This window comes from Chenopodium quinoa, unplaced genomic scaffold (assembly GCF_001683475.1).
Source record: "Chenopodium quinoa cultivar QQ74 unplaced genomic scaffold, ASM168347v1, whole genome shotgun sequence".
NCBI classification, from domain to species: domain Eukaryota; kingdom Viridiplantae; phylum Streptophyta; class Magnoliopsida; order Caryophyllales; family Amaranthaceae; genus Chenopodium; species Chenopodium quinoa.
The window spans coordinates 570,511-626,083 of NW_018742810.1; the positions used below are offsets into that span (position 1 = coordinate 570,511).

General features: G+C 34.9%; 3 protein-coding genes across 3 annotated transcripts; all 3 read right to left on the reverse strand.

Annotated features, from left to right (window-relative positions):
• Nucleotides 1–2,462: 2,462 nt before the first annotated feature.
• LOC110725039 (jasmonic acid-amido synthetase JAR1-like) lies at nucleotides 2,463–12,724 on the reverse strand (the record flags this gene model as incomplete). The annotated part of the gene is made up of 5 exons (XM_021904516.1): nucleotides 2,463–3,122; nucleotides 3,213–4,003; nucleotides 4,815–4,916; nucleotides 5,083–5,372; nucleotides 12,716–12,724. Coding segments are annotated over 5 exons (1,731 nt in total), but the record flags the coding sequence as incomplete, so codon positions are not given.
• Nucleotides 12,725–25,367: 12,643 nt separating this feature from the next.
• LOC110725063 (jasmonic acid-amido synthetase JAR1-like) lies at nucleotides 25,368–28,529 on the reverse strand. Its single transcript, XM_021904535.1, has 5 exons — nucleotides 28,485–28,529; nucleotides 27,646–28,016; nucleotides 27,416–27,517; nucleotides 26,338–27,113; nucleotides 25,368–26,014 (listed from the first exon to the last, which is right to left on the reverse strand). The coding sequence occupies exons 1-5, from the start codon at nucleotides 28,527–28,529 to the stop codon at nucleotides 25,470–25,472; spliced, it is 1,839 nt and encodes a 612-aa protein (XP_021760227.1). The 3' UTR covers nucleotides 25,368–25,469.
• Nucleotides 28,530–30,726: 2,197 nt separating this feature from the next.
• On the reverse strand, nucleotides 30,727–35,351 carry LOC110725177 (jasmonic acid-amido synthetase JAR1-like). The gene is made up of 5 exons (XM_021904655.1): nucleotides 35,102–35,351; nucleotides 34,206–34,522; nucleotides 33,877–33,978; nucleotides 32,800–33,590; nucleotides 30,727–31,422 (listed from the first exon to the last, which is right to left on the reverse strand). Exons 2-5 carry the CDS (start codon nucleotides 34,496–34,498, stop codon nucleotides 30,884–30,886), a joined length of 1,725 nt encoding a protein of 574 aa, XP_021760347.1. The 5' UTR covers nucleotides 34,499–34,522; nucleotides 35,102–35,351; the 3' UTR covers nucleotides 30,727–30,883.
• Between the last annotated feature and the right edge of the window lie 20,222 nt (nucleotides 35,352–55,573).

Here is a 55,573-nt window from a genome sequence, read left to right on the forward strand (position 1 = left end):
CATTATACCCTATCCGATTATCTGAATTGACACCTCTAGTCGCAATTGATGATAATGGAGTTTAGATGGAAGGAGAGTCCAAGTTTAAGGTAGGATGTCCAACTCGCTAACTCGCCAAGGAGTATACTTCATCATTTAACATGTGAATTGAAAATTTGAAACATAGACTAAAGGCCCACACTCAAATGAACATGTAGTAACCACCTTCTTGATTGTTTTTTTAATTGGGCCTCTCGAGGTCTTGATTACTTTCTTAATTAGGCCTCTTACATAAAACATGTCACAAAGTAAAAAATGAAATTTTTTCTAATATCTCAATCCTAAACTGCTATTTTCAAGTCAAATTTTGGATCGGATTATCAAGTCGACTAAGCTTTTTTCAAATTTAATATTTTCTCTCAATTTTTTTTTATTTTTATTTTTTTAATTTTAATGAATTTTTTCACCGTTACTAAGTATGTACCTCTTAAAAAAGAGTAAAAGTAAAAGATGAAAGTGACATATAATAATGGATCTCTTGTCTAAAAACAGCAAGTTATAAATGGTTAGATAAAAAAATAAATGTTCAAAAAAGGAAAGTGGGTAAACTATTAATGTTAATCATACAATTTCCTTTGAAGAACTATTATGATTACTACTTTCATACTTTGTATGGTTGAAATTAGGCAGTAGTATAAATGTAAAATTAAAAAAACATGTCTACTAAAAAAAAGATGAATTTAAGTATATGACCAAAAAAAACATGGTTCATGACCAATATTTTCTACTCTCTATAAACTAATTAGTACGGAGTAATTGAAAAAATAAAAACAGAACATATATATAATATATTACTCTTGAACCATATGATAAAATAATTTTTTATTTTTATTTTAGATGTATGATAAAACATAAAAAAAAAAAAAAAAAAAAAAAAAAAAACATAAATTTTTCATTAGAGTCAAATCCAAGAAACATTACATAAAACACTTAAATCCAGGAATTTTAAACTTGTTGAACTTGATCTTCATAATTCTTTCTCCTCTTAAAACCCTCCACAAAGAGCAACTCTTCCTATGCATCCACTTAACCTACCAAACACCCCTTTTTCTCCTTTTGTTTTCGGAGTACAACTCAGTGATACAACTGTACTAACCACACCCTTAGAAGTAGAAGGTGGTGCATGAATATGATTCTCATGATGCAACTTGAGCCGCCTTTTCGAGCCGCCGAGGGACGACGGGAGAAACATCAGTTGCCGTTCGATCAGTTGGGTGACTGAAGCTAGTTCATAGGAGTCATACAAAGGACTCCCACAATCCCATATTTTCATCTTTTCTTTCTCTACTAACATCTCATTATTATCAACATGTACCTTAATTTTTGACATTTTTTTGGCCCATAAATTTTTGGATGTATTTTTTTCTGAGATTCTGATGATTTTTTTTTAGGTACATTTATTCATGAATCATGATGAAGAAAAAAGATCAAAATTAGGGGACACCAAGACATGGTTTTTGTCTTGTATGTCCCATTTGTAAGAGAGATTCTCACGTAAATTTTTTTCTTAATTTATAGACTAATGTTTTTCCTAAGTAGGAAAAAACTTTATCTTGGATGATTTCATTAAAGAAAAATAAAAGGGAAATTTTGTTTATTTTTGATATGATATTACTATATCACCCTTGATGTTGAGATGATTGTATAGTGTTTCATTCAAGAGGGTATTGTTGTCTTTTTTATGCATCATGTGATGATGTCTTTGTTCAATGTGCAAAGATGCTACTTAATGAGAGTATCAATTATTGGTTGGAAAGAAAATGACAAATCACATCTTATTAAGAAGTAAATATTCAATTATTTGGACCTTAATATAAATTATTAAATGTAGTGCATCTCCTTTAGGTAGATTAAATCATATGTGGAGCAACTTCATATGCTCATCTAAGGCTTATACTAGCATCCAAGAGAGAGTGAGGGATAACTCAAGTGATTAAGCTTTCCCCTCCTCTTTCCCCCGGTTCCAGGTAATCCTGGGATCGATTCTCATCACTCGCCCTTGTGGATCTCTTAACACCCAAAAAATAATAGCATCCAAGAGTGGTTTGATTCATTTAGCAACGTAAAAGTCCTTGGTCGATCTTACTTAATACTATAGAATTCGTGAATAATGCAAATTTCAAATTGTTGCAATAATTAAAGTAACAAAAGACGTATTATAAAGTATTGATTTATTTATTTATTTATTTATTTTTTGAAGGAAAAGTATTGATTACCATTATTAAAACATTAACTATATATTGATGCATTTGTAAACTAAGGCTTCTCCACTCAAACTTAAATTGTTTTGATTTTTAATTGATATTTACACATGAGAAAAAACACTTGAAAATCAATAGAAGCTAGATTTTAATAATTTTTTTTTTGACAAATAGATTTTAATAATTGCAACTGAAATCACACGTTAAAATGGGGCTAAAGAAAGAGCATATGAAAGACAAATAATAAAGCTTTAGTTCTGTCATTGAGAAAAACATTAAGGTTCCCTAGCTAGAAATTAAACATAAACTTAATATGGATGTTGAAGCACATTACTCTAATTTGCTAATATGCAGTGCTAAAGTAACTTTTAGCAACATTATCACACACAATTTGCAAGATTGCCTTATTGTTATCAGAAACAAATCTTGGTGGCTTAAACTGGTTAACAGCAGTTCCCATGCTCAAGCAATGCAGCAACACCTTATTGAAGGTCCCCTTCCTTAGAATCCAAAGCTCGAGCGGTCCAATCGATCCCACCTTGCGCGAAGTAACATACCCTGCATCAGCAAAAGATTTGTCCAAGCAGTTGCAACACTCCTTCAACACATTTTCATCAGCCTCACCACTTAACTCCCAGAATATGACATAGTGGCCTACTTCTTTGGTTACATCTACATGGCTTGTGAAATCAATCAGGTCAATCTTTTCTGCAGCCAATAACTTGCTTTCTTCTTCTACAGCAAGTTGTAGATCACTCTCAGTGTTCTTGTCAATGTTGATGCTCAGCATTAGGTTCTGACGACATATGAATTTCAGCTCTGGAGTCGAGTTGTGGAACCCCATTACCTTCACAACATCTCCTAGCCTGTAACGATATAAACCTGCAACTATAGTATGGCATGGTATATTATTCAAGAAATATATAATACAGTATATTATGAATTGATGTAGCCGAACTTCTATAATCGTACCTGCAAAATTGGTGAGGATGATTTCATATTCTTCACCAAGTTTAACCTCAGCAAGTCCTATTGGTTTTGGTTCAACTCCTTCATTCCTAGTCTCGTTCAAAGGAATGAACTCGAAGTATCCAATGTTCGGAAGAACAGCAAAGGTGGCCTCTTCAGGAGGTGATCTTGGGTTGACATTTGCTGCAATCCAGCCTTCCGAAGCCCCATAATCAGCACAAACCAGAGGCAAGCACCCGGCATACCGCCTTAATTGTTTAACATAAGGCTCCATAGACCCTGTCATTATCCCCAAAACATACTTAGCATTTGGGAAAAGCTCTGGTATAAGACCATACCAATTGGTTAAACCCGAGCATCTGTCGTAGATCATGTCAGCCAACTCAGGATTAGGCTTCAGAATTATGGACATAGCAGCACGAGTATTTGGGTCAGTGACTCTCTCGTTCAAGATTCCAAATCGGATATCACAACAAAGATCTTCCCAAACTTGTTGGAATGTTTGAAATGCTTGAACGATGCTATGAGCAAATGAAGAAGAAATTATTTGGACCTCGTCGTAGTGCAATAAGCCACACAGGAGATGGCAGTATAATGATTCATGAAAATCAGACCCGAAAATGACTTCATCAGGGCTGCAACTTTGGGATCGTATACACTTGGTTAACTCTTTATATTTTGGGTGACGGAAAACATGTGTGGTTGCAGTTCCAGCAATAAGGCCTCCTTCAGTTATGAACGGTTTGCTACTGTAAACAAATGCCAATGTTTTTCCATTTGCTAAGGGAAACTCTCTACAAGCGACACATACATAAATGTGCAACATCAATTGAGTCAGTAATTGTAGAATTATGAATTGTGAATAAACTTTGGCTTAATTTCCTTTCCTAACTTAAACTCTAGGAAAACCAAGATAAAAGATAAATCCTAATATTATCCAAATATTCCCTAAATATATCTTAATAGTAATTAATTATTTCCTCCGCTCTTTTTTACTCGACTTATTTCTTTTATCACGTTTGTCCATGCTATTTCTTTTATCACGTTTGTCAATGTAAAATGATAGATATTATAGTTATGAGAATATTTGTCGCAAATTAGGATAATATTTGTATATATTTTGTATCCTTATCGTATTAGGATTACGAGTCTTGTAAAACCCTATATATATTGATTAATGGTACACACTCTACATTACAACCAATAACTTTAATTCTCCATAACTAAAAATTATAAAAGTTATATATGATGATAGTACTTGTTGAGACGAATTTAAAAAGATCTCACATAAATATATTTTTCCTTATATATTATTCACAAAAAAAACGTTCAAATGAGAGGTGGTGAAAAGTGTAAAAGTCAAAATGGGTCAAGTAAAAAATAACAGAGAAAGTATGTCCTAACGCTCCGATTTTAACCATGTCGCGTACTTGACACTCCAAGGTAGTTATAAACAATTACTTGTGGTAGTCATTTTAAGGATGACTATTGTAGAATTTTGTTAAGGGATCAACTCAACCTAAAGCTTAAACCGATAGTTGAGGTCCAGGAGTATGTTTTATACTCTATCAAATTTTTACTTAATCAAAGGTCATAAATATTTACCTGTTTTGGTATGCAAAAGAAGTATACCACATTTGCATGGTGGTATCAAAGACTTTATCATTGAAAGGTAAAAACTTGCGCTTCCCTTGAGTCGTTCCAGAGCTATATATGAAAATAAACCAACCAAACATTATACAAACCACAAATCAATTAAGAAATAATTCAATGATATCCTTTCGATTATAATTGGACATTCGAGTTACTAGTTAGAAAAGATCCCGACCTTAAACAAAATAACATAACAAGAAAAAATGAAAAATCAACGTACCTCAAAGAAAAGGATGGGAAAGGTTTGCCAGTAATAATAGGAGAAGAATCTCCATTCATAATTCTTTGAATAAAAGGTTCTAAAACCTCGTGAGTTATAAGAGGAACACATTGCTTGAAACTCTCTACGTCGGTCCTTCCATTAAGGCCTAAGTTTAGCAAGTACTCGGCCGAGGCGTTATCTTCTAGTATCTTCCTTAGCGTTTCTTCCTGTACTTTTCCTGCATTCCTGCTTGTTTCTTCAAACTCCTTGATCACATTCTCTGGGTCAAATTCTTCCTTTGTTTCGTCCTATAAATATTATTCAAAAGAAGATGAGTAGGATAAAAGTTGGAGGCCAATACAAATGAAGTATTTGTATATTGTATACTATTTAGAGTATTTCCATTTACTGAAGTATTGTATTTAAAATACGGAGTAATAGTTATTTTTGGAAAGTGATGCATTAAAAACATCGGGAATAGTATAAGTATTTTAATAAATTCTTAGAAAATCGATCATTAATTAGAATCTTTGTTCATGCCATCAAAAATTTAGATGTTTGTACATTACTTATTACTCCATTCGTTTCGTATTAATTGCAATAGTAGGTTGTTTACAAAATTTAAGAAAATTTATGGGATGGGGTCAAAAAGAGGATTTTTTATAATACACCGTATAAAGTATTGTTAATAAGAGAGAGAAATAATAATAAAAAAAGTAGTGTAAGTGGGTTAATAGAAAAGAGAAATAATAAAATATTTGTGAAAGTGGGGTTAGTGGGAGAGAGAAATTATAAAATAATGGTGGGTCCTTTCCAAATATAAAAGTGTTGCAATTAATATGAAACGGATGTAAAAGGAAAGTGTGGCGATTAATATGAAACAAAGGGAGTAAATATTAACCTCTGTTTAAGTTTTAGGCAGCACTTTCAAGAATTTTTAATTACTCCCTCCATCCCTTAATAATAGTTCCTTTTGGTGAAATTTCACGGAAATTAATTAAAAAGTAGTAAAAGTACATTGAAAAGGTAAATTTACATGGGGTATGCAAAAAAGTAGAGAGAGAAAGTAATAAAAGTATATGGAAATGCAAAATTTAGGGGAAGCTAAATTTACACAAAAATTGTTGAGAATTGGAGGAAATTTTGGTAAAAAAATTAATATTAATGGTTTTTGGGAAAAGCAAATGGGGTGAACATTTTCGGACTAAAATTTAGCCAAAAAAAATTATCATTAAAGAGATGTTAAGGGTACACTTAGTGTAAAAAAAAATCTTGTAAACCAAGCTCCCCATTGGTTGAAAAAGAATCTTATTTTAAAATGGGTCATCCTTCTTTTCCTTTTTCTCTTATCTTGGCTGAGTTGGCAACATTTCATTGGTAATGTACAAGGGAATCTTGTATTCCCTGTCATTAAGGGACGGAGGGAGTAGTCGGTTTCCAATAATGTGATTTCAACTAACTTATAGGAACATGTATATTTTGGGTAAAAAAAATAAAATAATAATAAAAAAAAAAGACTTTAAAAGAAATTGTAATAGATCATGCAAGCCCTAATTAGCATCAATTAAAAACAAAAAACAAATCATGCAATGTAGTAAACTTTTAGTTTAGTCAACTTATTTTCATAGTCAATATGACACTTTCGTTTAGTTTACAAACTTACAACAAATATGAGGTCCATTTTAATGAAATGTTGTTTACTTTTCCCAACGGTTTCTAGTCGTCATTAATAGACCCATTTCTTGTTGTGTGCATATTTGAATGACGAATAAAAAGGATTAAGAAGGATTTTATACGTATATTTCTTTTTGATTTAATGATATATATCGAAATAAATGTTCAACCTTTGAACTGAAAATTTTGGATAGAATTAAATTACACAATTGGAATAAAAAATCCTCGTATGTTATATTCCTAAATCCTAATAAACATGTGAGGATGGTTAAGACAATGTAAATACTTATTTTAAATGAGCAACAAAATAATCATATACTACTATCAATTGTCTTGATAAGCAAAATTGTCTTGATAGTTAGACATGATTAAATCATAAAGTAGATATTGCCTCCAAAGATTAAATATAATGGTTTTCTTAATTGTGCATAGCTTACGAAATGCTCGAATTAGTAGAGGACTTTTAAGAGAATAGAGAATAGAAGAGGAACAATTTTATGTATATTTTATACCCTAAAAAAATTCATTTATAAGCATAAGAAAACAGGGAAGTTGAACGCTGAGGGGTTAAAAATCGTGCAACAGTTACAAACTATCAATGAAGAAAACGTGAATTGAAAAGGGGCGGAAAGCATGCAATTTTTCAAGTTATCACTGAAAATAATATGAATTGAAGTTACAAAATTGAAAATGAATGTGAATTGAAGCAAGGGTGAAGCTCGTTTAATTTTATGGTTCGAAAACTATCAATGAATAATAATATATATAATTTGAAGAGGGGGAAGGGGGTGGAGTGGAGATACCCATTTAAAGACGAATACTGAAAAATAATGTGAATTGAAACATGAATGAAACTCGTTTAATGGTTAGAAAACTATCATATGAAAAATCATGTGACCAAGAAAGGGGAAAACTCATTTAATGGTCCTTAAACTTTATAATAATGTAAATTAAAGCAGGTAAACCTCATTTAATGGTTAGGAAATTATCATATGAAAAATCATGTGATGAAAAGAGGGAAAAACTCATTTAATGATCCTAAAATTTTATAATAATGTGAATTGAAGTAGGATGAAACTCGTTTAATAGTTAAAAAAAACTATCAGTGAAAAATAATATGATTTGATCTTTTTTTTTTTTTTTTTTTTTTGACAATAGCAAAGGCAAAAAAAACAACAGAAACTACAAATAATTAGAAAGGGTAAGACGACATTTCCTAGCAATGTCGTTTGCCCTTCGTACCTGGTCTCTTCGAACTTTTAGAATTGCACATCTTTGGAACGAAGCGTCCACTTTCCTGATTTCCTTTAACATCCAAGTAATAGAGACATACTTACCAAGGTCATCTTGAAGGTTGGTAATGAGGGAAATGGAATCCAAGAGGAGGAGGAGGTCAGATCCCTATCAGCCCTTTCGTTCGGGCCCATTTCACAGCCTCAAGGCAAGCCCAAGCCTCGTGAACGCCGTCCGTAGTGTTTTCTTGACCATTCCTCATGAACGCCCATCCAATCCCGGCCCTTGATGTCGTCTTATCCCATGAACCATCAGCTTGCACCATGAAGCTATCAAGACAATCCCTTTCTCTACCTAGATGCACGTAGTTAAATCTTGGAGGGATGGTCGGGCCATCCCTGATTGCAGTCGTGCTATCAGTAAAAGTACTGCTATCCTGTGTGAATACCTCATGCTCGTGCATATTAAACATCGCATTTTTAATCTCCATACCTGTGAAAGGTCGGTCTAGCCCTACCCGGTCCTCTATTGAGATATGAGGAACATCCAGTTGCCGCAGTAAGAGATCAATATCCTCTCCATGTTTTTCATCCATTACCGGGTTATAAATCCTCTTAATAAATGTGATTTGATCAAGGGGAGAAAAAATGTGAATTGTTTACAAAACTAGTTCAGTAATTACAACATAATTGTAAGCCCAAAACTACTTGAATTGAGTTAGTAAGTACAATCAAAAAATGCTACGTAAAAACTAGTGCAATAATAAATTAATAATAAACATGATTGCAAGCCCAAAACTACTTGTACAATAATTGGGTAATGCTTATAAGCATTTAATATACTTTCTTTTTAAGTATTTAGTTGGGAATTTATCGATAATTTACGAGTAAATCGGTGTAATAACCCTTCAAAAAAATTAAAATAAAAAATCGGTGTAATAAATGTTTATTTATTGTCTTTTCTTTTCACTTTTAGCTTCTTATATGCAACCCTTAGAGTTGTATATATCTTTTTCCATAAAAATAAAGCGAAGGGAATTCTATTTCACAAAAGAAAAATATTTAATTTAATTTTCATAAATTTAAAATCATTGACCAAGTTGTAAAAGAAAGTTTAGTGACGTGTAAGACATTTGTACATGGCTTGTTGAATGACAAACTCTCTTTCTTGTTATTCCTCTCCTTATTATTCTGTTCTATTGCCACTTCCAGTAGATATATTCAAACTCATGATTCTATAACGCATTAATACGCATTAATACGGATATAAAGATATCTCATCTAAAATCTTTTTGATTTAAGGACTAGTACAGAGTATAAATAAATTCAAAGTGAGTCATACCTAGAGACCAAATAAAATCAATTGAATTAACATAATTACAGTTAATCTTTGCTAATGTGCTATACTACTATCGATGGGTCTAGCTAGACAAGTATAAATGAGAATTTGATCTCATGTCATTAGAAGCTTTCAAACTCTAAGACTCTTTTTACAAGTACTCACTAAATTAATAACCAAGCAAGGCTATACTACTTGGTCAGGATTGTACTTGGGGCAAGGATCATTTATCTCTACCGTGAGGGTTGAGGTTCACTAATGATCATTTTTTGATATATACCAAGTAATATATATGGTTCTTTAAGGAGAGTATTTGACTAGTATTTACACTCTAACAATCATATGCACCACTACAAACTATTTGAAAAACCTTTCTACCATTCTCAAATTATACTGGAATATAATAAAAGATACCAAGTATTTTATGTTCCTCAAGAGGTACACTTGGGACAATATAAAAAAAACTTTGAATAAAGCAAATAAAAGATCATACCTTATAAGCAAAATTGCTCTGATAGTTTGACATGATGCAATAAAAAAGCAGAGAGTGTGTCCAAAGACTTGAACACAGTACAACGATGTTTTGAAATTGCACTCTCAAGGTAAAAAGCGACCGAGACTAATAATTTAAGCAAGAAATATTAAGAGAGAAGAGAATAGGAGGAATAGTTTTTTGTATTTTTCCACACTCTAATTAACAATGTATTTATATGCATCCAAGGGATTAAGTTTTTGTTGATCGTCAATTATTAATTTGTTGTAAAGGATAAATTCAAATTAATCAAAGAACATAAGACCTAAAAAAGAAGGGATATTATATTGTTTTTTTATACCTCGATTTCTATTATGGCCTTCACAAGAGAGTTTTTTTAAACATATTTTAATTATAAAGGAGAGGTGGATGGGATTTGAACTCGTGACATTATTGTCTAATATTATACCCGGAAGTATTAAATATGAGCCTAGTAGGCCACCTCATCATCAACAGTGATAATAATCCAATTTACTACTTTAACATAATTTACATTACCAAAAACTTTCTCAATAATTTATATTACCAAAAATATTCCCAATAATTTACATTACCAATAAAATTCCCACTAATTTACATTAATAAAGAGAGTTCACTTTAATAGAGAGTCCACCTCATTAGTAAACCTACATTAAATGTCATTAAATATCATCCAATTGAATCAATGAGTGAATCAATGAGTGAAAACAAAAATAATGAAAACAAAAATCAATGAGTGAATAATGTCATTCATATATCTTAATTAGTTGGTAAAATATTGAGAATATACTTAATTATCTGAAGAATGTGTGAATAATGGAAAATTTAAATCAATGGTGGATCCAATACCTAACCATGAAAGTTTAATCACATTGAGAAAGATTTTTTTTTCCCAGATGTTGAATTGATGATGTAGAACACTTCTAAAATTGAAGACTTGTCAAGTTCAATTATAATTTTTGTAACTTTTTTAACATGTGCACAACCAGATTATCACCAATTCTTATATGTAGCTAGTCACATGGTGTGACCAGTTCACATATAAAGTAATTAATTGAGTAATATGGGTTACTGCGATGAGTAAATAGATTTACCTCGACGATGTAGGGTTACTTCAATGGGAAATAGGGTTACTTCCGTAAATAAGTAGAGCTATCTTTTGGATTATGATATTTGATTTCATTATCATACGAAGTACTCCGAATATGTTTTGTGACTCTAAATCCATAATAAAAAAAAATTTTGGATCCGAAACTGATTTAAAATTTTGCTTCTAAATTAATATAAACTAGATTTAAACCCGTGCGATGCACGAGTTTTATTCATATAGTTAAATTTAACATTTAATATTTAATCGAAATAACAAAATATTAATCCATAATATTACTATTTTTTTTAATCTTATACAATTGAGGGTCACACATATACAAACAAATTTTAAATCTTCCAAGCTTCCATCATCCTTTGTAAATCAATTGTTGATCGTGCCAGTTGATAAGTTGCGTAATTAAACCCACCCCCTTGAATTGCAAAATTAACACTTGTGAGTTATAATTGACTTCATAATTATGATAACTGTTCATCACATTCAAGAATTTCATGGGTTCAAATTCAACAATATGTTTCTTTGCCTGCAAAAGTTTTACGTTTATTTGTGTGGAACATTAGATGAGCTTATATAGGATTGAAAAAATACTGGATTTAAAGTGGTGATAAAGTTTACTTCCTCCGTTCTAATAATATTACAACAACTGGACTTTTACAATATTCATCACATTTGTTTGACAACATATTATGATTTATACGTTAAGTAAAATATAGTCATGTGAGGTCTTGTTAGATTCATCTTGTAAAATACTTTCACAATATTAACTTTTGATCATTTTTACTCTTATAATTATAGATATTTAGCATATAAAATGTGCTATGGGATGCGTAATTTCATCCTTGTTGCATTATTTGTGAAATAGAGAAAGTATTAGATGTGATAAATTTTATTAACGTAAAACTTAATCTTTTAGCTGAATAAATGATAAATGATGAACATTTTTTAAGCTGGAAAAAGAGAAAGGATATATTTTTAGCTTCAATGTTTTTTTTCTTATTTTTTGTATTTACTGATATTTTTTATAATTGAACGTGATTTCCTATTTTTTTATTAGTATTTTTTACAATTTTTTTTTATTATTATAATCACTTCTCATATTTCTTTTTTTTTTTTTTTTTTTTTTTTACAAAAAATCAATTGAACGTGAATTTCATTTTTTAAGTATAATATTTTTTTGTATATATACGACATAAAATAAATTGTTTCTTTTCTCTAGATAAAATTTTCAATTTTAAAAGATAATATTTTATTTTTATAATGAATTTAAACCTCTAATTTTAATCCTACGTGGCATAATCCTATACGTAACGCTCTAAAAATACTAATCCTGCATGCATGGCGCTCTAATATTTTTTAGAAAATTATAATTCTACGTGGCTCTCTAAAAACTAGGGAAAAAAACTTCCTTTTATATATACCAGTTTTGTGCCCCAGGCGATGCCTGGATTGTTAATAAAATTTTAAGATAAGTTTTTGGCTTGAACTTTAATTCGGTCATATAATCCCTTTTTATAATGTTATATAATTAGACATACGATATCGTATAGCTTATATTTATATAATAGTATACTTTTTTTAGTTTTATTTGTATTAGATATCTATGTTGTTATTAACTTGAAAGTTTTTTTTGGTGTTTAAGAGAGCCACAATGGACGGGGGTGAGAATCGATCCCAGGATATCCTGAAACCGAGAGGAAAGCTCTAACAACTTGAGCTATCCCTCACTCTCAACTTGAAAGTTTTTTTTATTAAACTTCAATTTTATATTTTTATTTTTTTTACTAAACTAAAAGTATTTTTAACAAACTAAAATTATTTTTTTTTGTTAAAACTTATTTTTATTAATTTTCTATTATTTTTTTTATAAAAATAAAATATATTATAAATGGATCTTATTTTAAAATAAATTTAAAACGAATTTTTATGATGGAAATAGAACCAAGTTATAGGATATTTATTATAAGTTATGATAATTTTGAATACTTGAAATATTAGAAATATATTGATTATAAAACTCTATATAACATTTTTATCTTAAAAAATCTATTGAAAAGTCGCTTACTTAGCATCATACATGTCACAATAATACCTATTTGTCGCCTACATGGCTCGACATTTGGCGAAAAACTGAAATGCCAAGTGTCGTTGTCTCGTGACTTGGCTGCGAGACCGACTTTATTTATTAGTGACTAGTTTTGTGCCCGGGCAATGTCTAGATAGTTGATAAAATTTTAAGATAACATTTTTACTTAAATGTTAAATATGGTCAAATAATTCATTATGATAATGTAGGATATTTAGGCATACGATATCATATCGAGTGTGTTTCGGGGTTTTCTGATGTCCTGCGGGAGAGTTACAACACCGAGACTGGAACCGGCCGCCTGTACCTGCAAAATAACGGAGACTCCTGAGAGCTCCGCCTCCAACGGTCAAGTTAGTACCTGATTAAGGAGTAATTAATACAGAAATTAAAGTGGTTTAGTCTCTCTAGGTGAGAGTGTTTAATGTATAATCCGTGTGTTATTCGAGTTCTCTCTCTCTTAATGAGGATTAAGAGGAGTATTTATAGTCTTGAGAAGCGTGCCACTCTCTAGGTTTAGGGTAAACCTAGGGCTGACCGGGCCTCTAAACAGGATTGGGCCTTGGTGGCCGGTTTTCCCATTTGGCATGGGTGGACACGTGGCGTGTCTCAATTGGTCCGCAGAGGACGAATCTGTAATTGACACGTGGCAGGCTCCTATTGGCCTACGTGAAAGACACGTGGCGGAACCTGGTTGGTCCACTTGTCAGACGGTGATTGGTGGATAAAAATCCCCTAATCATTTGCCCCTCACAGGTGGCACGTGACTGGTCACGTGTCGCCTGTGACAGGTGTCGCATGGTGACAGGCGACGGCCTGCTGCAGGTGTCACCTTGCAAATGGCCGAGAGATTTTCCCGCCCAAATTTTGAATTTGGAAGCGACCCTTCGCCTTCTCACTTTGCCTATATAAGGAAGTGCTGACTTCGGTCATTTTTCACATTTGAGAACTTCGCGAGAGAACATTCGGACCCCTGAACTTGCTCTGACACTTTTGTTGCCTACCGCCTGCTCTGACAAGCCGTTTGCAAGGGATTTCAGAATTTCATCAGTCGTCACTCGTTCAGGTAACCGTCGGTTCTCTTATTCTTAATTTTTTTCTTATTATTATTTTTTTTTTTTTTTGAAATGGCACCATGGAAGCACACGACACGACCTAAGTTAGTGATCAGCCGGTCGCCGGGGACGGCTGAATCTAGGACTAGGAGTGCCGCCTGCCCTTTTCTGGACCCATCTTTGCCCTTTATACAAAGTCCGACTGTATCTGTGTCTATGCAGAACGTGATGGCCAGAACAAAGAAGACTGCTAGGATCTCAAACTCGGACGGCTCCTCCCAAAGGGTGCCCATTAGTGAAACATCTGACCAAGCGCCAGATGTAGAAAGGAAACAAGGCGGCTGCCAAGCCGACAGTTCTGAGGGAGGGGGCAAGGTGGTCCCTTCCCATTTTACCGTTGATATTTCCAACTTTTCTCCTGCTCCTTCTGAGGGAGAGGAGGCGGGCCCCTCTAGGAGAGGGGAGGAGTCGTCCTCTTCGGACTCGTCAGAGGACGAGTCCGAGTCCAGCTCTTCTGGCCACGCTTCTCCAGGCTCAGAAGAAAGAAACAGCCGCCTACAAGAGGCGAGGCTTTCTCATGCAGTTGAGAAGGGGAGCCATTGGGCGGAGCCGTCCGCCTCTTACAGAGAGGAAAACACCCCCTACTACTGCACGGTACCCCGGGGCCGGATCGCGGCCATGAAAGACAAAGTGGAGAGCTTTATAGCTAACCACAGAATGGGCCCCGGATTTTTACTGTTCGTGCCGGATCCAGAAGACACTGTCGTCTGGCCGGCTGGTACCAGCTATGATAGCGGCTGCTTTGGCTGCTATGAGGCGGCCATCAAAGCTGGACTGCGCTTCCCATTACATCCGGCTGTTCAGCGGATTTTAGATGGGTATGATTTGGGGTTATGGCAGTTAGCCCCCAACTCTTGGGTAAACGTACTCGGCTATGTGGCCGGGTGCGAAATGTACGGGGTGGAGCCAAGCTTCGAGGCTTTCGCCCACATGAACTATCTCAGCCGGACCCCTAAGTTGGGCGGTACCGGCTGGTATCAATTAACAAGCCACAGGGGCTACCTCATGACGAGAGGTAAGGCGAACAAATGGAAGGATTGGCGGAACACCTTCCTTATCATCGAGGGTTCAGACATGGAGCTGAACAAACGCTTTAACAAGTGGAATAGGGATCCGCCTCTTCTCGCAGGCGGCCGCAGCATGCCGCCTGTTCCCCCAAAGGCTAAAAAAGAGATCCTAGACAAAGGACTCTTCAAAGTAGAGACTAGGGTGAACTCTACTTCAGGGGTACGAGAGCAAGTACCCCTGAACTGCGTCCCGAGCTTTAAGTGGCTCTATGACGAGTACTTTTTGGCCGCCTGTGGCCTCAGCAGTCGGTGCTCTAGAGGTAGCCGGCCTGACAAATACTCTGTTTTTCACGCCTTGTTTACTTGAGATTTTTACTAACTTTGCTGTTTATTTTTTGCAGCTGACGCCATGAGTAAAATAACAGCATCCAAGACTGCGGCGGCCATGTTGCGGGCCTCTCTCATGCAACAGTCTTGTACCGACTCCCCCAACAAGGGGGCACCCTTGGTAGGCCTCGAAACTCTTCCTCTTTTAGGAGTTGGCTTATGCATATACTAACTTTTTTTTTTTTTTTTTTCAGTCGGGCACTCCAAGAGCTTCTTCCTCGCAACAGCCGGACCCCAAGGCCCGGAGGACGACTGTTGCAAGCTCTCCTGGGTCTTCCAGGAAAACAGTGGCGGCTGAAAAGCAGCCGGCCACTTCTTCTAAAACTTCGGCGGGGCCGCCTAGAAGTATGGACAATTACTTGAAAAAACTCACTCTCTTTCTTCTTGACTGGGTCTAACTTGCTTTTTTACGCTTGATGCAGCCGGCCCTCAGGAACCTGACTTGGTAGAGGTAGCCAAGTCCATGATCAAAGCAGTTCCTCCATCTGAAAGGGAGGCGGTCAGGGGTGTCGGCACCCTTGACCTTGATGGGATTGCAGGGGTCCTTGCTGAGGTATACTTAGCCTTTTTTGTATTTGAGTTCCAGGACGCCTGTTATCTTGTTTGGAAACTAACGTCTGTTCCCTTTTTACTTAGGCCCTGCTCCGAGTGAACGGCCTTCGCAAGCCGCTTGATCGGAAAAACAAAGAGGTAAAGGCTGCAAAAGCTATGGCCGCCTCTAACTGTGATAAGGCAATGATTCAAATTGCCCAAAATGAAGTTCTGACAATTGATATTCTTTATTATCAGGCGCAGGCTGCCGCCGCTATCCGGGCTCAGTTAGAGGCGGCCCAGAAGAGGAACAGCGAGCTGGAGGCGACCGTCTCCAACCTCAAGGCCGAGCTTAAACCTCTCCGCCAAAAGATACTCTCCTACGATACCATGGAAAAATCCTTGGCTAACGTAAAAGAACGCCTGGTGACCCAGGAGAAGAGTCTAACCAAAGAGCTCTCGGAGAAGGCTGATCAAGAGAAGAGAGAGCTCTCGGAGAAGGCTGAGCAAGAGAAGAGAGAGCTCGTCCGAGAGATGATTGAAGACTCTTCCCAGATCCAGCGCATGACCTGGAGCCGCCTCTTCCCCAGTGCCGACTTTGCCTCGTGGGAAAAAACGTACCGCCAGTGTTCTGAAATATATAATCAAGAGATCCTGGCGGCTGCTGAGGACGAGGCGTTGGAGGAAGCCTTGGTTGAGGATGAGCCGGTTGTGGCGCTTGTGCCACTTGGGGGCAAGGCATCGAAAAAGGATGCAGCTGAAGCCGAGTCCAGCAAGAAGAGTGCTGACCAGGCGGCAACTGCTAATACTGAACTGTCCCCTTCTTAAGCTTAAAGTATTTTTTCCACGGCCTGCGTGCCGTTTGCTTTGTATTTACCCGGCCAGGGGGCCGGGGTTCTGAATATTTTTATCTTCATTAATGAAATCATTTTTTGCTTGAAATTTGTCTAAGTGTTGAATATTTGATATTGCATTGTACACTATATCGACTGTTTTGCATGGCCGATTGTAGACAGGTACGGATGGTCCGCCTATGCCCCTGGACGACTGGTTGTCTGTTTCCAAGCTGGGCGATCAGTCGGCCATTTATTCAATCGGTCTGACCAAGTAAATAGTATTACCTAGTCGCCAAGGAATTAAGTAGGATAACAAGCGGCGGGTACCGGTTGTTTCCCTTTATTGCCAATGTTGGCTTTTAACTCGTAATTTGTTAACCTAGCAAGAGTAGTGGTTGAGAGCCCCTGTTTGTTAAAAACAGGCGGACGACTCATACCTTTTAGGCTCCATACTAAGTTTGAGTGACTATTAAGTTAACATAAGAGTTACTTAGTCTTCGCACAATCTAGATTGAGTAGTAGAGGTACCAGGCGGCGGAGGCCGGCTGATCCTCTTGATTTGCCAATGTTTGTTGGCTATTAACTCAATAGGTTACCTAGTAGGAATAGGGGTTTGAGTGCCCTTGTTTGTTTAAAACAGGCGGACGACTCAAACTTTTTAGGTTCCATACCAAGTTTGAAGGAGTGACTATGAGTTAACGTTGGAGTTACTCAGTCGCCGCCACTTTTGTTTGAGAAGTAGAGGTACCAGGCGGCGTAGGCTGGCTAGACCCCTTGATTCGCCAATGTTTGTTGGCTATTAACTCAATAGGTACCCCCTGCATTTATCCCAAGTAATACAGGCGGTCATCTGACTCAGACGTCAACTGCTACCACTGGTTTGGTTAGTGATAGAGTTATCCTTGTCTCAAAAACGGCTACGTGGTTGCCCTTGGGGACAGTCGTATAAGTGCCGTGTAATTAGTTTATAGAACAATGTTCCACCCAAAAGGGAGCTGCTCTCTGCGACGAATTTCATCCGGAGGGATGCCGTCGGACGCCTGCTATGATGTTGGGACAGGTCGTATTAGTTTTGTAAATTGATCAGGTGGCTTGGCGCCTGGTCTGATCATTCGGCCGGTTGCCTTGGTAAGTTCTTGGTGAACGTAGGTGCTAAGTAAAAGAAGGGTAGCCGCCTGTAGGCACAGGGTCGGCCAGGCCCTAATCTTTTTAGCTAAGTATTGTGAGTAAAATACTCAATGGAGAGTAGCCGACTGTAAAGGTACAGACGGCATGCCCCTCGTAATACAAAATTGAATAGTAAGTGCAAACTTTATTAAGTAGCTCTTTACTTTACATCATTCAGAAGAAATATTTTTTAAGGTTATCTACATTCCAAGTTCGAGGCAACGGTTGTCCGTCTGGTGTTTCCAGACGGTAGGTACCGTCCCTGACTTCCTCATAGATTCGGTAGGGTCCTTCCCAGTTGGGAGTTAGTTTGCCAGACTCATTAGCCCTACCAACTGCTTCCATTTTTCTAAGTACAAAGTCCCCTACTTTGAGTGGACGCCTGTGTACTTTTTTGTTGTATGATCTAGTCATTCTCAGGCGATAGATCTCATGGCGCAAAACAGCATTGCCCCTCTTTTCAGGAAGTGAGTCTAATGCCAGGCGCATGGCTTCCCAGTTTGCCTCTTCGTCATATAGCATTACTCGAAGAGTCGGCTCGTAGTGTTCTATTGGAAGGACAGCTTCCGCACCATAAGTTAGGAGGAATGGAGTTTCTCCAGTCGCCCCTTTTTCAGTCGTCCTAATGGCCCAGAGAACATGTGGTAGTTCATCCGCCCATAGGCCGCCTGCTCGTTCAATCTTTTTCTTGAGACCGTCTGAGATGATTTTATTAAAGGCTTCTACCTGGCCGTTTGCTTGTGGACGGCCGACAGATGCAAAGTAGTTTGCAATTCCTTGGTCACCCAACCAGCTTCTGAGAACAGGCGTCTCAAATTGGGGACCATTATCAAAAACCATAGACATGGGAAACCCAAACCGAGTGATGACGTTTTTCCAAATGAATGAAATTACATCTTTCGTCTTAATTCCCTTTACAGCCTCCGCCTCTACCCATTTAGTGAAGTAGTCAACGGCAACAAGTATATACCTTCTGCCGCCTGTAGCAGGCGTATATGGACCCAGAATGTCCATGCCCCACTTAGCAAACGGTAGTGGGCTATGAATGGTAGTGAGGTCAGTAGCCGGACGGTGAATTAATTTGCCAAACCTTTGGCACTTGTCACATTTTTTCACCATCTCCATAGCATCAGCTTCTAAGGTAGGCCAGAAGTAGCCCTGGCGCCTTGCCCTTTGAGCAAGCGTCCTTCCACCTATATGTGAAGCACAGTAACCAGAGTGGAGATCGTCTAGTATCTCTCGTCCCTTTTCTGGAGTAACGCACTTTAAGAAGGGTTGTAGGTACCCCCTTTTGTGAAGTTCTCCCTTTATCATTTCAAAATTGGTGGCTCGTCTTTTCAGTGCTGCCGCCTGTTGATGATCATCCGGCAGGGTACCGTTTGTCAGATATGCCCTGATTGGATCCATCCAGGTTGAGCTTCTGTCTAATTTTGAAAGTGCATCCGCTTGGTTATTCTCTGATCTCGGCACTTGGACCAGATGGAAATCCTCAAGGGAGCCGACTGCTTGTCGGACCGCCTGTAAATACTTGATCATGGCCGGATGGGTTGCTTCGTATTCGCCATTGTACTGACTCACTATTAATTGTGAATCAGAACAGGCGTCTATTTTTCTTGCATCTGCCGCCTTGCACATGCGGATCCCGGCTAGTAAAGCTTCATATTCTGCCTCATTGTTTGAAGCCTGAAAACTGAAGCGTAGAGCATACTCGAACCTGTCGCCCTCTGGAGATTGACATACGACGCCTGCTCCACAACCATTTGAAGTAGAGCTTCCGTCCACATATACCTTCCAGACTTGGTCTGGAACTTGAGAGTCAGGAGGACGAGTCATCTCTGCAATAAAGTCAGCAAAGGCTTGCCCCTTCACTGCTTTTCTAGGCTCGAAAGTAACTTCGAGGCTCTGAATTTCTATGGCCCATTTGATCATTCGTCCTGACGACTCCATGATGGTAAGGGGCCGCTTGATTGGTTGGTCGGTATACACGACGACTGCATGTGCCAAAAAGTAGGGCTTCAATTTTTTAACAGCCATGAAGAGTGCAAGACCAAATTTCTCCATTAGGGGATACCTCAACTCGGCATTTTTCAGTACGTGACTGACAAAGTAGACCGGGAGCTGACAACCGTCCCTTTCAGCAAGGAGCACAGCGCTTAACGCATGATCAGAGACGGCCAGGTACATGTAGAGATCCTCTTTGGGCAAAGGGCTGACCAGCCTCGGCAAGGAATGCAAGTGAACTTTTAATTTCTGGAAGGCGGCCTCAGCATCCGGCCCCCATTCAAACCTTGCCTTTTTCTTAATTGCCTGGAAAAAGTATAGGCATTTGTCGCCTGATCGGCTTAGAAATCTTCCCAAGGCCGCCAGACAACCTGTTAACTTCTGAACCTCTCGGACGGTACGTGGCGACTGCATGTCGATGACCGCCTGCACCTTCTCAGGGTTCGCCTCTATTCCTCTCTGATTAATGAGAAATCCGAGAAATTTCCCAGACTCAACTCCAAAGACACATTTCTTGGGATTGAGCATGACATGGTGCCGCCTGAGTGTGGCGAAAGTTTCTCGGAGGTCCGACAGATGATCTGTCTGAAGTTTAGACTTGACAATCATATCATCAATATATGCCTCGACATTTCTCCCAAGTTGATCAAAGAACACAGTGTTTATCATACGTTGGAAGGTGGCCGGGGCATTCTTAAGACCAAACGGCATGACCGTGTAACAGTATAACCCCTGATCAGTGACGAAGGCCGTCTTCTCCTGATCTTTCTTCCACAAAGGAATTTGATGGAAACCAGAGTAGGCGTCCATAAAGCTCATCAAAGCATGGCCGGCTGTTGAGTCGACCAGGCTATCAATTTTAGGCAGAGGGTAACTGTCTTTGGGGCACGCCTTATTCAAGTCTGTGTAGTCTACACACATTCGCCAGGTACCATTTGGCTTTTTAACAAGAACCACATTTGCAACCCAGTCTGGGAAGTAACATTGCCGAATGAACCCTGCATCAAGTAATTTTTTAACTTCGGTGGCTGCCGCCTGACTTCTTTCTTCTCCATGGTTCCGCTTCTTTTGCCGTACCGGCTTCTTTTTCGGATCCACAGCGAGTTTATGTACTGCCAGATCAGGACTAATGCCTGGCATTTCATGGACTTCAAATGCAAAGATGTCCTTGTATTCTTTCAATAGGTTGTGAAAGTCGTCACCAAGGTTTCTCAGAGCAGTCGTCCCAACTTTGACTGTTCGGTCAGGACGTGAGTCGTCTAAGATCAGGTCCGCATGCTCACCAGCCGGCTGAGGGCGGAACTCATCCGGCCGCTCCTCTGCCAATGATTGCTATTTTCTTGCTTTTCTTGCGGACTCTGTCTGGGACGCCTTTCTCTTTTTGTCGCCTGTTTCTTGAACAGGCGCACTCTCCTTGACATTGTCAAGGTCTGTTTTTTCTCCACTTGACCCAGTGGCCATAACAGTGGGCTTGACATCCGAGAGATAGCACTCTCGGGCCATCCTCTGATCTCCCCTTAGGGAGCCGACTGTTCCATTATCCCTCTCAAACTTAAGCAGCATAAGAGACGGGATTATAACAGCCTTGGAATTATTCAGGGTTGGTCGACCCAGAATCATGTTGTAGGCCGAGAGTTCCTCTACTACTAGGAACCGGACTACCATGTGTCGTCCTTCCCCTTTTTCGCCCAGGCGAATGGGTAAATCTACTCGTCCCAGTGGGTGGACGACTCCTCCTCCAAACCCTATTAAAGGGTGAGAGGCCGGATGTATGCAGTCCGTCTGATATTTCAGTTTTGACAGACATTTGCTGCTGATGAGATCTGAGGAGCTCCCGGTATCTATGAGGATTCGGCCAACTCTCTGGTTGGCCACTTTACATTCAATAACGAGAGGGTCGTCATGCGGCCCCCTTACCCCTCCTAGATCCTCTTTAGTGATGACAATCTCAGGAAATGTATATTTGGACGGCCGTTCTTGGTGAACGGAATTTACATCTAACCGCCTTATATTATCTTTGTTGCCCCTAATAGTGGGGCCGCCTCCTGAGAAGCCGCCTGCAATGGTGTAGACGACTGCTTCATCAGTATCAGAACTGTCGGCCTGTTGATTCTTTTTGGCCGACTGCTTTTTGGAGGAAGTGTTCCCCGTAGATTTCTTGACATAAGTGTCAAGATCACCTTGCTCAGCCAAGCGGTCTAGGTACCGCATGAGACTGATGCAGTCATTGGTGTGATGAACAACGTCATCATGATAAGCACAGATTTTGTCTTGGTTCCGGTTGTTTGCAGAACCCTTCATGGGGACCGGCTTCTCAATTGAGAACCGTCCCTTTATTTCTTTTAGGATAAACTGGTTATCCTTGTTAAACACATACTTTGGGGAGTATGGTTTGAATTCTTTTTTCTTTTTCTGGGCCGGCTGTTTAGAGGAATCAGCCGACCAGACCTCTTTTCTTTTCTCATCTTTGTTAGACGACTGTTTCTGTCGTCCTTCTCTTTTGTCGAACCTTTTCCCGTCCGACTGTTTTATCGTACACAGATCAGTCGCCTGTATATATGCTTCTGCTTCAATCAAGGCCTCTTGAAGAGTCGCCACCCTTTTTCGAACTAAATCAAATTTGAAGGTAGACCCGTCTTTGAGACCTCTAAAAAAGTCAGTATAAGCTACCTCATCCGGTAACCCTTGAATCTGTATTCTCATCAGGTTGAACCGCCTGATGTAAGAACGAAGCCCCTCCTTCTCGCCCTGCTGAATTGTTCCCAAATCAAGGGTCGTTTTCTTCGCAGGGATGTTCATGGCGAAGTTGGAGGCAAACAAGTAAGCAAGCGTCCTGAAGCTGTTTACACAACCAGTCGGCAGGTTGCCGAACCATTGCTGTGCGATTCCCTTGAGAGTCGCTGGGAAACACTTGCACCAAGTGGGATCATCCAACCCTTGAAGGTACATCAGGTTGGTGAATGCCATCAGATGGTCTTCTGGGTTAGTAGTGCCGTCATAGGCGCCTACTAGTACATTTTTTACTTTGGCCGGCTGAGCGGCTTCAGTAATTTCCTTGGAGAAGGCCGACGGCTGTTCACCAAGTCTAAGCAACCGTAGCTGCCAGTCCATAGGTTGGACGTTTTTTGCTGCAGGTCCGCCAAATGGAGGTGGCTGCATAAAATACTGTTGTTGCGGTACAAACGGTAGGTTTGGTACCGCCTGGTCGCTATGAAAGCCTGACTGACGGGAGGTGCCGCCTGACTGACTCTCATGATACGACTGGGTATGCCTCATCGAGGTATTTTGTAAACTTTCTTGAAAATTTGAAGTAGAGGCCGACTCTGACAGTCGGTCACTCTTCTTCTGTTCTAACAGCAGACGAGCGTCTGTGTATGTTTTCTTCGACCCGTTCGCCTGAATGTGACGAACAGGTTTCCTATTTCCCGTAGGATAACGGAATTTTGTGAAATCAAGAGCAGGTGGCTCCCGCTTCTTGGATTTAGGATGAGGAGTCGCCTCTCGCCCTTGAACTGGCTTCCTCTTCAGTGAAGTGGAAGGTTTTTTGGCCGACTGCTCTTTGACTGAAGCAGGCGACTTTTTGTTGATCAACTCTTGAATCTCTCCCTTGAAGTCCCTCATGAAGGTCATGAGTTCGTTCCTTGTGATGGGAGCAGACCCATCAGTCGGCTGTTGCCGAGCAGGCGGTGCGCCTGCTGGCTCGCTTCCTGTTTGAAGATGCTCCCGTTCCCTCCTTTCGGTATGACGGGTACGTCGGGCCCTTAGGGTCCCGTCTGGAGCTGTATGAGTTTCCACTTCAAATTCACTTTCGGTGTCATGGTCCGACTGAACTTGAGGGTCGTTTAGGGGACGTCTCTCTTCAGGAGTCGGTACAGACTTGGATGCCATCTCAGAAGTACTCTCCCCACAGACGGCGCCAAATGTTTCGGGGTTTTCTGATGTCCTGCGGGAGAGTTACAACACCGAGACTGGAACCGGCCGCCTGTACCTGCAAAATAACGGAGACTCCTGAAAGCTCCGCCTCCAACGGTCAAGTTAGTACCTGATTAAGGAGTAATTAATACAGAAATTAAAGTGGTTTAGTCTCTCTAGGTGAGAGTGTTTAATGTATAATCCGTGTGTTATTCGAGTTCTCTCTCTCTTAATGAGGATTAAGAGGAGTATTTATAGTCTTGAGAAGCGTGCCACTCTCTAGGTTTAGGGTAAACCTAGGGCTGACCGGGCCTCTAAACAGGATTGGGCCTTGGTGGCCGGTTTTCCCATTTGGCATGGGTGGACACGTGGCGTGTCTCAATTGGTCCGCAGAGGACGAATCTGTAATTGACACGTGGCAGGCTCCTATTGGCCTACGTGAAAGACACGTGGCGGAACCTGGTTGGTCCACTTGTCAGACGGTGATTGGTGGATAAAAATCCCCTAATCAGAGTGTACTTTGTATAGTTTTGTTTGTAAATAGATATCTATGTTATTATTGACTTCAAATCATTTTTATAGAACTTAAATTATTTTCACTGAAATGAAAGTATTTTTACCAAACTAAAATTATTTTTATTGATTAAAACTTATTTACTGATTCTCTAATGTTTTTTTTAAATAAATTAAATATATAACAATGCATTTTGTATGCGGCTAACCACACCATTTGACCGGACAAAGTAACCCCTATAAAACTGATCGAGTAACCTCCTGTAATACTAACTGAGTAACCTCTAACACTGACTAAGTAACCCTTATCTATAACACTGATTGAGTAACCACTATAACACTGACCAAGTAACCCCTATAGCATTGACGAAGTAACTCTGATCTTGTAATAGTTGGCGACACGGTTTGACCAGCTACGTATAAATGTTTGTGATTAAATATATTTTAAATGGATCTTATTTTAAAGAACTTTTTAAAACGAATTTGATGATGGAAATAGAATTGAGTTATAGGATATTTATTAAAAGTTGTGATTAATTTTGTATATATGAAATATTAAAATTTTATCGATAATAAAACTCTATGCAATAATTTTATCTTATAAAATCTATCCAAAAATCGATTACTTAGCATCATATGTGTCACGAAAAACTGGAACGTCAAGTATCAATTAATAAAAATTAAATTAAGTACACTTATACTTCTTAGAATTTGAGATGACTCGGCCCATGAATTGTAGTGTGCAATATGCCTTGTATAGTACAACCCATGTGATAGTGAATAGCCTATGCAGCCCATCTTGGTATGTTTTGATTTTTTACCATGAGAAAAAACTCTTGAGAATCAATGGAAGCAAGTTTTATATGAATGCAACAGAAATCACGCAATAAACAACAAAAGTTTTATTCTGTCATTGAGAAAAAACATAAAGCAAAGTTTGCTTGAAACATACACTTATTATGGATGATGAAACACATCACTCTAATTCATTAATATGCAGTGCTAAAGTAACTTTTAGCAACATTATCACATACAATTTGGAAGAGGGGCTTATTGTTAGACCCAACATATCTTGGTGTCTTAAACTGGTTAGGAGTATTTCCCATGTTCAAGCAATGCACCAGTATCTTATTGAACGTTCCCTTCCTCACAATCCGAAGCTCAAGTGGTCCAATCATTCCTGCCTTACGCGATATGACATACCCTATATCAACAAATGATAGGTCCAAGCAGTTGCAGCATTCCTTTAGAACATTTTCATCAGGTTCACCACTTAGCTCCCAGAATATGACATAGTGACCTACTTCTTTGGTTAAGTCAACGTGGCTGGTGAAATCAATCACGTCTACCTTTTCTGCTACCAATAACTTGCTTGCTTCTTCTACGGCCACCTGTAGATCTTTCTCAGTGTTCTTGTCGATGTTGATGCAAAGCATGAGGTTTTGACGACATACATACTTGAGCTCCGGAGTTGAGTTATGGAAGCCTGCTACCTTGACAGTATCTCCTAGTCTGTAACGATATAAACCTGCAATAATAATAGGGAACGAAATTGGTGTCAACAATACAAGAAGTTGATATATATATTGACTCAAATAGACAATATAAAACCTTTGATTATTATTCATCAAATAAAGTATAATCTTGAAACATCTTCAAAGAATGATTCACTGATGCTTCGTACTATACTTCATTTTTATCTATTGTGATCGATGAAAAAAAAAAAGGTTCTCCACCTAAGGCCATATGGATGTTTAACTATCAATATCCTCTGTTAGGAAATTGGCCGGACTTGAATAAATATCAACTTTAAAATATATATATAAAAACAATTACAAAGATTAATCATATCTGCAAAATTGGTGAGGATGATTTCATACTCTTCACCAAGTTTAACATCAGCAAGTCCAACAGGTTTTGGTTCAGCACCTCCATTCATAGCCTCCTTCAAAGGAATAAACTCGTAGTATGCTATGTTCGGAATAACAACAAAGGTGGCATCTTCAGGAGGCGATCTTGGGTTGATATTTGCCCCAATCCATCCTTCAGAAGCCGCGTAATCAGCACAAACCAAAGGTAATCCCCCAGCATACCGCCTTAATTGTTTAATGTAAGGCTCCATAGTGCCCGTCATTATCCCATAAACATACTTAACATTCGGAAAAAGCTCTGGTATAAGGCCATACCATTCGCTTAAACCCAAGCATTTTCTAGTAACCATGTCAGCCAACTCGGGGTTAGGCTTAAGCAGTTTGGACATAGCAGCACGAGTATTTGGGTCAGTGACTCTCTCGTTCAAGATTCCAAATCGGATATCAGAGCAAAGATCTTCCCAAACTTGTTCGAATGTTTCAAAAGCTTGAACAATGCTATGAGCAAATGTTGAGTAAATACTTTCAACCTCGTTGTAGCTCAATAAGCCACACAGAAGATGGCAGTATAACGATTCATTGAAAACAGACCCGAAAATGACTTCATCAGGGCTGCAACTTTGTGAACGAATGTTCTTCAGTAAATCTTTATATCCGCGGTGGTGGCAAACATTTGTTGCAGCAGGAAGGCCTCCTTCAGTTAAGAACGGTTTGCTACTGTAAAGGAACATCAATGCTTTTCCATTTTTTATAGGAAACTCTCTGCAACCAAACACACAAATTGTACAAAAATTAAGTCACTAACACTAAGTATGCAACAACTTGTTTGTTTCATTTAGCTTTAGAATTACTTGTTTCGAGTTCTTATGGATAGACTTGGTTATTGGACGGGGTAGGCCAATGGGTACAGGAATTGGGTCAAAATCTAAAAGTTTTTAAATACGAGATCAAAATGTTAGCCTAATTCAAATGAAAAAGAAAATTAATACAGTAACACTAAAAATTGATTGTATTTCAATTCTGTTCAGTTTAGAAAATTTCAGTCCAAAAGAACGGGGCCTTACCTGTTCCGATAAGCAAAAGTAGTACGAAAGAGTTGAATAGTATTATCAAAGAGTTGATCATTGAAAGGTACAAACTTGCGTTTTCCCTGAGTCGTTCCAGAGCTATGAAAATAAACCAACAAAACATCATAAAAAATAAAAACACAGTAAAATCCTCTTGATCATTACTTGAATCCCAACCCTAACATAGATGCATAAAAAGAAATTTTGAAAGGAACAAAATTAATTACCTAACAGAAAAGGAAGTAAAAGGTTTTCCAGTAAGAATAGGACTTGTTTCTCCTTTGATGATCATTTGAATATAGGGTTCCAAATCCTTGTGAGTTACAACAGGAACACGTTGCTTAAAACTCTCCTCGTCTGCTCTTCCATTAAGGCCTACTTCTAGCAAGTACTCGGCTGAGGCGTTTTCTTCTAGTACCTTCCTTAGTGTTTCCTCTTGTATTTTCCCTGCATTCCTGCTTAATTCTTCAAACTCTTTGATATATTTATCTGGGTCAAATTCTTCATTTCCTGCATTCTTGTTCAATACTTCAACATTTTTTATCACGTTCTCTGAGTCAAATCCTTCATTTTTTTTCAATATTTCCTCACCACCTTCCTACATAATATTAATAGTAAGTCAAATAAGTCATTCTAGTTTCAGTCATCAAGTTAACTGTTCTAAACAAAAAGTGAGTAATTTCTTAAAGAAGGTATAAAAAGCAATATTTAGCTGGTTCGTTATGGAGAGTGGTAAATTATGTAGACGGGGTTTTATCTTAGAGCATGTTTGGTTATAGTGTTTTTTGGGGTTAGAATGGATTCAATTAAATCATTACCATTACTAAATGTTTGGTTAGAAGGTTTAAGTAACAATTATCATTACCTCTTTAAAATCTAAGGTAACAATTACCCTTACCCTCCTCAACAAAAAGAAAAGGAGGGTTAAATGATTCATTTCCATGGTTAAACCAAACAAATAGAAAGGTAAGTATTAAATAATTTTTTTCCTCCCTCTTATTTGTTTCCTTTCCACTCCATTTTCAATAATATCTATACCAAACGCACCCCTTAAAGTTTTAGTTACCACTTTTAAGACTTTTTTACTAGTCCATAATTCTATATCTGGCATTGTATTTTGGACATGTCGTATTCCTAAATATGTGAGGTATGGTTAGGACAATGTAAAAACTTATTTTAAATGAGCAACAAATAATTGTATTATTAGTCTTAGCTTGATGGGACGAAGAGAGTACCTTATAAGCAAAATTGACTTGATTGTTTGACATCATTAAATCATAAAGAGGTATTGCCTCTAAAGATTTAACAAATGATCTAGCGAATTGTGCACTTAAGTAAAAGAGGATAAACTCACAAATGCTCGATTAAGTGGAGAATTTTTAAGAGAATAGAAGAGGAACAATTTTGTGTATTTTTCGTACTCTAAAGTATAATTCATTTATAAGCATAGGAAAACGGGGAAAGTGAAGTGATGAGGGGTAGAAAATCGAGCAACAATTATAAACTATCAATGAAAAAAGGAGAATTGAAAATGGGGTGAAAAGCATGCAATTTTTACAAAACTATCAACGAACATAATGTGAATTGAAGATGAGAAATTCATTTAATGGTTACAAAATTAATTAAAATGTGAATTGAATCAAGGGTGAAACTCGTTTAATTTGATGCTGGTTTGAAACTATCAATGGAAAATAATATAATTTGAAGTGGGGGAAAGGGGATGGAGAAACTCATCTAATGGCTACAATACTGAAAAATTATGTGATTTGAAGCATGGGTGGAACTTTTTTAATTGTTAGAAAACTATCATGTGACGAAGAGAGGGAAGAATCATTTAATGGCTACAATACTGAAAAATTATGTGAATTGAAGCATGGGTGAAACTCGTGTAATGGTCAGGGGGAAAACTCATTTTGATGCTCTCCAAACTTTATAATAATGTGAATTGAAGCAGGGTGAAACTCGTTTAATGGTTAAACAAAAAAAAAAAAAAAACTATCATATGAGTAATCATGTGCTGGAGAGGAAGAAAACTCATTTAATGGTCAAAATACTTTATTATAATATGAAATGAAGCATGGGAAAACTACTTAAATGGCTACAAACTATCAATGAAAAAATATGTGATTTGATTACAGACTATAAATGTGAATCTTTTACAAAACTAGTTCAATAATTACAGACATGATTGCAAGCCCAAATCGAAATTGGATTAATAGGATCAAAAATGTTAAGAGCTTGTGCAATAATTACAGACTTGATTGAAGTTTTAAAAAATAAAGATTTGATTGCAAGCCCAAAACTTGTGCAATAAGACATGACTCCAAGCCCAAAACTTGTGCAATAATTATAGACTAGTATAAGTGAGAATTTGATCTCATATCATGAAAAGCATTCAAACTTTGTTCTTTTTACAAGTGCTCCCTAAATAAGTTGCCAAGCAAGGCTAAATTACGAAGTTGGTTAGGGAATCCAAAAACATTGAGGTCATGAGATTGTACTTGGGGCAAGGATCATTGATCCCTATCCTGAGGGTTGAGGTTTAGTAATGATCATATTTTTTTTTAATAATATATGATTCTTTAAGGAGAATATTATTTGACAGGCCCTACACTTTAATAATCCTATGCACTATTGCCAAATATTTGAAAAATGTTGCTACCGTTCTCAAAGTAAACTGGAATAAAAGAAATGATACTCCATATGTCATGTTCATAAATATAAGAGGTACAATTAAGACTAATTAAAAAATTATTTAGAATCAACCAAATAAAAAATCACAATTTAATCACTTTAATGTTAATGAAACAAAGAGAGTACCTTCTTTCAAAAAATAATAATAATAAACTGAGTACCTTATAAACAAAATTGCCCTGATAGTCTGACATGATAGAATAAAAAAGACAATGATGCTTTAAATTGCGCACTCAAAGCAAAAAGTGACTGCAATTTAAACAAGTAAGAAATATTTAGAGAGGAGAGAAAATAGGAGGAATAGTTTTGTGTATGTTCCACTCTTTAATTAACAATTTATTTATAAGCATGTTAGGGATGGATTAAGTTTTACCAAAAATCTTCCCAATAATTTACATTACCAAAGATAGTCTACTTCAAGAAAGAGTCCACCTCATCACTCTACCTACATTAAATGTCATTAAAATTATTTACATTGCCAAAAATTCATCCAATTGAATCCAGCCAAAAAGGAACAATATATACAATTATTATCCATGTATTAAATAATATTTTTGTTTTATAATAATTGCAACAGTTTTATTAACATACATGCCAAAACACAATTTTGACCATTAAAATAATTTCAATGTAATAAAATAGGGCTAAAAGGGAACATGGAAGACCAAATAATAAAACTTAGCTTCCATTCTATCATTGAGAAAAACATTAAGCAACATTTACTAAAAACATACACTGATGAATGATGATGATACACATAACTCTAAATTACTAATATGCAGTACTAAAATAACTTTCAACAACATTATTACACACAATTTGTAAGAGTGGCTTATTGTTAGACCCAACACATCTTGGTGTCTTAAACTGGTTAAGAGTATTCCCCATGCTCAAGCAATGCAACAGTATCTTATAGAAGGTTCCCTTCCTCACAATCCGAAGCTCAAGTGGTCCAATCATTCCAACCTTGCGCGAACTCACATACCCGGCATCAGCAAAAGATCGGTCCAAGCAGTTGCAACACTCCTTCAAAACATTTTCATCAGGTTCACCACTTAGCTCCCAGAATATGACATAGTGGCCTACTTCTTTGGTTACATCTACATGGCTTGTGAAATCAATCAGGTCTATCTTTTCGGCTATCAGTAACTTGCTTGCTTCTTCCACGGCGAGTTGTAGATCTTTCTCGGTGTTCTTGTCGATGTTGATGCTAAGCATAAGGTTCTGACGGCATACGAATTTCAGCTCAGGAGTGGAGTTGTGGAAGCCCATTACCTTGACAGCATCTCCTAGCCTGTAACGATATAAGCCTGCAAGTATAATAGGGACATTGAGCATTTTTTTAAAGTATGTTATGAACTAAAATATCAACAATATATCTAGGAAATTGATGTTGACTTGAAATTGACAAGAAAACAAACTTAGATTATTCATCAACCAATAAATAAATCATAAGCTTGGATCATGAATTGAGAGAAAAAATAAAAAAAAGCATAGCAAAAAAGTCAGAATTCACAGCTGGATAAGTATATTTTAGACAAGGTTTAAGGAATATTTTACTTCTTTCAAAGCATCTTTCCAAGAATCATACACTAATAATACTGCGCTTTCATAAATTATTTTGATCAACTTGTAGAAGCTTTTGATGGGCTATACATTATTATGTTAGACTTCTTTGGGATAATAAAGGTCTCCACTAAAGAAATGGCTGCACTCTAACTGTTACTATCCTGTGCTGTAATGTGCAAGGCACTATGCTACACAAATCTTCGATCCCATTTTTTGTGTACCATCTGTGTGTCATTCCGCAATCTAGTTTGTTGGTTGATATCATAGTCCTATGACCTACAAGTCTACCACTTTCCTATTAAAATTCACATATACGTTAAAATGGACAAATTAAAATAAGTGACATATATATGGTACACAAAAAGTAAAACGAAAGAATTTATTATGTGATGACAAGGGAAGAATGGAACCCACCCGACCGTTGTGGCCCCATCTTCCTCTGGCTGCACCATACAGAGCACAACTAAGCAGGGGATCCTGAATAAGGATAGGAGGCTAATCAAAACTAGCAGGAAAATTTTGGTAAAGTGAATTCAGACTATGATTCCACCAGTAAGCAACAACAACATGCTATTGGACAAAGACATCATCAGACTATGATATTCCCACATAAAGATGATTAAATTTGACAAATATACTATGGTCCGTGAATTTAAACTAGATCTAGAATCTAGATTAGATGCATAATATAAGGTTTTCTTTATGTTTTGGAGTGACTAGTCCAATATATTCTCTAACCAAACGTAAGTGTCCAAGTGTATGTACTGTGTTTGAACATTATAAATGACTTTGATCTTTATAGTGGAAATATGATTAGTGAGCATAAACCCTTTTTCTACAGGCTGTTTGCTATCAGCCTAATATCTTCAAAATCAACAAAATGCTAAATTCTAAATTTTGAGGAAATACAACAAAAGAATTGGTCCCAGAGTAACCAAATAACGCGACAAGTCTATTTGTGTAACTAGTTAGACAACTACTCGTAATGTCTAATGGCCATAATGGGGATGACACGTACGGTCTTTATAAGTAATTAGCCGGATTTGAATAAAACAAGTGAAGTAGCATTAATATCGGTTTGTACACCATAATAAAAATAATTACAAGGATTATCATACCTGCAAAGTTGGTGAGGATGATTTCATATTCTTCCCCAAGTTTAACCTCAGTTAGTCCTACAGGTTTTGGTTCAGCACCTCCATTCCTAGTCTCGTTCAAAGGAATGAACTCGAAGTATCCAATGTTTGGAAGAACAGCAAAGGTGGCCTCTTCAGGAGGTGATCTTGGGTTGACATTTGCTGCAATCCAGCCTTCTGAAGCCCCATAATCAGCACAGACCAAAGGCAACCACCCAGCATACCGCCTTAATTGTTTAATGTAAGGCTCCATAGAGCCTGTCATTATCCCATAAACATACTTAGCATTTGGGAAAAGCTCTGGTATAAGGCCATACCATTTGCTTAAACCCGAGCATTTTTCAATAATCATGTCAGCCAACTCAGGGTTAGGCTTTAGCAGTTTGGACATAGCAGCACGAGTAATTGGATCAGTGACTTTCTCATCCAAACTTCCAAAGCGAATATCAAAGCAAAGATTTTCCAAAACTTGTTCAAATGTTTGAAATGCTTGAACAAGGCTATGAGCAAATGTTGATGAAATGATTTGGACGTCGTTGTAGTTTAGTAAGCCACACAGGAGATGACAGTATAATGATTCATGAAAATCAGACCCGAAAATCACTTCATCAGGGCTGCAACTTTGGGATTGGATACCCTTCATTAACTCTCTATATTTGGGGTGGCGAAAAACATTCGTTGTTGCAGTTCCAGCAGGAAGGCCTCCTTCAGTAATGAACTGTCTGCTACTGTAAAGGAAAACCAGCGCTTTTCCATTTTTTATAGGAAATTCTCTGCAACCAAAACAAAAGTGTACAACATTTGAGCCGTCAAATATGTAACCCAATCCAATTTTACTCTAAACTGTTACATTGAGCCTTAATAATACTCGTGTCGGATACTTGACACTCCGAAGTAGGTATGGATAATCCACACTCCATAGAAAGTAAAGAATCTCAAAGAAATTAAATATCAAATCTAAAAAGTGAACAGATACTTGACATAATCAAGCAAATAATACTCTAATCTCTAACTACTTTCTAAGTTGCAACTCTATAGATAGAAATAAAAAATATCTACCTGTTTCGGTACGCAAAAGAAGTATGATAGATTTGCATAGTATTATCAAAGAGCTGATCATTGAATGGTACAAATTTTCGCTTCCCTTGAGTCGTCCCAGAGCTACAATAAATCAATCAACCAAATGAATGAGCTGAGTACAGTACCTAGAGAGGATCCCGACTCTAACAACAATGACTCAATAGACTTAAAATATAAAACGACTAAAGAACCAGATGAATGAACTGAGTATAGTACCTAGAGAGGATCCCGACCCTAACAACAATGACTCGAAACACTTAAAATATATAAACAACTAGACAACCATATGAATGAGCTGAGTATAGTACCTCAAAGAAAGAGTTGAAACAGGTTTTCCAGTAAGAATAGGAGAAGAAACTCCATCCATAATTCTTTCAATAAAAGGTTTTAAATCCTTGTGATGTACAATAGGAACACATTGCTTAAAACTCTCAAAGTCTGTTCTTCCATTTAGGCCTACTTGTTGCAAATACTCGGCCGCGGCGTTTTCTTCTAGAATCTTCCTCAGTGTTTCCTCCTGTACTTTTCCTGCATTCTTGCTTAATTCTTCAAACTCCTTGATCACTTTCTCAAAGTCAAATTCTTCAATTTTTTCCAACATTTTTACAAAACCTTAATTAACCTCCTGCACAAAAATAGTAACCAATTAACATTAGTATTATAATGATTATTTATCTTTCTCTAATAATAATATGAAATAATTATAACTTGTAAAACAATAAAAGTTGGAGGGTTATAAAGTGAAGGAAGTCTTTGAAAGTTTAGTCAACAAGTCAGCTGATGTTCATAAATAAAAAGTGAGTAATTTTTATTCTTGAAAAATTCAGATTGATTTTGATTAAAAGGAATATGATTTTTTTTGGGTATTAATTACAAAAGATTTGGTTGTTGCCTAAAATAAAATAAAAGGTGAAAAGATCAAAATCTAAAAAAGTTAAACAGCTCAAGAAATAGTATATTCTCAGGGGAATTTATTCACAAAGGTATAAATTAACAGAAATAAATGAAATTTGTTTTCAGAAATCCAAAATTAATCATAAGAATCTTCCTCAGAGTTTGGACCTGTAAGTTTCCTGAATCATAAATCATTTAATCCCATAAATTAAAACATATAAAAATTAAAGTCAACAAAAGTAGTAATTAGTACTCCAATATGAATTTTAACAGAGAAAAACAAAAACATAAACAAAAAAAATTAAATTACCTGAAAAATTAGCTGATAAACAGGGGAAGAAGTAGAAGAAGAAGAAGAAGAAGAAGAAGAGAAGAAGAAATGGGGATATAATACTGTTTGGGAGCACAAAGAGTCAAAAAGAAATAAAAGGAAATTTAAAAAAGAGCTTTTTATTTTTTTTTAATGTATTTATTTTATAGTATTTGTTTCAATCACTATCTTTATCTCTCTAAAAATTGTTGGTTGAAGAGAGAGAAAATGAAGAAAAGTAGTGATCAAATACTGGTGAAGAAGGAAGATTCCTGGGTTTTGGGTTGGTTTGAGAAGTTAAATTTATAGTATTGGAGACTTTGGAGTATTACTCTTACTTGTACTCCGTATTATTTTTTTTTATCGCATCTTGTTTCTCAACCATTCACCACCGTCCACCTTGCATGTATTTCTTACCTCGTACAATACGAGTGTTTTGTACTTCGTATTTAATTTTTTTTTTGGAAAATGCTAGAGGTCACGAATTGAGACTTTAAAAATCAAGCATCGCTTCGTTTAGTGGTAAGATTTGCATCTCACAACCATGAAGTTGTGAGATCAAACCCCACTAGAGGCACTCTGGGGTGAGGATTCCTTTACCCTTCCCCTCCACTCCTAAAGTGCCTAACCCGCTAACCCGGGCCGGGAGGACCTGTGAGAGGTTCCGGCCCAGTAGGGTCCTTCTCCTTACCAACCAAAAAAAAGACCGAATAGAAACTTTAAAAAAAAATGTGTCTTGTTACGGAATAAAATATGATTATAATATATAATTCATATTATTGAAATTAAACATGTGAATTTAATTTTTTGTATTGGGGATTATGAATTTATGATAATGAAATTGTACAACATTTCAAAATATTTGAAAAAACTTGTCTTCATTATTTTTCCTAATTACTACATAAGGAAATCGATTTTCTAGTAGCTAATTAATACATGAATTAACACTATGTTCAATTCGTCTAATTTAATGAAAAATATAACTAATAATTATAATATTGAAATTAAACATATGAATTTAATTTGTAGGGGATTATGATAAGGAAATTGTACATACCATTTCAAAATATTTGAGAAAAAGGTGTCTCCATTACCAAATCACTAAGAAAGAAATGGATTTTCTAGTAGCTATTTTTAATTTTACACACATTAAATTTATGTTCAATTCGTCTGATCTGATGAAAAAAAATACATTACTCTGTATTAAACATGTGGCACTTAAAATAAAAAATAAGAATTTAGCCATCAATAATTTAATATAACATTGTTATTACTATTTACCACAAATCAAGACATATCTAGTTGCTTGTATCATTGTGTGCAATAAAAAGTGGGTTGTTAAGTCTCCATTAATCGGATCAACTCGTATACCAAAATTTGTGACTATTATTCGTAATATAACGTCCAATAGTGAATTATACAATATTTTTAACCGTAATTAAATTACATATATGATTTCGAAGACTCTACTCGATCTTGTAAACTCATTATACGGAGTATTTAATATGATTACACTTTAATATCCATTATGTAATAATTCTTCACTATAATATGCATTTAGACATATAAGTAAACTAATAAGTGTAGACCACACCATCATTTCTATGTTTGGTAGCATCTTGAGGGAAGAAATCACTATAAAGGTAAACTTAATATGAATTGTTGAATGGGCATAAGCTGAATTATTTCTTGTAATGATGTGATTTATTTGAATTAGCATTGCATAATAATCAAAACTGTCTTCACACTTTCACATAATATAATGCAATTAAAAAGCGATGAAAAATTGCCAGTAACCAAAATATGCGAGTTGTAATTGTAACTACTACATAATAATTTCATTAAAATATAAACTATTAATTGTGCATCGGCACAAAATACTCCATATAGTTACTAACCAATATATGTCCAACTAATTTCAAACAACATAAGATCAAAAAAGTTCAAAAGATTTAAGTATATTCGAAGGGTTTTTTTTTTTTTCTTTTTCCATACACTAATTAATTAGTTTATTTTAAAAAAATTAGACAATCATAATCTTTATTGTAACGAAGCATGCATGCATGTTGGTGCTCAAAAAAAGACAAAGTTGAAGTTAAATTAAAGATGCATATTGACCGGTCACTTATGTCATGCAGTGAATTTGGGTAAAGACTAAAGAGTGTGGCCGTGTGGGCACAAGGCTGAAGGCATGTAGTGCATCTCCAACTAAAATTTATATTAAATAGTTAAAAATATTTGGCCAATGGTATGGATCTAATCTTATTTAATGGATATAATCTTATTTAATTCCCTCTTCAACGTTTAAGTTTATGCTGATTGTTGAAATTAGGATTTTTGACACGAGAACGGATAAATATATAGTGGGCTTACCACAAATTCATGTTGAATGGATTTACATATGCTTACATTGAAATTAAACAATATAAGTTACTTTAAAAGACAATGCTTGAAGTTCCAATTTCACATTCATCAATTTTCCATCGTTAAATAAAAACTAAGCTGCTGTCCACGTCGATTGACTGGGGTATGATTAGTATGATGGACCCAGCCAGCTCAAGTTTTTGTAAGGATGATATTCAGTACACAAGTAAATTATTTGTCTCTATGCTACAAAGAATTGGTAATTGTTTAATTTGTGACTCAATAATGTATTAATGTTACAGTGTATACGACTAATCGAGTACTTTTCTTTATCATCAATTAATCAATTATTTTAGAACTAATAAATGTTACTTTATAAATAGAATTATTGTGTACCTTTGAACGAAAATTCTAAATAGTATAAAATAAAATATATTTATGAAAGTATTAGTAATAATGATAGTCGCAACATTATTAATGATATAAACAGGTTATTCGAATTCAAATCTATTGGGTACCTCTCTATTAGACTATAATCAACTAAATTAGTTCTCGGTACACATCAATTTAGTTAAAACATACATTGATTATTGTATGCTCTAATCATCTAATGGTAGGAAGCAATACACCTACTTATTACGAGTGCCTTTTAATGATAATCACATATTCACAACATACACTATCCTGATAATTTGGTCACATTTTAAGAGTTAGATACTTAGATTAAGCGACAGATTAAGAATTCCCATACACCTTATATTACCTGATGATATATACGTAATATTTTAAGATATTGGTAGGGTTTTCATCTTTACTTTTCATTAATTGGTTAAGAGAATAATAGAAAGACTATGCTCTAAACTTCTATAAAAATTATAGAATGGTGGACATGGTATCAGAGTTAGACTATGGTTTGGAACCTTTAATGGCTTGAGTGTATTGTCAGGCCCATGGTTTGGGACTTTTAATGGCATTAGGTATTCTGGGCCAAATTGAATTAGATCATGTGATCCTTGACTTAAAGGGACCCTAATTGTGAGGGGAAGTGTTGAAGTATATCCTACCAAATAACACAGGTAAGCGTCCTACATTAATAAAAGTTTGAGAGTCAAACACTTTATAAGGCTAAGTGGCTAAACCTCCAATTGTCATATGGTTTTGGGATGGGATATTGGGATGGGACCTCCTTTGGTCTTGTGAAATTGACTCTCTCTTAATTTATGGGTGCGGTCCAGACACGTATTTAACATGGACTTTTTTTTTTTTTTTTTTTTTGTGAATAAATAGAATGGTGGGCTTGTTAATACATCAATAAATACAAAATATATTACGTTTACGTTAATATCGCTGCATGCCTAACTGCCTAAGTTTAATGAAAGACCCCATAAAATATTGAGAGTCATTAAATACTTGTATGCAATATGTTGATCATACGAACAAGTTACTTAATTGTCATCCTTATATTATGTCTCTACCATTGACATTTGAAACATTTTTTGAGGCTTAGCACATGACATACAATACGGAGTACATATTTAATATCCTACTCCCTCCTCAGGATTCGTCTTCAAATAATTGTCTACTATGTGACCGTATTACAAAGTCAATTCATCTCCGCAGGTCAATATTTGGGAGTAGAGGAGGGTAATAAGGAAATCTTCCTATTTTCAAGCAAATTAGTTGGTGGGGCTCGAAAGGTAAGTATCTAAGTAATTGGTATACTACATATATTGGGGTACATGTGTACAGTAATTTATTGTACATCATCAGTTTTGGGCAATTTTTTTTGAGATAATATAAACTTACTTTAGGTATAATAAAAACGCATGTAAAAAAAAAAAACCTAGTCGTCTCCTCTTAGGGTTCTTTAAAAAAAAAAAGTGTTTCATAGGCCGGAAATTTGGCTATTTCCGACCCTTTTCCTTTAGTTTCTTTATGATTTTGTTATTGAATTCAATAAATCTACAATCTTTGAAGATAGTAAGTACCCCTATAGTGGGTTTGAGCGTAGTAAGTGCCCCTATGGTGGGCTTTGTTCTAGTTTTTGTTTTTGTTTTTGTTTTTGGAGTTTAGTATAGTATAATAACTTATTTCATGGGTAAAGATTTATTCGGGATCGAAAAAGAGGTTAATCCTTAGATTACAATCAAATGAATCAAACGGAAATTTTATTCACGAATACAACAGATCGATAGACCCCCTCGTCGAAGAAGGCTATAAATTATAGCGATATAAAAGAGGGTATGAACAATGTACGATTTGCAACAATGATCGTAGGCTCGTAGCTCTACTGAAAGGATGTTTTAATTTGATTCAATTGTCATGTATTTACAAGTATTAGATTTTGATTTTTTATTTATGAATCAATATTTATTATTATTATTATTATTATTATTATTATTAGGAAAATTTAACCAGAATAATCCAACCTTTTGTCCGTTCTCCCATATTAATTCCACCTTTTGATTATTCCTCATTAATCCAATTTTTATACCCCATCTTCCCAAAATGAACCCAAATGACCGGTTACCTAAACAACTGGTCATCTTTTTCCCTCTCCTTCCTCTTACCATTTGTCATCATCTTCCTCCATTACCACCACCCAAAGCTCCACCTCCGTTCACCACCCTTGACCACCTTACACCTTTGGCCACCACTAGCACCAAAACAGCCACCACCTTCCACCAAAGCAGCCCCCACCTTCCACAAAAACAGCCAACCCCCCTTCACCCCAAAACAAGCTCTCACCCACGAAATCCTCCTTACCCATTTCAATGGTAGCCACCACTTAAACCACCCCACCTCCACCACCATTACAATACTCCGGCGCACCCTCACCCCATCCCCACCACCAGAACCCTTTCATAGGCTAATTTTATGGCTAATCCATTTTTAAAAACCTAATTACTACCTTACCCACTTCCCAATTAACTCACTTAACACCAATCCTTTGCCACCAGCCACTCCATCTCAGCAGTCGCACCAACTACAACAACAAACAACACCCTACAAAACATCACGGTAGCCACAATGACCATCTGCAACAACTCACCCGAAAATTGACCACCACAACTCCCTCACAACAATCAACCACCAGCACCACCTCCTAAAGGTAATCGCAGCAACTAGACCCCGGTGAGTTGGATTGATTTTTAGATTTTGGGGTTGGTTTCCAGGTTGTGGGGTTGGTAATTGGGTGGGTTTAGATGGTTTTCAAATGGCGAGGGTGGTGTAGTGAGGTCGAGAGGGTGGATGAAGGGTTTCGTGGTGGTTGTGGTACATGGTGATGTTGGTGTTTTTGATGGTTGGTAAGAAGGAGGGAAGTTGAGATGGTAATTGAGGAAGATGGTGGTAATGGAGGATGGCCATGGAAGGGAAATGAGAGAGACAAGGATGGTGGTGAATCTGGTGATGGGGTAAGAGAGTGAAAGAATAAAGAAGGTTTTTTTTTTTTTTTTTTTTTTTTTTTACTTATTAAATTTTTTTTTTAAAAAAAGTAAATTAAAAAAAAAAAAAACAAAAAACCAATTAGGAAGTGCCACGTAGCACTAATAACCGGTAAATGACCTCCAAGGGTTGCTGTGAGAAAAAGGGAGGCAAAGGTTGGATTAATGAGGAATAATCAAAAGGTGGGATTAATATAGGAGAACGGACAAAAGGTTGGATTATTCCTGTTAAATTTTCCTTATTATTATTATTATTATATTAAAAATATATAAAATAAAATAAAATAAAAACAACTTTAGGTAACTATAGCTTCATACTTTCTCCATTCCTTTTTCTTCTTTCCATCTAAAATCATTTATGAGGCAAAAAAGTTTAAGTAGGATAAATAAATAAAAGCATTGGAGGAAGAGTAATTTTTATTGTAAATTAAGAGGTGATTTTTAAGAGAAAATTAAGTATTTTAAAGAGTAGTATGGTTATCGTCAAGTGATTTTGTTAGGTAATTATTATTTTTTAATTTTTTTAATTTTTTTTGTATGAACAACATTAATTTATAAAAACTTGTAACTTTTATATCGATATAACTTTTAATTATTCTAGGATAAATTTACATTCCATGAAAAATATACCCATCTAATTTTAAAGTTTGCCCCTAGTATTTCATCTGAACAACTCACATCATTCAACTTACACAACCCATGTGATGTTGGTTAATTTGCTAACAATCACAATCTCAATATTTCTCCATTTCTCATATGAAGTGGGGTTCGTCATTCACTATCTTTCTCACTCAGATTTATAATTGTTACTTTTCAACAACGGAATAATATTTCTTCCGAACTTAAAAAGCCTATTTTACTTTTAATCTATTTTTTTTTGAACTTTTTAACATGTGTGTTCAAATGTAAGAGGACAATAATTTAATAATAAGGTGAATATTAATTACTTAAATTAGAAATTTGACACAAAATAAGATTCATGAATATCAATTCAGATATTGGCCTATTAGGTACATAGAGTTGTCCTAAATGAGCAAGTGTACAATAGAAGACGTGCTAAAAAATAATACGGTCAAAAAGGTAGGATAGCTTTTTCCTAATTAAGCTGATTAATTAGTCACAAAAACACTAACTAAAGGTAGTAATTAGCTTAAGAGTTTTTAGAAGTACAATTCTATCAATTAAGCTATCTCAATTAAATTGACAGATTTCCATCAAAAGTTGCAACCAATCTATTACATCAATCCACTATTTTTATATTTTTGGGGGCTAACTTTAACTTCCACTTTCTTATAGTAATAATTTAAATCAATATTAAAGTTTAAATTAAAATTAAAATACGACAGCAAGCATTAAGATAAAGATTATCCCATTATAACACTTTAGGCCTTAATGTAATGTCCCCCACATTACCGTGTTTGTGATCGAGAGATCCAAGTATTTGAGCAAAGACAACAAAAACAAATTTTTCAATATGAAAAATAATATAATAAATTAAATTTAGGATGGGTTGACCAATTTCGAACTTAACACGTGAACTACTAAAATCTCATCAATTAAGTCACTATTGGAAATTTGGTCACATTTCCCATTTTGATTGATGCAATTTGGGTTACTCTTTTCCTCCTCTTCCCTTCCATATCCTAATGAGATATTTATTCCTTAGAGTTGATCGAAAGTGAAATTGCATATGTGGCATTATTTTTCGCCTAATTAATCGAGTCATGTTTCTTGTCTATTTAGATTATTATATTTTAGGTGATTTATCGACCTAAAATTTGATTCGACCCAATTATTAGGTGTTTTATAGGCTTAAAAAATAGGTTAAAATTTTTAGACGTAGACTAATCTATATTTAATTCATAAAAACTTCCCTTTAACGGGAAATTAATATTATTTTATATCAGTAAGATAGTCATTCAATTTTATCAAAAAAAAAAAAAGAAAAAAAAGTAAGATAGTCATTCAAACAACTTTGATTTAATATTAGTACCATAAAATAGTTGTTTAGTAGGCAGTCTTACTAATAGGCTATCACATTCACGATGAACAAGTTAATTGATTGCAGTTTTCTTAGAACAAGTTGATAATGTAAGATTTGAGCTTGATATGTGACTGGTACTGATTTCAATTCCATTGATCAATGGGTCACAACAAGAGTCACGAATATATTATGTAACAAACATATACGAGTAATAGTAAAAATATCCAAAATATGGTAAAAAATACTCATTTACAAAACACGTTAAAAACTAAAAAAGAGAATATTTTACGCATATTCTCTATCAAATAGCTTGTTTAACAGTCTAACTAGTGCATGTGATCGTGCGACTGTCAAAAAGGCTATAGACGTGGAGGTGGTACAAACTTTGGAGACAAAAAAATGGAAACAATGCCCATTTGGCCATTTCTTATACGAAGTAAGATTTTAGTGAGGATGAAAAAGAAACAAACAATCTCATAAAAGTCCTAACATAGCAGCATTTGAGTACATTATGTGCGTATGACATAGATTTCTCACAAACTGACGAGATACAGGAGCATAATTATTATGAATTTGTCGATCGAAGTAGCTCAAATTCATCTCTTAGAATTGGTCTTGCTGATGTGGAGAATAAATAGGCAAAGAAATTAAATGCTCTTAAAACGTCTACATCTCTATTTTCATATGCGTAAAAATTATAAAAAATTGATATTTAATTAATAAACTATACAATGTGAAGAATCCAACAAAATTTTACATGAACATATAATCTCTTATGAGTATAAATTAACGGGAATTTATGATCAAAATTTGACTCAAATAAGTCATATGGGAACTATATTTAGGACAGAGGGAGTATTAAGGAATCCATTAATTTAATTATTTGGTGTGATTGTTAATGTCAATATATTACGAAGTAAAAATTGACTAATATTATGAAGTAAATATAGTATGTAGTACGGAGTATTAAACCTTCTCATGTCATAGTTTAAAGTATCTCTCCAAAATATATGCAATCATCATGTTAAGTTTGATACGTAGTAGTAACTTGTAGTTATGGCCAATATGTGGATAAAAGATGGAAAGACGACTTACCATTATAAATCTAGCTATTTAAACCAAGTCCACGCCAAAGAACATTTCAACTACTCACTTCATACAATCTCATTACGGATCTAGGCCATCTTAGAAAATTATAAACCTTTGTACTTATTAATTCTCGTATGACAAAATTTTGAAAGAAAAGGATATATGATAGATTTTCGATTAATAGTTCATGAATCAAGATTAGTTAGTAATTACTTACCAAAACAAGATTAAAAGAGTGTTGATGTATATGAGTGGTCGTGGACACGATTAGTACAAAGACTTTCAAGTGCAACATCACAATCGATCATCTTCCAATTTATTAATGCTAATGCCCATCTTAATCCTTTCTTATTTATGAGTATGAATATCCAATATAATTTTTTAAAATATAAAGATTTATGAAGTTTTATTTAAAAATTAAAAACATCATATTCACTACAAGTTAAAACCAAAAAAATGAAATATAAAAAATAAAATATTAAAAAAAAATAAATAAATAAATAAAATAACGTTTATATTTGTGTTGCATATCACAGCTTTTAATATTGGGCAAGAAGATGAACATGGCTGGCACTATCACATTGCATGGACCATAACATTCTACTATAATGCACGTTTTATTCATGCACATTCGCAATATTTCTGTATTATTTATTAATAATACTCCGTAATATAAGAGAAAAAACAAAAAAATGTCAGTCCACTTTGGACATAACATATAGGCGATATTGGGTTTGGTTCTTTTCAGTTTTAATCCAACAAAGGGATAAGATTATTCCCTATTCTTGTTTTTTTGCAATATTAAGTATCATCTACTTGCATGTTTAGTTGATAATTAACGGTCTTATACTCCTTAATTATATAAAAAAAAATATGATTTGTATATTACGGACTACCGAGTATTATATTAAAAAGCTACTTGGAACAAGATATGTACATTAAAATTAAGGACTGATCTGATTTTGGTTAGGAAAAATAAATAATTAATTAATTGCGTATGATTACTTTATTGATTAGTGATCAATAAAAAGTTTGTACTTTTGAGTAGAGGAGATGTTGCCCCGACTTCCCGAGTGTTGCACAAAATATCACTCTTCGTCAATTTCTGTGTGGTAAGGTGGTGTAGTTTAGGTGTTGAAAGAGGTTAACGAGATGATAAATCTATATTATTAGATTCGTCTAATTATGTATTTGATATTACATTTACCTCACCTTACTTTTACATAAGTCGAGATCACAAACTATTGGGCGAGTCTGTTTCACCACAAGCCAATCCACCCAACATATATAATTCCAAAAACACATATAATTTCAAAATGTTAGATGAAATGTCCAAAATCTTATACTACCTTTGTTAAATATTAGTTGCAAGTTTGGAATATTTTATATCTCACAAATATTACCCCAAAGTTGCAACTAATACTCAATGAAGGTAGTATCTATCTAAATTTTAAATGTCGAGATGTTAAAAAACTAGTATGAAATATTACTAATAGTAAGTCCGAACTCATACAATACTTAGCTTCCTTTGTCACGAAAATGAAGTTGTAGTCATATTGCAACATAAATCTAATTGATGTTCAGGGTCAAAAAATTCAAATTTACAACATTAAGTTATGGATTTTTAAGTTTTTTAATGAGACTATGAGAAGAATAGACATTAAATTCATAGGAAATATATAATATTTGATATCTAAACAGATAAAGTCCCTTGATCTCAATCATGTTTGAGGACACGATTTACTTATCACTAATTAGGCGGTGTGTTCAAAATCTTCTAATCACCTAATTTTATTTATTTGATCCTATATGAACTTATTTAATAAAGTTGTAAGACCTTATTAAAACTTATTTTAGTTGTAATTTTAATTTGGGTAACTCCTAAGTTGAACATAATATGTGATGTGATTTTTTAATTGAATGAACTGACATAGAGTGACGTACTAAATAATTTGAGGTTATACTTTACTTTCCTTAGCTTCTAGATAATGCTGAGTTGCCTTAACCTAGTACAATAATAGTTGTCTTTTGGAGTAGTTTACGAGTATATTTTTAGGGTCCCCTATTATTGTCTTCGCATAGTTGTATTTTACCGAATCTCCTAATTAACTATTCCATTGCCTTTGCATATTTTAATACTAATAATTAAAATAATAAGGAATAATAAAAAAAAATTAAATACAGTCAAAATGTTACCTTTTTGTTATCATGCAGAATACGTGTTACGTATAATTAAGGTTATTATTAATAATAATAATATTTAATTTGTCTTACTTAATGAAAAGGAAGTTGATGTTTAATTTTGATTTTGATTGGCTTAGAGTTTGTAGTAACAGATGCATGTTTGTAGCTCATATAATTAAGATATAATTTAGGCATAGTCCAAGTCTATATACAACAAACCATATTACTAATTTACTATATATACATAATCTATTATATTATCATGCATGCGTTAGTTGTTGTTATCATTAATATTATTGTTATATATGTATGAATTAATCAATTATAATGAAGTTACTAATTGATAAGAATGATAACCACTAGCACGTAAAAGTTAATGTAGTTCGCGTTAAAAGTGGCTATCTTAATCAACTTATTAAGTAGGACCAAAAATACTACGGATATATCTTAATCAACTTATTATCTATTAAGAGTACCTACGTATAACCACTAATACAAGCTTGTTATGTAAAAAAAATAAAATGTTACCACCATTTCAATTTACTTGTCTTATGTTCGATCATATATACAAGATTTCATGCAATTGAAAAAGTAAGGAGGAAAAATGGATAGATCATCAAGAAATGATAAGTAAATTAGGATATCCTAAATATAAAATGAGGCAAGTAAATTGTGATGAGTTGAAAACTAACAGTGATACTGAAAAGTAAATTCAAGCTGAATTTCACGTATATACAAATATCATTATCTAAATAATGAAAGAGTAGGACCCATTGTAAATTTCGGCTTAACATGGAGCAATATGCTTTTATGGATGAGGACCCATCCACCTCACTCGTGATGTACATCACCAAGCCCCTGAATTTTTTGGTTTTTCTAAATGGAATTTTCCACTTATGAATAAAATAAAAAAGGTAGAAGGAAAAAAATTAAGAAAAAAAACTTAGAATTTTATAAATAAGTTTTGTAGGGCATAACATTAACATGTATGTAACTGTCCCAAAGAGGAGTGGTAGCTGTTGGTCGTCTTAGTGGCCTGGAAGTGACAATAATAATGTAATTGCTGATTTCTTTTCCATTTTTTTTTTGAAGTACAAAAAGGAGACATGGACGGGCAACATATTTGGTCGTGCGCGTGAAATATTTACTATCTCCGTTTTTTTTTTTAATAACTTTGGAGTATTATTTATAAAGTATAAAATATTCTAAAGTTGTCAAAAATATGAAACAGAGGTAGTATTTAAAAATAGGAATACGTGATGATTTTAGTATAAGACGATACACGCATGCATACCATTTGCGCTCTGTAATTGATTTGTAATACTCCGGAGATATTATTTAGGTCTTGTTTAGTTGACAATATAAAATAGAGGAAGTGGAAATTCATGGGATTTGATAAATTGAGGAGTTATTTGGTTGACACAAAAAAGAAAAAATGAGGGAAGTAGAAATTCATGGGAATTTCAACTTCCCACAATACAAGGGAAGTAAATTACCTAGCCCCCCTAGGTCAATTAAAATTCATGGAATTTCTAAATTCCCATATTACCAACCAAACAAATTTAGAAAATTTCTAAAAATTTCATTAGGAAAATAGCTTCTCATGAAATACAATTTTATATGGGAATTTAATTTTCATGTCAACCAAATAAGGTCTCAGTTGAAAATCTAATCACTTTCACTGTATGTTACTGTTGATTGTACTCATATTTGGTATGCTTCTGATTACAGCTCATACTTCAGCTGTTACCTAACTAATTCAGATCTCTAGAACTTTTAAACATGTGAAAAGTTACTTAATGATTGGTAACTGCTGAATGCAATCTACGACTGTAGGAGTATTATTGAGATGTGATCATATGAGATATTATTCTGAAAAAATATATGTGAGATATTGTGAATAGATTTAAAAAGTTAAGATGTTTAGAAATAGGGTTAAATATTTCTATTGTCTATATATATTGTAATGTAGTCGAACATTATAAATGGAAAAATACAATGAAAAAATATAGAGAATTATTTTCCCCAAAAATTTAACAAGTATGCACGGTGCAGGGTTATATACTCGTATGTTATTTTGACCTATGTGGATGAGAATATAAAGTTTGACAGTAGTACAGTAACAAACGAACTAGAGCAATGAACGAAGACATGAATTCTTGCTTTGGTTTGCATACCTTTTCTTTATTGTCTCCAAGAGAATTTTAAGATTGATGGAGTACGTACCGAGTAAAATGAATATTTTTTGGTACATAAAATATATTTACCCAGTGATAATAAATACATTTTTAATGATTGGTTAAAACATAAGAAACACATGCATCGCAACTTTTTTCTTGCTATTATGTTATTCAACATGTAAGTCGATTACTTTCTCGTTAACTATTATGTGCAACTGTTGAATTTTTTATATCTCACAAATAATATCCAAAACTTACACACTTGACACTTGTACATAATAACGGAGGTAGTATAACACATGTAGTTTGATTGTCCTGCATATCAATCAGTAATACATCAATTTGTAATTTATTTTCTTCCTTTAACTTTAATTCGTGCAAGGTACAGAGGTACCTTGATTTAATTAAGTAGCTTATAAAGTACAACTAATACACGTTAACAGGCGCCTCAAAGTACCAAATAAGCTTTTAATTCCATACTTGCTCAAATGTGTATTGCCTCTTAATTATACCTTTAGGCCTTAAATTTAAAAAAGAATTTCAAAGAGAGTTTGTAGGTGATTAATGTGGTGATGGAAATTTCATAAGTTACGTTATACTCCACGTAATAAACTTTGTTGCTCAATTTGTTAAAGACAAACCTAAATACATGTGCCCTAATACTTAGGGAGAGAGGGATGGATAATAATCAATCAATCTACTTGAATTAAACTTCGTTAGAGATTAAGCACATACACATAACGTAATAATAAATAGTCCCTTTCAAAAAAAAAAAAAAAATACTCGTTACTTCAACAATGATTCTAATAATGCTCAAAACAAACAAGGGAAAAAATTATACTCTCTTTTAAAATAAATCTAATATATCTAATAAATATAAATAAAGTAGGCATTTTTCGAGAGCATTTGGCGCGCCACATAAGCAAAGGTATTATTTCGACCAATTAAAAGTTAGATTTGTATTTTATTTTAGAATTAAAAAATTCACTCGCCACATAAGCAAAAGTGACGAATGAAATTTAAAAAAATTTCCACGTAGGCAAAAAGGATGAATAATGATTTATTAAGATTTAAATTATTTTAAAACTAAAAATTATCTTTTTTAAAAGATGATCTTTTGATATTAGGATTTAATTTTAAAAAAACTATAAATTATACAATTATTATATACAAACACTTTAAAATTAAATATTTGAAAAAGGAAAATATATGTTCATTTTGTTTTTAAGAAAACGTTCAATCAAATTTATTTATTTTTTAAAAAAAAACATTTTAAAAGAAACATGAATTATTAATAATTAACTAATATTCTTCAAAAAAATTTTAAAAAAAATCAATATTCTTCAAAAAGTAATAAATTTGGATAGTATTTATGATAAGAAATACAAATTGTTCGTTAATTATAATTAACTTAAAATTTGTGATACCTTCATTATAAATTGACACATTATATGGCACAAACAAAATTTTGTATCAATAAAAAACCCCATCAAGCGAATTTTGTGTTAGTAATTTTGTATTAATTTTTGGTCATCAATGATTGGGTAATTTTTAGCTTAATTTTTAAAATCCTATGTTTAAATTAGTATTTCTAATTATTACTTACATTGTATTAATTTGGGATACTCAACGATTATATATTTATGTTTTATTTACTAAATGTTTTTTTTACAAGCATATCTAACATATCATACGACACAAATAAAATTTCGTATCAATACAAAACCCCATCAAGCGAATTTTGTGTTAGTAATTTTGTGTTTGTTTTAGGTCATTAATGCCCGGGTAATTTTTAAAATCTTATGTTTAAATTTATAATTGTAATTATTAGTTACATTGTATTTATTTAGGATACTTAACGATTATTTATTTATGTAATGGCATACAATTAGATGTTGTAAACTTAATATATGGATGACTTTGGTTATTTTTGGAGATGATGAAAAAATTCCAATGCATAGATTTTTTTTTTATATCGCAACAATTTTTCATTTATTGGTAAATATATTGATTTATTTTATGTAAATGTAAAGATTTAATTTATATCAATTTCAGTTTGGCTAACATTTCACAGTTTTTTACTCATGGTGCAGTTGAAATCAAATATTTCAATACTAACAAAACTTTCAAGGTTAATGGTCACAAGTTAAAACCATTCTATGATCAAGCTTATGTGACTATGATCAAGCTCAGTTCAGTAAATTAGAATAGGTCCTAATTCAACTATAATGTTATAATAGTAGGGAAAAAAAATTAAAGATTGTAAGAGATGTCTCTGATAATTTTGATTTTTTATGTATTATAGTTTCTGGTAAAATATCTATATTATTGTTGTAAAAATCATTTTAGTAGTGCATACATATAACTCTATTATTAAGGACATATGATAATGAAATTTCATTATAAAGATTTAATTTTATTCAATTAGATTAATTTTAGTAATGCAACACTCTTGGTAGTATATATATATAATATATATATATATATATATATATATATATATATATATATATATATATATATATATATATATATATATTTCATTCAACTATTTAAAAATTTATAAAGTCATATCTTTTACTATTACTCCCACCGTCTTTATTTTAACCTTGTAGTTTTGGGTTTACTTTATTAATTTTTCATTGTATAAAGTTGATACGGAGTAAAAGAATAATGGTAGTCTAAGTTATTGTTTGTGAAAGAAAAATAGTGATTCTATAACTATATATGTATAGTGAAACAACGTGTTTTCGTTATACATACGAATCCTAGGTTAAAAAAATACGAATAGGATTATGATTTCATTCTAATATTTATCATACTTATAATTTGCAAAATAATAAAAAAAATTATAGGGTTAAATTAAGAAAATAACATTTTCATAAGATTTATGTATAAAAAATCGTGCATCGCACGGGCTTCCATCTAGTATTACTACATTACAAATTATTTTGGATTTATTACAACGCGACGTTACTTTCACGCATGGAAATGCCACAAAATTTCGTTATTTGGTTTTTGTTTTTGTGTGTGTGTTTTTTTTTGTTGTTAAAAAAAAAGTTGTCAAAAATTTGGAGGAATTTGATCCATATTTAATAGAATGTCTTCTTCTTTTGTGAGCTAAGAGCTAACGGTCTGTTCCGATTTACTGAAAACAACTGAACTGAACTATAATGAATTGAACTGAACTGAACTAAATAGAGCTGAAATGAATTGTTTATGAGAGAAGGAAATTAGGAAATGGACTAAACTTAACTGATTGGAGCTGAACTGGACTGAAATTAAGCTGAACAGAACATACCCGAAATTTTGCATTTTTTAATGCTATTTTTAATTAAATTCAATTTCTAATTTGCCTAAAATCCAATAGTTTTATTTATTTATTTATTTATTTATTTATTTTTATTATTATTTTTATAGGAAAAATCCAATTGATTTGTACTAAGTAGTATATAGAGTTGGATTAATGTACTAGAGAGAGTAGAAACTAGACAAAATTGAAGTCTTACGTATGTACTCGTTTTTTGACTTTGAACTATTGCTCTACAATTCCGCATGCATGGTATACTTGTAACAGTGGCGTTGCCAGGATTTTCAACTTGGGGGGACAAAATGCTTAACTTACAAAAAGCTTAACAAAAAATTAAAAACAAAAAAAAATCACACAAATTGGTTAATACTTAATATTAAAATTTCAAAATAAAAATAAATACTTAGTCACACAATTCAAAATGATGAAAAAAATTACATAAACATTACATTAAAATTACACGTTCATTCTTCGAGTTTCGTTCTTTTAAACAAGAATTGTCGAAGATCAGGTTGTTTAGTTGCCTTGGATTTGTTTGAATTTGGTGAATCTTTTGACATTTCCTAATTAAATCGAAAATTATATATCAATTTCCACAAGACCACAATCCAAATCATTACATAATAACAAAACCTAAGATTCTAAATTTCTAATTCAACTACACATTTCAATAATTTAAAAAATAGGGGAAACAAAGTATAAAACTGAAATCTTCAACACCAATTCGCAGAATACTAACCATCCCTTAAAGCAAGAACCTTAATACTAACAGAATACTAACCATCCCTTAAATCCAAAAGAGGAAACAAAATACTAACTAAACTATCAAAATCGTATATAAACTATAAAACAAATCTTCAACACCAATTGTCCAATTCGCAGACGACAACAGGGGAAACAGTCGGTTAATCAATTCAATTAAACATTTCTTCAACACCAATAATTCAGAAATTAAACATTTCTATTTTAATTCAATAAGTTCAATACTTCAAAGCTCAAACTTCAAAACTTCAATAATCATTAATCAATTCAATACCCACAAATGACAAATCCACAATAAAAGTATAAAACAATTAAACAAGTAATGAAATTCAGATTTGCATAATACATACCTCCATTGATATTTGATTTGGGTGAATTGCGAACTGCGAATTGCTGTGAAGCTGAGCCTGCTGCGAGCCTGCAAACTTCAGATTTGCGAAGACCGAGCTGTCGCCTGAAACCCCGAGCACCGGAGCACGGCGAACGGCGACCTTCCGACGGGCGACGGCAGGGATTGGCGACCTTCGAAGAGAGAGAAGATGAAAATTGAAAAAGTTAGGGTTTGTTTTGCATTTGTTTTCTTCTTTCTGTCTTAGCAGTGCCTTTTTCTTTCTTTTTGTTTTTTTTTTATTTTTGTTTTGAAAATGGGGGGACAAGTGTCCCCACTCGTCCCCTTCTAACTCCGCCCCTGACTTGTAATCAATACTTATATTAATAGTGTGTATAATATACTGGTCACATACCACATTGTCTTAAAAATATCTATCTATACATATGAATTTACTTTGACTGATATGTTACCTGTTTCGGGGTTTTTTGAGTGTCCTGCGGGAGAGTTACAACACCAAGACTGACCTCCGGCTTCCTGTACCTACAAAACAACGGAGACTCCCGGGGGTGGGATTTCCGCCTCCGACGATCAAGTTAGAACGTGTATGAGTAGTAAAGTGCGGAATGTAAATGTGATCGGGCTCCTCTTAGAAGAGGAGTGATCTTCCGGCTGTCTGAGACAGCCTCAATATCTGAGTGTTTTACTCTCTGATTTGTGTGGATTAAATGTGTATTCAATATGAATCCCCCCTCAACTAATGTAAATGATCAGTATTTATAGAGTTTTTGGGAGAGGTGCCTCCTAGGTTATTTTAACCTAGTTTGATGGGATTTCACCGTTTTACGGTTTCTAGGGTTATGGGCTTAAAGCCCGTTTTCCCCTTTGAATGACACGTGTCATGCTCTAATTGGCTCATTGAGCGCTGAGCTCAGGGACACGTGTTGCATTAGCATAGGTCCATTTGTCAGGGGTATTTTTACCCCCAAACATTAGCCCCTCGGAAATAGTAATCTCTCTTTTAAGAGGGATTTTTCCTTTCGAATATGAGACCCCTTAAGCCTCTTTGGTCGGCATTTGTCTAGTTCAATGAAAGAGGGATTTGATTAACTTGGAAAATTTTGATACCTTGAATGGTATGACATTTTCAAAGTTAATCAAATCATAATAACGATTGCCGCTGAACTAGACAGATGTCGACTCTTATTGATTTTAGCCCTACTATGCTGATAGCCCCAGACCAGGCGGACTGTCGACCATCGAGTAGGGGGTAAGCGCTGACTATAATCCGACCATTGGCCTCATAGAGTTGTTCTAAAGGGAACAACACTTAGCCGCTAAGTTTTTGACTTAGCTTATATCCTCAAATTTAGCCGACAGTATTGCTTTTGAGCAATAGCAGGCGACATCTGACCAAGATAGTAACTGGGTACCATTGTTATTTAACAGCCGGCAGTGTTGTTATCTTAGTCTCATTTGATCGATTCAAACGGCTGCGAACTTGCCTTTTTTAACAGTCGGAAGGGCCATTTGTTTTAAGTTTATAGAGCAATGTGCCACCCGAATGGGAGATGCTCTTTGCGACGAATTCACCCAAATGGGCGTCGTCGGATGCCTCCTCATGTTGTAGCAGACGGATTGTTTAATTTAATAAGATCAAGAGGCCATTGGCCTTGATTTGGTCACTCCGGCCATTGGCCTCAATTTGATCATCCGACCAGTCATTGTCCTTGATTTGATCACTCCGGCCATTGGCCTCAATTTGGTTGTTCTAAAAGAAGCAACACAGCCGCTAAGTTGTTTAGACTTAGCTTATATCTACTCATGTTGGAGCAGATGGTTGATTTAAATTTTGCCGCCTGCACATTGCATAAGCGGTGATTCTACTTAAGCCAGTTCAACATACTTTTAGACCTTTTTCGGCCGGTATGCTGCCCTTGAGGGACACTTAAACCAATATTAAATGTTTGTAAAAAAATCAAGGAGGATGCAGTATTGAGAACCAATCAATAATAATAAGGAAGCACATAATACTCATACTGAGTTATTAGAATGGTACCTTTCGATGGAGGATTTTTTCCAATATACTGGAAGATAATTGAGATGCCTCCTGCTTTAGAAATTAACCGAGCTCGAGTGACAGGCGGCCATGGGACGCCGAGTAGCTGAGCTCGAGAAACGAATTTGCTCTCGGCTTATATAGGCGGCTCTTTATTGAGATGTCTCCTGCCTTGAACAATACTCATGCCAACTAAACTACACCAGGCGGTTGATTCTACCATGCCGCTTGGTTTCAGATTCAAATATAAGTGTCGGGGGGTTGTCAACCCATATACATGCGGCAAGACTTCAAGCAACATACACACGGAAAGAAAACCAGAAATTTTTAGGTACCCAGGCGGCACCATCTCTAGACCTTTTTCTTGAAGATGCTTTAGAAATGAAAGAGGATGGCTAGCCGAACCAGCAGGCGGAAGTCAATCAATTGCTTGTTAGGTACCCAGGTGTTTCCCTGAAGCTTTGCTTGATGATCCCCCAGACGGTTGACCGGCTGATGTAGTTTAAAATCAAGGGAGCTTACTGAAGTATACCCAGGAGCGATGATGGCACAGACGATTGATTCAGGCGGCAAGGCCTTAACCCAATATGGCTAGGCTTCAACCCATATACATACAGTCGACTTTAATGGAGTATGGTCATGACGTCGTAGAGTATGCAACCACAGGCGGTTGCAATGGTGCAACACCCGCGACACTCATCCGTCTTTTCCATGGCTAAGCTTGATATATACAGTCGGCTTTTTTTTTTTTTTAATGGTTTGATCA

Coding starts and splice junctions, on each gene's coding strand:
- LOC110725063 (XM_021904535.1), bottom strand. CDS start 28,529: ATGCCAGATATAGAATTATGGACTAGTAAAAAAGTCTTAAAAGTG. Junction 27,518..27,645: donor TTTACTTCCTTTTCTGTTAG/GTAATTAATTTT, acceptor TTATTTTCATAG/CTCTGGAACGACTCAGGGAA. Junction 27,114..27,415: donor ACTTTTGCTTATCGGAACAG/GTAAGGCCCCGT, acceptor GTTTGGTTGCAG/AGAGTTTCCTATAAAAAATG.
- LOC110725177 (XM_021904655.1), bottom strand. CDS start 34,498: ATGTTGGAAAAAATTGAAGAATTTGACTTTGAGAAAGTGATCAAGGAG. Junction 33,979..34,205: donor GTTTCAACTCTTTCTTTGAG/GTACTATACTCA, acceptor GATTTATTGTAG/CTCTGGGACGACTCAAGGGA. Junction 31,423..32,799: donor CATCCTCACCAACTTTGCAG/GTATGATAATCC, acceptor TTATACTTGCAG/GCTTATATCGTTACAGGCTA.